Source organism: Ananas comosus, linkage group 16 (genome assembly GCF_001540865.1).
Source record: "Ananas comosus cultivar F153 linkage group 16, ASM154086v1, whole genome shotgun sequence".
Lineage (NCBI taxonomy): Eukaryota > Viridiplantae > Streptophyta > Magnoliopsida > Poales > Bromeliaceae > Ananas > Ananas comosus.
In genome coordinates this window covers 5,901,704-5,973,792 of record NC_033636.1, presented here as the reverse complement: position 1 = coordinate 5,973,792, position 72,089 = coordinate 5,901,704, and the positions used below count along the sequence as shown (strand labels likewise).

At 38.2% G+C, this 72,089-nt stretch overlaps 3 protein-coding genes and 1 long non-coding RNA gene across 9 annotated transcripts in view; 1 reads left to right on the top strand and 3 right to left on the bottom strand.

Annotated features, from left to right (window-relative positions):
* LOC109722231 (dynamin-related protein 5A-like) lies at positions 13,211-28,921 on the top strand. The gene is made up of 16 exons (XM_020250184.1): positions 13,211-13,560; positions 13,977-14,040; positions 14,175-14,279; positions 15,597-15,698; positions 16,700-16,750; positions 16,841-16,902; positions 17,292-17,382; positions 19,001-19,065; positions 21,815-22,009; positions 22,120-22,239; positions 22,976-23,046; positions 24,163-24,388; positions 25,249-25,299; positions 26,989-27,217; positions 27,412-27,551; positions 28,445-28,921. The coding sequence occupies exons 1-16, from the start codon at positions 13,423-13,425 to the stop codon at positions 28,571-28,573; spliced, it is 1,839 nt and encodes a 612-aa protein (XP_020105773.1). The 5' UTR covers positions 13,211-13,422; the 3' UTR covers positions 28,574-28,921.
* On the bottom strand, positions 31,728-38,695 carry LOC109722082 (serine/threonine-protein phosphatase 7 long form homolog). Its single transcript, XM_020249969.1, has 9 exons — positions 38,678-38,695; positions 37,746-37,805; positions 34,109-34,195; positions 33,381-34,022; positions 33,201-33,286; positions 33,040-33,130; positions 32,332-32,763; positions 31,905-32,239; positions 31,728-31,764 (listed from the first exon to the last, which is right to left on the bottom strand). The coding sequence occupies exons 1-9, from the start codon at positions 38,693-38,695 to the stop codon at positions 31,728-31,730; spliced, it is 1,788 nt and encodes a 595-aa protein (XP_020105558.1).
* Positions 42,592-50,967, bottom strand: LOC109722041. Its single transcript, XR_002219365.1, has 4 exons — positions 50,735-50,967; positions 43,098-43,323; positions 42,954-43,017; positions 42,592-42,869 (listed from the first exon to the last, which is right to left on the bottom strand). It is a non-coding gene; the product is annotated as an uncharacterized LOC109722041 (long non-coding RNA).
* The window catches only part of LOC109722263, a 17,906-nt gene continuing 1,954 nt past the window's right edge, over positions 56,138-72,089 (bottom strand). For 2 of the 6 annotated variants that reach the window (XM_020250231.1, XM_020250236.1), the window contains exons 3-15: positions 70,615-70,664; positions 70,453-70,506; positions 65,252-65,304; positions 64,465-64,537; positions 64,272-64,333; positions 62,967-63,035; positions 60,768-60,873; positions 60,470-60,540; positions 58,883-58,983; positions 57,824-57,919; positions 57,391-57,458; positions 56,668-56,713; positions 56,138-56,441 (exon numbers count right to left, since the gene is read on the bottom strand). In XM_020250231.1, the coding sequence (XP_020105820.1) occupies positions 56,361-56,441; positions 56,668-56,713; positions 57,391-57,458; positions 57,824-57,919; positions 58,883-58,983; positions 60,470-60,540; positions 60,768-60,873; positions 62,967-63,035; positions 64,272-64,333; positions 64,465-64,537; positions 65,252-65,304; positions 70,453-70,506; positions 70,615-70,664 (930 nt within the window). In that variant the 3' untranslated portion in view covers positions 56,138-56,360. The remainder of the gene's footprint in view (positions 56,442-56,667; positions 56,714-57,390; positions 57,459-57,823; positions 57,920-58,882; positions 58,984-60,469; positions 60,541-60,767; positions 60,874-62,966; positions 63,036-64,271; positions 64,334-64,464; positions 64,538-65,251; positions 65,305-70,452; positions 70,507-70,614; positions 70,665-72,089) is intronic. The other 4 variants (XM_020250232.1, XM_020250233.1, XM_020250234.1 and 1 more) reach the window with 4 other exon arrangements.

Genomic DNA, 72,089 nt, shown 5'->3' with positions numbered 1-72,089 from the left:
TGAGTAGGATAGTTCCTCTCATAATCCTTTAGTTGGCGAAAAGCATACGCGATCACCTTCCCGTCTTGCATCAAAATACATCCCAATCCATTAAAGGAAGTATCGCTATAAATCACATACCCTGCTCTAGTAACTGGCAAGGTTAGGATCGGGGCGGTAGTCAGTCTCTGCTTCAACTCTTGGAAGCTCCTTTCGCACGCATCATTCCAAATAAACTTGGTGCCCTTATGCATGAGCCTCGTGAGGGGAGTAGATAATCTTGCAAACCCCTCGACAAATCGTCGATAGTAGCCGGCCAAGCCAAGAAAGCTCCGTATCTCGGTCACACTCGTCGGCCTCGGCCAACCCTTGATAGCTTCAATTTTCCTTGGGTCCACAGCTATCCCTGATCCTGAAATCAAATGGCCCAAAAACGCCACCTCCCTAAGCCAAAATTCACACTTCTTCAACTTGGCGTAGAGTTTCTTTTTCCGAAGCACTTGAAGTACAAGCCTTAAATGCTCCTCGTGGTCCGCTTCACTCCAGGAATACACTAATATGTCGTCGATGAATACCACAACGAACCTGTCTAAATAAGGCTTGAAAACACGGTTCATTAGATCCATAAAAGCTGCTGGGGTATTAGTAAGCCCAAACGGCGTAACGGTAAACTCATAATGTCCATACCGTGTTCTAAAAGTCGTATTCGACACATCCTCAGGCTTGATTTTCAACTGGTGATATCCCGACTGCAAGTCGATCTTGGAATACACACAAGATCCTTGGAGCTGATAAAAAAGATCATCAATCCTCGGTAATGGATACTTGTTCTTGATCGTGACTTTGTTGAGTTCACGATAGTCCACGCACAAACGAAGTGATCCATCATTTTTCTTCACAAATAGGACCGGTGCTCCCCAAGGTGACACACTCGGTCTCTCAAAACCCTTACCCAGAAGATCCTGCAACTGTGCCTTCAGCTCCTTCAATTCTGCTGGTGCCATCCTATAGGGTGCCTTTGAGATTGGAGTAGTCCCGGGGACGAGATCTACCACAAACTCAATCTCCCTATCAGGTGGCATGCCTGGAAGCTCCGCTGGAAACACATCTCCAAACTCCCGTACTACGGGAATATCCTCAATCCTAGAGGCGTCATCCTCATCCCGCAACACAACAGTAGCCAAGTAGGCTACGCAGCCTCTACTAATCAACTGCCGAGCTAGAGAAGAGCTAATTGTCATCGCAAAAAGTGAACTCTGGCATCCTCGGTACACAACCTCCGCCTGCCCCGGCTCTCTAAACGTCACCGTTAGATTCTTACAATCAATGGTGGCAAGATACTTGGTCAACAAATCCATGCCCAACACAACATCAAACTCTCCGAGTTTATGCAAAGCTAGCAAGTCCACGGGCATGATCCAATCTCCAACCCGAACAGGGCAACTGGGGCAAAACTCCCGAATGTCCAAAGAATGATCGGGTACAACAACTCGTCCCGGATGCAACAAGGATACAAATGGGATGCCATGCAACTCGGCAAACAGCCGGTCTATGAATGAATGCGATGCACCGGTATCAAACAATGCTCTAACTCGAATACCATGAAGTAAAATGATACCTGCGACCACATTCTTGGCTGCCGCCGCCTCCTCAGTCTGGGCCGCGTACATGCGCCCGCTCGCGGCCTGTCGTGACCCCTCCGCCTGCCGTAGAACTGGCGACCGTCCTGCCTGGTGATGCGCAGAAGATGTCCCCTGACTGGGACCTGGCAATGCTGGTGCATATGCCGAAAATGGCGCTGGCGCTGAACCTCTCGGGCAGTCCAACTGGAAATGGCCCTCCTGGCCACACGAGAAACACCTGCCCCGGCTGCGTGAACACTGTCGCGGGTAGTGGGGACCACCACAGATCACGCAGCGGGGAGCCTGGCGACGATCGGGTCCTCCTCGCTGAGTAGACTGGCCACGTCCTCGCGACTGGCTCCGGCTCCTGGGGTGCCTCGGCGGCCTCCGTGAGTGCGTCTGACTCGCACCCTCAGCCGCGGGCCTCTTGCCCTTGCCCTTATCTAGGGCCTCGCGACGCTCCTGCAGATCCGCCGCTCCTGCCTCCACTATCAAAGCTCGATCCACAACCTCCCGGTAGGTCTGGAGGTTGGAAGACTGCACCAACCGGAAGATAGAAGGCCGCAAACCGCGCTCAAAGATGCGGGCCTTGTCCTCGTCGTCCCTCACAACAAACGGTACACAGTGTAGTATCCGGGAGAACTCCCTCTCGTACTCAGCCACTGACCGCTCATCCTGGCGCAAGCTGCGCAAATCCTGCTCCATCTTCCTCTTGACGCTGGTAGGAAAGTGGTGCGCCAGTAGAAGCTCCTTGAACCTAGTCCAAGTAATCGCTGCCAAGTCGGTGTTGGGGTTGTCCTGGATATCCAACCACCAACGGTAGGCCTCGCCGTCCAGAAAGTGAGTGGCGAGCCAAACTCTGTCCCGCTCCTCCACAAAGGTGTCTCGAAACAGCTTCTCCATATGCATCAACCACTTCTCGACAATCCAGTGGTCGACGTTCTCGCCATCAAACGTCCTCGGGCTGCACCTCCTGAACTCACTGAGGCGCTCCATAAGCCGATCCCGCTCGGCTCCCTCGGCCATCACGGGGAAAGCTGCTCCTGTCGCCGGTCTCTGAACAGGTAGTGCCGCAGCCACCTCCTCCCGAGGTGCGGTCGCCGGTGCCGCACGTGAAGAACTGGGCGCGGGGGACTGCGCCCTCGGTGCGACGTCCACCACGGGTGCTGGCGGTGTGGGACCCTGGGTCTCCCTCGAAGCTGCCGCCTGCTGAAGTAGGAGGTCCTCAAGATGCTTCATCCGCGCCTCCTGCCGCTGAGCCACCTCAGCCTGTCGCTGCGCCGCTGCCGTCTGCTGCGCCAACAGATCAGTGAGAACCGCAAGCTGGGCCCTCAAGTCACGGACCTCACTAGATCCGGAAGTAGCGGAGGTCTCGACCTCCTCGGGGTGTGCCGCATCATCCGCCCCGGCAGATTGGGAGCGTGTAATCGGCATCGTCACTACAAAACATAAAAGCGCAAGCTAGTAACCCACGCTATCGCATCCCCGCTCAAGAAAATAAAATTCCAAATCATGCGAAAGTAAGGAAGTGTCTTTCACTACTAACTCCCAATGTTACGTTGTCGGCCGCCAACGTAACCCTCCGCGAAGTTAGAAGCCATACACTCCGATCGAACTCTAACTTTTTAGAGTTATCATCAAACCCAATCGAAGTACTCTCGCTCACAAGTCAATTAGACCTCGTCTCTCACGAGCCTAATTCCTATAGTCCAACCGGCCTAAAGTTTGCTAGGTCCACTAAGACTCAACCCTAGGCTCTGATATCAAATTAATCTGTCACGCCCCGGGACCGGCGGAGGCCCTCCCGGTAGCGTGCCCAGACCCGCCATATGTCAACACATATAAGGCGTCTACATCAACAACGAAAATAAAGTAAGAAACATAGCCGAAAGGAAAGAGCAAAAACTAATGATATCAGAGCAGTATGATTCTACCTTCTATAGAAAAAGTAAAAGGATACAACTAAACAGTAAAAGTAAACCATAAGGTAATACAATATCTGTCTCTAGTACAAAAATTGTGGTCTCTATACATATACGGGTACAACTCTCGACCTCTCACAAAATAAAGTAACGAGAGGTAGACCACCTATCAAATCGTCCTCGAAGGAAGCTAGCTCGAAGCAACTCCCTTCCCGCGGTCCCTAGCCTCTCCCGGCGCGGAAGGCTCTGAAAACATCGAGAGAAAGAGGGCGTGAGAACTATAATTTATAGTTCCCAGTGGACAATTACTGACCTCAGCACAAGCTCCACTAGGCCCCAAAAGAGAAGGGTAAGTAACGACAATAATAATAATCAATAAAGAGCGAGTATAAGAACTGCTGAAAGAAAGCATAAATAAAATGCTATACCACTAGGTCTCAAGTAAGCATGATGTCAAAGTATAGAACATCTACTCTATCAGGATAGGTATGTCCAAAGCATGACTAATAAGTTCCAATCATAACCGACAAATAAGCATCTCGATGCAGCATGTCAATACACAGGGAATAAGCGCTATCAAGCAACCAAGTATACTACAATGCAATAAATGAAACAAGCAAGTATACCAAATGTCCCAAAGCTATGTCACGAGCATGTCAAAGTGATCCAACTACTAAGCCTATTAGTAGTGATCATTCATTCTCAACACTGTGTCGATTTTCATTTCCAATTAAGAACCTACCAAAGGTAGTCCAGCTTGTGCCGCCTAAGTGCCTGTGGTAGCCCAACATTCCTACTCTTGGAATGTGTCTGTTCCACTCGACCCCGTAGGCTTCTCAATACCGCACGAGCGAACATAGGTCACGTAGGCTAACTCGGAGTGCCGGCTTGCAGGGAGCGATCCTCACAAGCATGTGCGAATGAGCACAAATGGTAAGCAAGCGTAGTCTAAGTCTCAAGTATCCAATCCTCGTGTCTCTAACATGGTATAGTCACTAGCATCTCGAAGATCTAGTTCTATGTCACAAAGTGAAGTTCTAATGTTCTCTAGGTCTAGTGCCCCTTTATGACACTTAGACATTCAATATTTAAGCATGTTCCACATTCCTCAATGGCCCTATCCACTAGGTTCACACATGTCCCGAGCTCAATGCCGCTTGATGACATTAGCTCTCTAATTCACATAATGTTCTAGTCCGGTGCCCCTATATGGCAATTTTGTTATCTTTCACGTCTCAATTAAACTTAGGTTTAAATGCATGAATCAAAGCTCAATGTCACAATAGAAATCATGATACCAAGTCTCCACAGGATGCCAAAACATGTACAAGTTCCATATGCTGGTTCTCTACTATATAGAGGTTCGAAATTTCATCATACATAACATAGGTATGTTAAGCATCCTAAAATTCACAATAAATGTATCTAGCATGGAAATGCATGAATAATCACTTAACGAAGCATAAACCACAAGTTATGAGAATTTCTCATAATATAGGCTAGATCAAACCCACCAAAATCGAAACCTTCGTTTCGCCGAACGGAGGTATCCACTAGCTTTCTAACACCCTAGGAACATCAAAAATGGGGTTACCCAAACGAAACGAAGAGCGAAAAGCTCAATCATTAACCTAGAAGCAAAAAGGGCCAAAACTCACCTCAAGAGAAGAAATCTCTTCCAAAGCTTCAAAAGAGAGCTAGAACCGTTCCAATCTAGCCCAAAGGAAGGTTCTAATCCAACTAATTGAGCTCCGAAAGCCCTAAAACAAAAATGCCCAAAATAAACCCTAAAACCTCACTCTAATGTTCATCTCAAAGAAACCTCCAAAATTCAAATCTAGAGGAAAGGATCTTGTCACTTACCTCTTAGAAGCTCCAATCCAAGCTCAAAGTCTTCAAATTTCAAGGATCTTCCCTCCACCAAGCTTCAAATCCAAATTCCAAGCTCCAACAATGTTGAAAATAGCTCCAATAGGGAAAAAGAGAGGGAAATCCATCAAAATCCAAGAAATTGGAGATCAAATCCAAAGAGGGGAAAAAAGGGGCTCCCTACCTTGCTCCTCCACTGTTTTCAGCTCAGGGAGAGGCCCCAAGGGCATGGGGACACATATAGAAGCCCACAATTGCAAAAACACCCCTGCAGTTCAAACTGCACGAAATCAGCCTCCTTGTACGAGTACACGGGCCCCTATACCGGTACAAGACCCACGAAAATCCCAACCGGAGGCTCAGGTTGCGGGGTTCAGCCGCTCTGTACCGGTACAAGCCCGGTGGCTGTACCGGTACAACCATCAACCTTGTACCGGTACAACCACCAACCTTGTACCGGTACAAAACCCTCTGAAGGCAACCCGAGAGCTGGCCAAGAATCCGATTTTTCAGGTTTTGGTACACAACTTTAAACCTCAATTCTCGGGACATGGGCCATAGGTCGGAACACTGTCAACGACTCACCAGAAAGTCTGGAAAAGCTCAGGACATTGTCCAAACACTCGAACCTCGCAATTTGCAAAGGTCCAGTGTGCTACATGAGTAACAAAAGAAATAATCCAAACAATCTCAACAAAAAAGCACAAAAAAGTAAAGATCAGCTAAGCAGATTCGGCAACACCACTCATAAGCACAGAGTAGTAGTAGGGGAAGTAAATAACTGTAGCAAGCAATGGCTATAGGAACAGCAAAATAACTAAAGGACAGAAACATGTGCAATGATCAGGAATAAGAACAGCAAGAAGTGACTACCGAGTAGTAGATTACCAGTGGAGGCAACATGTGCAACGATCAAGAATAAGAACAGCAAGAAGTGCTACCGAGTAGTAGATTACCAGTATAGGCAAAGGTGTGCAACTACTAAGAGCAAGAACAGTTAGAAGCGGTTGCCTATGAGGATGCCGTCCAAATTTCCACCCATTCAAAAGCAACATTTCCCACACTTCCCTCTACTTATCATCACAGCCTTTAAAAAGAATAGGAAAATCGGGTAGAACAGCAAGGGATAAATGAAACCAAGTAATATTAGTACAATCCAAGTTCTTTCTCTAATACATTACTAATCCTAGGACAACATGTAAGGCTAGGAGTAAAAATGGATTCCAAAATGTGCTTCAGTTTATCTCATAGAGAGATAGCAAAATAAGGGAATGTGCAAAGTTGGAAATGAGAATTGAACAAAAGTGTTTGTAAGACTGCAATTTTTATAGATACTTACATGAAGAAAATGCGCATTTAAGGAGGTAAAACAAATCCTCTAAAAAAAAAAAGAGGTAAAACAAACCCATACATAATATACATGTTCGGAAGCTCCGGCAATGCAAAAAAAGGTCAATTCAAGTGGGAGCAAAAGTTTTGTAACCTCCATAGGCACATGTTGAACCAAAACAAATAATGAGTAGAGAACCCAAATCTCCAATTGGAGTAAATTAATCAAAATGCAAGGAAAAAGGTTAAAAGAGGGAAAATCAAGGAAACAAATCCAGCGAGCATAATTTTTTTTCCGAACCAGCTGAAGAATTCATACAAAACACATAAAAAACTCAGTAAGCTATCCAGGAAAAGAAATCGGTGTAGGAAATAAGTTCAAACTTAACACAGAAGGAAATAAATTCAGCCTCTTTAGTTCTTAACCAAACACACCCCAGATTTCTGATTAATATTTATATTGGTGCCTCTACCTACAGATGCAAAGAACTTCGATTGATTGCATAACATCAAGTATAAGTGTGGTGACGAACTTCAATTGATTTTGGAGCTTCAATTTAATAGGATGTTCTATGTAAGAAAGCTGTCCTTTTGTGCCAAATAATCTAAGGGACATTCTATGTAAATGGGACCATTTTCATAAAATGAGCCAGTATCTATGGCATATATAAAATAAACTTACCAAAATTTTTCAGGAATCTCACAATTGTCAACAAATTTTCTAGGCAAGCAACTTTCTTAAACCTATAGTGATAAATGAATGTTCAATGTATGAAGTTTAAATATTTAACTGAAAATTGTTTCCGGAGCGTCGGTTTTTTCACAACCCTCTCTAAATATCACCACAAGTTTTCCACATATATGACGCATAACATAGCCATATAGCATGTAAATAGAGTAAAATAAACATCAGATAGTCAAGTTAACGAAAAACTCATGAAGCGGACTCCCCTGAACTGGCAAATTAGTGAATCCTACGAGACTATGCTGTAAAATAGCCAATATGATGACACTCTCAAACTTATCCAGATATAGGTTGAGGAAGGAAGAGCGCAAACCAAGAGCTGGTTGCCGAGAAAATAGGGCACCCAAAACTGTGAAAAGAACAGAAGCAAGAAAAAATGGGCAACACAGCAGCAAGGGAAACGCCAGAAGAGGACTGGCACAAAAATCAATGCTTTGTAATTCAGCTCATGCACTGATCTTGTAATTCTGCTTACGCACTGCGAACAATAGTCGAAAGTCTAAAGGGCATACAGGCGCACATGCACACACACACACATATAAAGAGAGACATATTGTAATTCAGCAATAAAAACATAGGTAAAAAAGAGAGATGTTATATTTCTTTGTGCTCGTGTAAAAAAGAGCCAACGAGAGCGAGGAAAGCAATAAAAACATAGGCAACAATAAAAATACAGGGAATATGTAGAGGAAATTTTTTTAAAAAAAGGGTATAGAGGCTCAAACTTCATTTATATCGAATGGAAAGATATAGTGCGAAGAAGGGCTACAAAACACCTGGAGGTGGTAGGCTAGAAAGTAGACCATCAGAAACTCTTTTTGTTGCATCCGTTCCAGGAAACCCTGGCTTGCTTCAGCTCGAGCTCGGTTCCTTGGCAAGTAAAACGGTTTGTTCCAATCTTTTTCTTGCTTTTATTCAGCTAAGAGACAGCAAATCCTGTGGCAGAGGCTTAAGTTATAGGCTGAAGCAGTGCCAACGGGAATCAAGAGTTGGTTGCCTACAAATGAGGCCATCCAAAACTCTTTACCACTTTTCTCCAACAGAAGCAAAACCTTAAAGGAAATAGAGAGGACACAACGAAAACCAATAATTCATGGCCTAGAAACTGGGCTATCCAGACCTCATATCTTAGTTTTTTTTATATATCATCACAGCCTCGGAAAGAAAAAAAAAAGGGGAAAAAAAGGGAGGAAATAGGCCAATCGTCTAGAAACCAGGGCATCCAGACCTCATAGTTCTTTTATATATATATATATATATATATATATATATATATATATATATATCATCACAGCCTCAGAAAGGGGTAAAAAAGTAAAAAAGGTAAAAATGGAAAAGGCAAAACCCTGAACAAAACCGATTAAACCTTCAGCCTGGGAGTTAGTAAACATCAAATATAAGAACAACCAAGGAAGAATGCAGAAGCGAAGAGCGCTAAAAAAAAAAAAACTCTAAATAGCTACCTAGAAGTGCCTTCAGATAATAAAGATGGAATGAGAGGGTGGGTCAGGTGATGATAGTAGGCACCGGCAAAGAGTTATGGACGACGCTGCACCCCGCTGCTGAGTCATGAAAGTGGGCTTAACATGCTAGGCAGTGTGCCAGAGCATCAATACATATAATAAAAGGAAAATAAAAGGAGAACTCTAAATTGACCGCGCACCGCCTCCCAATAAATAAATCGAAACCCAGAACAGAACTGATTAATACTGGTGTAAGCAAACCGAAACTGCTGCAAGCAGCTTAAAGGAAACCGGGTAAAAAAAAAAGGTGAGGAAAAAAATAGAAATCAGACAAGGCTGTTCGAGGACGTTGAGAGGTATTAAGCAGAGAAGCAGAAGCAAAGGTATTAAGCAGAGAAGCAGAAGCGGGGGAAAAAACAGAAGCAAGGAGAATAGATAACACAACAACAAGGAAAATGTCTGAAGAGCCCTGTCCTCAAATTCATTTCCCTGTAGTTCAGTGCATGGGAGGAATTTGGGAATCTGTTAAGGCGTCCAAAACAATAGCCTTCAGCTCATGCAGCAGAACATATATATTTCAGAATTGATGCACACGCACACATCGTACACTCATATACATGCACACACACACATATAAATGATACACATCTTTGGAAATTAGAAGTAACGATATAAATGTTTGGAAATTCTTTGATAAAAACCAAGAAGTAACCACATCAAATTAGAAGAAATGCTATACATGTTTGGAAATTGAAGACAAAAAAACATGGGCAAATGCATCTCTCTAGTCAAACCCGACACAAATCTCTTAAGAATGGCGACAAAAGAAATGGATAATGACTGACCCCACATAAGTTTGAGAAGAACGAAAAATGTTTTTTTTTTAAACAAAATGAGCTCAGAGAGTAAGGACATCTTCATCCTCTTCATAATATAGTCAAGACTTTTTGCCCACCTTTTTACTAGGGCTTTATATAATTTCCCAGCCTCTTTTAGAAGGCCTTAATTTCACCAGGTATTAATATTGCCACATAAGTCGTGCTGCATCATGGAAATGCAAGTGGTCCTCAACGCCATCAAGTTTAGGAGCAGGAAAAAATCAGCATACTTTATTTAGGAACAGCATCAAGTTTAGGGGCAGCGATAATTCAGCATACTTTATTTAGCAAGGAAATACTGCAAGCTGACCCCAAGGCTGTCAAGTTCAGGCCTTTCCCATATTCCGAAATCATTTGAGGGGACAAAACACCCACGATTTTTTTTCCCAACATTTGGAGATGGCGCTGGCGAAGGCCATAAAGGCTAGGTTTTTTATTATTATGTATCATCATTGCTCAATTACTTTTTTAAAGACACAAAGCATCCAGTTCTTTTATGCTACCACTTTGAAGAAAGAATGATATTTAACTATCTTAGCTGAGTTCCAGCGAGGGAAAACGGATTAAATTAAGGGAGCAACATTTTACATCACTTACTTGCATAGAAACCCAAAGAAAACAGGCGATGCCTTTCTCTAGAGAAAACGACAGGAGGATAAAACATGTGACGGGATGAGAGGCGGCTCTATAATACAAAAGGAGCTGTTTGGGCTTCCTAAACCTAAACAGGGCAGAGCATAGAACTAAGTAGCTAATCCCAGCGGCTCTATAATACAAAAGGAGCCGTTTGGGCTTCCTAAAACTAAACAGGGCAGAGCATAGAACTAAGTAGCTGATCCCACATCAGCCGGGTCGCACGCCATAGAAGATTGGGAAGGACGAAGGCGGTTGATTGTAGCATAACAATCATCGAGTTCATGACGCAATCTAATCTGTTCATTTATAGCGTCAGCTTTTTCAGACACCACAGTTGCATAGGAATCTTTAAGAAGGTTGTGCTCGGACCTAAGGCCTGTGAGCTGCCCAACAAAATCACTATTCTGGAGCGCAACAGCATCGTACAAGTTCTTATATAAGATGAAATCATCATAGTTTGCATCCTTTATCTGCAAACCAAGTTCCTCCTTCATCCGCTGGATGGCAACTCGTGCTGCATCCTCCCGAGCTGTCATATAATCGGTAGATAGAGAGCCCCAATTACGGGCCACCTCAATTACAGAGCCACCGCGCACAATCGTAAGATCGACGTACGCTAGAAACCAACCCTCCGCAGCAATAGTTATAATACAGTCAGGCGTTTCAACACCCAGCTTACTGGATATCTCACCAAGTAACATAGTGTACGAAAGCTGCACTACCGACATCTCAACAACTGCCGGCAAGACAAAGAACAGAGTCAATGCAAAGAAAAAATGATTATGCATGCTTAGTGAGATAGAGTAATTTTTTTTTGGCTAGAATAAATGACCGACAAATAAATACTCACCCAACCAACCACAAGGAATGTTAAGCCGAAAATAACAGAGAGGGCATTTTTTTTAATCGTCGGGAAAACAATAGCAGAGAGATCGCAAGTGTCTAAGTAAGTATGTAAGCAAGGATCTTTTAAAATCTTTGTTGAGATATCCCGAGGGCGTAAAATATAAGTATGTAAGCAAGGGCCATTCCCAAACTTTGTTCAAAAGCAGATAAGAAGGCAGATAAGGTAAATGCGGCCGAAAAATCACATACTCTTTGTTAAACAAGACCACAAAACCAATCACAAGGCATGTTAAGCAGAGAGCAATAGGGAGGGTTTTTTTTTTTTGAATTTGCGCAATCAACAGCAGAGACATTCCAAGGCTGTAAGCATAAGTAGGTAAGCAAGGAGTTTTTTAAAACAGTGTTGAGACATTCTAAGTGCGCAAATATAAGTATGTAATAAAGGATCATTTTAAAACTTTGGTAATCGAAGCACGCAAGAAGGCTAAGGTGCAAATGAGGCACGAAATCCCACCCTCTTTGTTTTTGTTGCACTCACCTCGCTATATGGAATGCTTAGAGGGAATGTGGGGAAGGGAGGGAGGGAGGGTCCAGCCGAAAGATTCGGAGGGACCCAAAGAAGACCACGAACAAAACCGAGCCGACAGTCCAAGACATTAAAAGGCGAAAGAATGTTTTTTTTAAGCTTTCTTAACAAGGAGCATCATAAAGTCCAAGGTATAAAAAGAACGCAAAAACTATCCCAACTCTCTTCTTATGAATCAAGCACATTAGGTAAATTGCAGTTCCGGAGGCATCATCAGAATTCCAAGCCAAAGGCCTCAGTAAACAGATGTCGACGAACAGGATATTTCAGCTTTAACCAATTAACCAGAAGCATGCAGTTTTTTTTTCTTAAGTTCTTTCTACCGTGGCGAATAGGACATTTCAGCTTTAACCAATTAATCAGAAGCATCCAGTTCTTTTTTTCTTAAGTTCTTTCAATCGCCGAACATGATATTTCAGCTTTAACCAATTAATCAGAAGCATCCAGTTCTTTTTTTCTTAAGTTCTTTCAATCGCCGAACAGGATATTTCAGCTTAAATTTTTTTGCGAAAAGCATTTTGTGCTTCCAGGGAAAAGATAGTAGGACAAAAGGAGGTCGTTGGGAGTCAGAAGGCCAAAGCAAATGGGTTGCTGCCCACTCACCAAATCTTATGAGGCAGCAGTACAACACGCACGGGGCACAGGCCGAAGCAAACAGCAGGAGGATAGGGCTCCGCAGGAGCCGTAGTCCGGGAAGGAGGATGGCAGGACAGGGCCAAAACCACGGAGACAATCAAAGGACTATTAGCGGAGAAGCTACAAGCAAACACCTACAACGAACCTTTCAAATATAGGGAAGCAAACAAGCCGCCCCTCGTCCGCATGGTGCCAGCCCTATTTATAGGCAAATCCTGAAAGAGGCCCGGCCTGAGAGAGGAAGGACGAGGAAGGATGCTGGCACAGGGAAGGAAGTACCAGATCCCCCACCCAGTTCCGGCGGCGCCAGGGACGGAAGCGGGGATTAGAGGAAGGAGTTGCAGAGACAGGAGAATCAGGATGCATATGGGGAGCAGAGAGAATAGATACCGCAACCACAGCCACACACTGGCCAACCCTGGCGCAGCGATGTAACGCGCGTACGTCGGCCACAGGAGAAGGTCAGGATAGGGCCCGACAAGCATCCGACAGGGAGAGGGGTGAGGCTCGGCTCGGAGAGAAGAGGGCTCGGAGAGACGCGTGGCGGGAGGCACGTGACCCCGCTCGTCGCCAGCGAAGGAAGCGGGCAGAGCTGAGCAGGGAGGGGGGTCGCTAGGGAGATGACGCGTGGCGGGTTTAGGGTTCGCTTATGTATTGACTCTTTTATAAATAAAAATAATATTTGCCCGTTCTATCCGTGACACCCCTTTTTGGTGCAACTGTAGCATTTTCCATTTCAAAATCTCTCTAACTAGCGTTATAGGAGGCTTTTACGCCCCGAGTCGCGACGCTCTTCTCCTCCCAAAATCTCCTTCGCCCTTTCCCCTCGATCTCGATCTCGATCTTGATCTCGTCGTTTGAAGGCATATTAACGTTTGGAGGAGGAGGAGGAGGAGGAGGAGGAGGAGGAGATGGGTACGATGGATAATTTGATCTCCCTGGTGAACAAGATCCAGAGGGCGTGCACCGCCCTCGGGGATCAGGGCGAGGATAGCGCGCTCCCTTCGTTGTGGGATTCGCTCCCCGCGATCGCCGTCGTCGGAGGGCAGGTACGGATCCGCCGTTTTCCGATCCGTTTTAAAGTTTTTTATCTTGAGATTCCGTTGATTTCATCACGATTTGTGGGATTTGGGCGTTGATCTTGATGGATCTTACATATAAATGAGAAATCTTTGTGAATTTTGTAGAATTGAGAAGAGAGCATGGGAAAGTCGGCAACTTTGTTCTTAATGTGGCCATTTATCTAGGGTTTTTTGTATTATGGCAATGCTTTTAGTATTTTAATTCGAGAGATCTTTCAGATCTACTTGAGATTTAAGGTCTTATAACTTTGCTCTTGTTCACCCAAATTATCTTCGTAGCACCTGATGACATTGGAAAATTGAGTCCTATTGTAAACAGTTTTAAATTTGGGTACAAAAAAATGTAATGCTATGTTTGGTTTTGGTATGTTATTTGATCACAGAGCTCGGGAAAATCTTCGGTGCTTGAAAGCATAGTTGGGAAGGATTTCCTACCCAGAGGTTCAGGTAATCTTGAAGGATCAAAATAAATCTGAAACATCTTATTAAAACCTTTATTATTCAGCTTCTTTGTTTTTTGTTTTTTGTTTTTGTTTTTGTTTTTTAGAGAATCAATTATGATAGTTGATGAGCTTTCACAGGAATTGTCACTAGACGACCCCTTGTCTTGCAACTACATAAGATTGATGAGGGAAGAGAATATGCAGAGTTTATGCATCTTCCAAGGAAGAGATTTACAGATTTTGGTAATTTTATCTGCATAGTAATTACAGTTGATTGATTTTTTTTTTAATGTTAGATCTAAACAACATAGATGCTATTGGGTATGAATAGATAAGAGAAGAGGAAATGCATTATGATATGAATTTTGATCAGTATTGCTAATACAGTAGTATATAAAAAGAAAAAAGAAAACTATGCTCTGCTCAGTTTTTGACGTCATTGTCATATGTTTAAGAACTAATTTATGTGTTTATTATTATTTTTTTTGTTGAGAATGGCTGATTCACTTTCAGTAGGAGTAATATTTATGGAACTAAAATACGTTTATTTTGGATTCTAGATTTTCCTAAATTTCACACTACTTTTTTTTTTTACAATGATTATTTCTTTTTCAGTTGGCAGAATGCAAAGAGATCATACCCTTACAAATAAGAAATCAGAATAACTTTCTGTATGGACTATAGCAATTCCACTTTGGTATTTTGTATTCTTCTCAAATGCAATACTATTTCTCTCAAAAAGTTAAAATGGTTTCTGGTTTCAAAAATGACTGGTGAGTGGCTGCCATTTGCCATAGGGCTACAACTACAAATGTCGAGATCCTAGTTATCCCACTGACTAGGTGCTAAATTTTAGGAGGTGATGGAAGTGATATAGTTTCGTTCTTCTTAGGGTGAAAGGAAAAAAGAAAAAGCACATAAAGAATATAATGTGATATTAGAAATATAGTACGCAAGTATGATTTTAGAGAAATCTCCTTATATCCCATGGTTTTTCTAAAATTTTATAATGGCACCTACAAGTTTTGAAGTTTCTTTCTGATTTTCTTGTCTAAAGGAAATTTTACTGGGTGATTAGATACAGATTAAGAGCTGTATGTGGGGATCACACCTAGGAAATGACCTTCGGCCTTCCGTGCTATCTCTTTTGTCTCCCTTTCAACATTTCTCTCGTGAATTGTTTGCAAAAGCTGAAAAATCATATAAAGGAGAAAGAATTTTTGTAATGCTGATATGCTTGATGTTTAAAAACTTCAACATTCGTGCATTTTGCATTTACCAGTTACCACTAGTGTGAGATGTCATATATGTCAGCTTGCTTTTTCACAAATGAATTAGAAATTTAGAACATTTCACTGTGATGATATTTTTCTTTTTCTGTTTTTTTGGGGTTGGGGTCATCATTGTTTTCTGCTGAAGTAGAGATTCTCTGCTTTCTGCTTTTTTGATTTCTGCAATTCTTGATCATTCTGTGAAAGTCTCTTTTTTTGGCATCTATCTGGCATTTGTTGGCTATTATCTTCTCCTATTTTGTTTGAAAATTTGGTCTTATTTGTGCAGCCCTTGTGCGAAAGGAAATTCAGGATGAAACTGATCGAGAGACTGGTCGCTCCAAGGCGATCTCTCCTGTTCCTATTCATTTAAGCATATATTCTCCGAATGGTGAGATAATGATATTGATGCCTTAGCTACCATCTTTTTTGTTATGTCTAGTTTAGGTTTTTGAAGATTTATTTGAGGATCTTCAAATCCTGCTTTGAGGAGGATTTTTGATTTAGCACAAGCTGAATTGCATGTTAGTGTATTGGTGTAGGATGAAATGACTAGGGCGAGAAAGGAATGGTATGGATGTGATAATGACATTCACATTCTTTCCTTAATTCTTAGCATAAATAAGTTTGTAAATAATACTAGATTTCTAAATCATATTTGTTTAACTTGATTTTGGATGCTCATCAATTATTAGTATTATGTATTTTTATTTTGAATGAATACCAATGTGTTCAGTGCATCGTCCTGTTGGCAAAAAAAAAAAAGTATAATTTATGAATTAATGTAAATACTGTTACCTAATAGGTTACTAGCTTACAAGGAAACATGCATAAATATCTAATTTTGACAGTACCCTTTTAAATATAGATGAAGATAGTGGTGTCAATATGGTACACAATTCTGAACCCTACTGGACAGAACTGGTATATGAGCTGGATTGAACAAAAGAAATTTAACACATTAAGCCCTAGTTAGGACCATTGCTGACCTACATTATGGATACATATTGTAATTATAGCCCCCTGATATGCAGTTAATGAGAACTTTAGTTGTTCCATACTTCCATGTGAATCAACAGCCATAAGTTTGGATTAATGTTAGAACCATGACTTCATGGGAACTTTCATGGTTATCCCCAAACTAGCTTTCACCTGTTGATCAGATTCTGAAATTTTAACTAAGCAGCTTCATATAGTTTTTGGCTAAAAGCTGTGTTTGTCTTGGGAGAAATATTAATAGTTAATGTTACTCATATGTTATAGTTTAATTTGTCATTAGCTTGTTAATTGTACTTTAATTTTATCTGCAATTTCTATGTATTCATTAGATTTTTTCTTTCTTTTTTTTGTTTTGTACACTTATCTACATGTTATTGATTTCAAATGCAACAGTTGTGAACCTGACGCTTATTGACCTTCCTGGGCTTACTAAGGTTGCTGTTGGTAAGTGACCGGCCAAATGAGCTCTTTTTCCTTTTCATTTAATGGGTGATGATTTCACTGAGTGGTAAATATTTCGTAATACTTTTATAGAGGGTCAACCTGAAAGCATTGTGGCTGATATTGAGAACATGGTTCGTTCATATATTGAAAAGGTAATATTTGTTGTGACTTCCTCACCGTTAACGTATTGGATATTAATTGATTGAATGATAGTTGCTGAATTGTAGTTTTAGTCTTATTGTCCTTTTGGTTTAATCATTTCTACATTGATTTACCTTTGTCTGTCCTCTACGATACTCCTGTTGAGCTTGGAGCATGCATATCTTTGTGTCACATTGTTCAGTTCAATTTTTTTTGTCCATGCATTGATATATCATAATTGGTGCCTTGGAGATTCATGAATTTTCCATTCATTATCCTGTTTTTGTTCATCATCCATCCTCAAGTTATATTCGCAGTCAAAGTGATTGTCATGTAACTTCGGGAAAGTGATAATGCAATTGCAAAGAGCATGTAACCTCCCCTTTTTTTCTGGTGACAGCCTAATTGTATAATTCTCGCAATATCTCCAGCCAATCAGGATCTAGCTACATCTGATGCAATCAAGATCTCTCGTGACGTAGACCCTAAAGGTGTGTTCTTGTATCTATGAGAAAGTAGTTAAAAATTAGCATAGGTTTATTTCTGTAGTTTCCTATATCTTCTGTTAGTTTTATTTTATGTGCAAACCTTGTGGGCTTAGTATTTAATGTATAAAATGATTATTGCAGGACTACTATAGTAAATAAATGTCGTTTGAACTCTATCTCTTTTATTCTACTGAATTCATGCTTGTGCTTGATTGTTCAAGGACAACAAGTATTTATTGGTTGCATGTGATTGATGCCATCATTTGCTAATTTTGTTATATGTTGTAATTTGAGTGGTTGGAGGTTTTTGCTGAATGCCTACTTTTTTTTCAATTTTTGAAGCAATTTGTTCTGTATCATTGAACTCTTTTTTTCGGTAAAGGCTTGTGACTCATGCTATCATAGTATATCATATATCTGGTAGCGATTGCAGTGTTTGAAAAGGCGCTCCTAAGGCGTGCACCTTAAGGTCCATTTGGTTCAACGTAAAATTATGAAAATAAATTTTTAGTGGAAAAATATTTTCGGTGGAAAAATATTTTCAGTGGAAAAAAGTTTTATGTTTTGTATTGTTTGTGGTTTCTAGGGGGGAAAAAGTAGTTTTTCATCAATATTTATTTGGTTGAAAGAAAAAAAATATTACATTTGTTTGGTTTGGTGGAAAAAAATGAATGAAAAATGTTTTATGCAGCTTGAGTTTTCGTTTTCCGCTGAAAAACAGCGGAAAACAAAAACTTTAATTTTTTTTTTTCCAAATCCGTAAAAATATTTTTACGGAAAAACCAAACAAGCGGAAAAGCATTTTCGTACGGAAAATAATTTTTTGGTTTGTTTTACGCCGAACCAAACACCTCTAAGCGTGAGGTGTGGGCCTTAACGCCTCAGGTTCCTTAGGCATAAGGCTCGCCTCGTAATGTTTAAGTTTATTAAGTTTTTGGGTTTGGGTTCTCGGTTCCTATACTAACCCACTAAGGGATTAAAAGAAACCCTAATTAGATTCTAAAACCTTTCTTCCACTTTCCTCTTTGTCGTTCTCTCTCCCTTTCATTCTCCTCCCCCACCTCCCATCTCTCCTTCCAACAACAGCAAGCCAGCAAGCGGTATCGAAAACAAGCATGTTTTTTCTTCACCTTTTTATAGTTAATTTGTTTTTGTATGGTTAATTTAGATTTATTTATTTATTTTTTATTTTTATGTAGAACATCAAATTAAACTAGACTTGTTAAGAATTTTCTTTTTTAATTAAATGTGTGCCTTGTCTTCTTGAGGTGCGCGCCTCGAGCCTAGGCTCCAGAAGGCCCTTGCGCCTATTGTGTGTCGCGTCTTTTTAAACACTGTACGATTCGTTGGAATATTACTTTTGTGCTTTTCAGTTACCTAATGGATAGGACTTTAAAGAAGATTCTGGCCTTTTCCTGATTTTTTTTAATTATCTTGCTATTTTACTTTATATGAAATCTACAAGATATATTGGTCCAAATTCTTTCTTGTAACTTAGGAGTTCTTATAATTTCAACTTGATTAGCCATTAACTTGTTTTTTGTTCTTAAATGCACTAGATGTGTTCTAATAATTGATGACATTCAACTTTCCTGTTATTAATGCGTTCTTCTTTATTCAGGAGAAAGGACATTTGGTGTGCTTACCAAGATTGATCTCATGGACAAGGGCACTGATGCTGTTGATGTAAGTTGAAATGTTATCTTCTATTATCTACAGAGAATATCTATCTATAATCATTTCCTCAATTTCTCTTTTATATCTATCTTTAATCATTTCCTAAATTTCTCTTCTATAGGCAAACTATATGGCTTCACAAATCTGAATATTTCTTGTTAGTTATGAATGGTTGTTGTGTTAATTCTTGTTTGTTTTCTAATGGGGATAGTAGTAATGTTTTGTCCTTTCATTGAAGTGGATGTTGATGTTCTGTGGTTATTTGCGCATGTGTGTATCCTTCCAATCATGAAAATATATTTTTTTCCGTGTGTTTTTAGTATTCATATAATGACATGGAATTGATTGGCCACTTCTGTCATTTTATGATGTCCAGACGGCAAAGGGTGGGTGTTATTGAAAAGAAAAATAGTGAAGAGGGGGGATGGCGTTGGAGAATTCACCTAAAGTGAATTTGGTGAAATTTCAAGAGATCTTGTCCATTGCTTTGTTGGAAGATTTATCTTTTTCAATTCATTGAGCTCTTAAGGTTAACCAATCTAATACTGGATTTAATTCTGATCAACCTTTTTCATGAATTCTTAGCAAATTTTATATGTTAAGGTCCTTGATTTTTTTTTTTTTAATCTGAATTTGATATCCTAACTTCCCATGTCCATAATCAGAACACGGGATAAAAGTGTGACAAATTGTTATGCCTAGATTCCACACAAATCCAATATACACACCCAACTTAGACGAGACCTGGCAAGTTAAGCTCACATAATTTCAACACCGGACAGGATTTTAAATGCTGTACTGCAGATTTTGATACAAATGATTTAGGATTGAGCTGCTGTTCTGGAGTTGAAGATGCAGCAGGAATTTGGCAGGAGTTGTTGGCGCGAATCAAAATGAGCAGGGGAGTTGGTAGCATCGATAGCAGTCCTCTAAAGCAATGCGACTTGCGACAACAGAAAAGGGCTGGTAGGCAGTGCAGGTTCACGATCAAAAGAAGTTTTGGACCAGAGAGGAAGAAATAGGAAAAGAAATAAGCGGAAAAGGAAGAACTGTGAACTTGTTTGCGGTCAAAAAATTAGTTTGGAAGCTTTGGCTGACAAAGTATAACTGAGGGCATGTGAAGCCAAAGAGAGAAGGGGAATTAGGAGGGAAGGACCTGGGTTGTAGGTTCGTTTTGAAATCTTCGTCTGTTGTGGAGGCTGATTAATTATTTTTCAAATCTTCAATGCTCTTAAACGGAAGTAAGAAGAAGAGCCTAGTGCAATTGGAATTCCTTAGTATCAGAGGGTCTTTGAGTCTAAAACGGGATTTCCCTTGATATTCAGTTGGGTGCTGATTGCTGGCTAACCTTTTGGCTAACACAATGGGCTGGCCACAATCATGCTACTTGATTGGGATGGCTAACCTAAATCACCTGATTAATGAACCAAACAATCAAGGATTTAAGTGCCATGGCACAGAGTCGTGCCGAGAACTTGTTGACATGGTATGACATAGTGTGCCATGCCGTTTCGATGTGTGCCGGTCACAAAAATACTATGTGCCAACACACTATGATATGAAATATTTATTTTCTTTGGCACCAATATATTTTAATTGTTTATTATATATTTTTATCAAATCTTTGCACTTTATCAAAGAGGATGTTAAGACATGCTATCGGCATAGTGGTCGTATTGTGTGTTATATTTGGTTTAGATTTGTAGTTACCTAAATTGGAGTTAAATCCTAATCTAATTGGGATTATATATAATTTAGATTTAATTTGGCATATATAGATTATAATTAGGAGTGTAATTCTAATTGAATTAGAATTAGACTCTACTTAGGAGACATGTATTATATATACATGCTACGGCCAAGTTAATGATGCCGCGACCAAAATTAAGAGCAATGCGCTAATTATTCCAACTTGCTTGTTGGTCTGTACGGTTTAGAGCTGAGACTACTTAGAAGCCATGCTCTAATTTAGTCAAGCCATGCATGTTGGTTCCGTACGGATGGGTCAGAGAGAAGCCACTTTTGGAGTTGCTTGTTGCGGCGTTTCGATCTAATTAAGCTTTAGTTCCTTGAGAGATTTTCTTGTACTCCGTCTTTCGGTATTAATAAAGTATTTTCTCCGCCTTCGCCCGTGGATGTAGGCCGTTGGCCGAGCCACGTAAAATATCGGTGTGCTCTTTCCTCTTATCTTTTCGTTTCCTGCATTAAATTATTTTCTGGATCTATTTTTCGCCGTTCCGATTTTAACATTGTGCCAATATCTTGTCGGCGCGGTATGGCATGGTGGGCACGGCTTGTTCTGATGGGCACTGAAAACCTTGCGAACAACTTATTCAACTTGCTATTAATCCCTCTCAATGCACAGCAACCAATTATCCTGAGATCCAGTTAATTAATAACTCCACATCTCCAATCACCTAGTATTCACATTATTCTCCTGGTCTAATTTCTTGCTATTGAAAGCCAGGTCCATTGGTGCAAAAATTCTTCCTTTTCAATGTGTGATTATCAGGAACCTAAACAAGTTTCTTTTATGGAGTGAGTTCTATAGATAGTATGATCTTGAACTGAAAAGTAGACCTGGACTTTGTTTATCTACTATGTAACTTGGATTCAATTCATATTTTCATTTGTTCATCAGAGTCTACTTTTAATTCTTGCTTTTTATCAACTCTTGCTTGTAAATTTAACTATTTAAGCATACAGCAGCATATGGATATATAATTTTGCATGCTTATTAAGTGTTATTGATCTATAGATACTAGAAGGAAGATCATACAAGTTACAGTATCCTTGGGTGGGTGTTGTTAATCGTTCCCAAGCAGAAATCAACAAGAGTGTTGACATGATTGCTGCTAGGCGGAAGGAACGGGAATATTTTGCTAATACACCTGAATACAAGCATCTTGCTAATAGAATGGGATCAGAGTATCTCGGGAAGATGCTTTCGAAGGTTTGCTACTGTTAGACTTTTGTTTAATGTATTCTTACATAAGTGCTGTAATTTCGTCTTGGACCAATCATGCAGTGCACAAATGTGTGTTAATTTCTGTGATTATGCAGCATCTGGAATCTGTTATCAAGGCTAGGATCCCAGGAATCCAATCTCTCATTAATAAGACAATTGCTGAACTTGAAGGTGAACTTGCTCGTCTTGGGAAACCAATTGCTGCAGATGCTGGTGTAAGTTCATTTGAATTTTTGCCTGTAAAATGAATTTCCACGTACTTGTGATCTATTGTTATCCGCCCAGCCCGTCTCGTCCCTTTTCCTTCATTTGTTAATTGATTGATCTTCAAGAGCGGCATAATCTCACATGATTTAAATTGTCGTAATTTCCAGTCACTTTTATTATATTTTCTCTCGTTAGCTTTTGTTGGCGCCATAGCACAACAATTTCATTTTTGCATTTTCTTTCTCATAGACACTTGTACGCTTGTTACAATGCAGTGTTTTAACCTTGTATAAAGAATTAAGAATCTCTATCAGATGGCCTCTTATCATATCTTTTGCCCTGAGTTATGTTGTGTACCTTTGTTAATCTACCAATTCTGTTGCCTATGGGAAAATGAGAGGACCATTCAGTTCAGATTAATGGCAGCTGATGGTTTTAGGGTATATCTCCAGGTTCTTTCCATTGGCTACAAGGATGGGATTATCCTTTGTGCAACATTGCTGGAATTTGTCTTGTTTGTTGTTTTTGAATTTCAAGAACTAAATGTACCATTACTCTTCTTCCGCTTCTTCTGTAAACTCAACTGAGTTCTCTGTAGTTTGCATTCAAAGATCTTTGCTGCATCTTATTTAAAGATCTTTGCTCCATCTTATTTACTGCTCTTTCAGCATGATTTTCTTTCATATATTTTGGTATATGCCAGGACTATCTATTTTCATTATAAATTTTTTGCCTTATGTGCAGGGAAAGTTGTACTCAATTATGGAAATATGTCGCATATTTGATCAAATTTACAAGGAGCACCTTGATGGCGTGTATGTCTTTTATATTCTATTCTTTCAAAAGAAAGTTCTTTTTGTATTTCCTCCATTTTCTGCTTTTTTTTTTCTTTTTTTTTTTTGTCTTCTCCAAATTTATGCTTCTCAACCGTAACATTGACTTTGGCCGTCGAGCTATTTAGGGACTGTTTAGAACCTCAGGTTGGTTTGCAGTAGCTTGTCTAACTAGAAGACAGGCATAGGCAAGAATTTGAAGTCCTTAATTGTTCAAAATGCTGGTTTAACTTTATCATAGCTTCAGTGTTATGCTGCACTAAAAGCTGATCTTTTGTCAGACCTTAAAACACTGCCAAGAACCTTTATTGATCATCCGTATGTTTCTTGGTCCAACAATGATAGCTTGATTTTCAAGGAGTCTATGGTAGTTAAAACAATTCAATCCAGCAGTGCTCATTTGCATGCGGCATGCTTAATGTTATCTATAGTTATTGAAATGGAAAAGAAACCAAGTTCGGTATAACATTCTTAATTTGAATGTAAGTGTTCTACAATAGGGTTCCTGCAACTTTTGGAAAGTAATTTCTTACTAATTCACTCTAGGGCTAAGGACTTGTTTCATCTTTAGGAACATTTATCCCTCAAACCTTGATAGATCCAAAAGTTCAATCGATCAGACACTCTCATCTCCCCCCTCTCTCACACTTTTTGGACTTCAAAGTTTTTCAAATGGCTTTAATGCTAGCTGAATCAGCAACGACAAATGCCATGTTTTAATGTGAGAAAAGAACTGATATGATGTGCCTATTAAGGTTATAACTTTTTCAGAGGGAAAGATGAAATATCATCCAGAAAATAAGCACATCAATGAAATGCATTCAGCATGATTGCAATATTTTAACTCCAATAAAAACCAACATCTTTTTCTTTTCTAGGGATTTAGGTAATCTGAAGGATGCTCTATATTAGTTAGTATAGTTTTAACATTTTGTTTTGATAGCAAGCTATGTAGATCTTGTACACTGCGAAACTCAAAATGCTTAGACAATAATTCTGTCTGTGTTATGAGTTCTCAGCTGTTCTCTCTCTTTGATCATGGGCAATATTTATTGATCTGGTTTAGTGAACACATGATACTTGTCTCATATTCTCCAGGCGCCCAGGTGGTGAGAAGATCTATTATGTCTTTGATAATCAACTCCCTGCAGCTTTAAAAAGGTTGCAGTTTGACAAAAATCTCTCCATGGAGAATGTAAGAAAACTTATCACTGAAGCTGATGGCTACCAACCTCACTTGATTGCTCCTGAACAAGGATACCGCCGCCTCATAGAATCTTCACTAGTTAGTATCAAAGGTCCTACTGAGGCAGCTGTTGATGCGGTATGCAAATTCTACATTAAATCATCCAACAGTTGTCGTAATACTTCCATAAAATCTTCGGTTTATCACAATTCTTCATGTCTGCTTTTCTACTTATTTTGAGCTGTGTTAGCAATACAAAACAGTTACTGGGCTGTGTGTTAATTCTTCTCCAGTTTGTGCGAAGCTTCCTTCCATGACTTAGTGTTGGCATCTTAAAATACTTGCTGAGAAATCTTTCAATAGTGTAATTTCTGCAAAGTTAAATAATTTTCCCACTATTTTCTCCAATTTAGCTTGTTCTTCTTCCCTAATAGAACAATTCTTCACTAATCAAATTGGATTATCCTGCATCCCAACATCTAGACTTGCATATTTGACACCAGAGCTGCAAAAAGTAACATCCCATCAATGTAGGCTTGCGTCAGTTTCCTAGTGCGGCATTTAACAGGATAACTAAGGTTATGATCTCATCGGATGATACTAAAACATTGTAAATTGTGGCTTTCTGTGGCCTTCTATTTAGGATTGAATCCAATCTTTTATTTTTGATATTCTAAAATGCGGAGTTTGCCGGGCAAATTTTGTTTTTTGACCTCCCAACATGCTATTCAAGGACAAAATTGAGATAAGATCATTGCTGCTAGAAATTGCATAGGTTCCCTGCCCTGGAGGAAAATTACATCACGCTCCAAACCCACTTGAAATTTTCATTCTTTCTAATCGAGAACTCTTCATGTGTTTTTATCTTCTATTTTTTATTGTCAGGGTGAAGATGTTTTTGTTGTCTTTCTGATTATCTTTATACAGCCTAATTATCTAATCAGTTTACTCCCTCCATTCTAAGATGTCTTATTATGTTCTTTTCCAAATATTTGCAGGTTCATGCTATTTTGAAGGAGCTAGTCCAAAAGGCTATTAGTGAGACTGTTGTAGGTTTTTCATTGTTCTCAGCCATTATACTCCTTTTCTAGTGATACTTTATACATATATAGGGTAGGGCTACTGTGCTATTAGGAGCACAGCAGCCTTTGTGCTCCTAAGTTTTTAACCATCCATCAATTTTGATGGATAGTTAGGATGAGAGAGAGAAGAGAAATTGGGGAGAAATTTAAAGAGAAGAGAAATTGAAACACCCAATTTCTTTCTAATTTTTCCTCTCTCTCACCCTAACCATCAAAGTTGATGGATGATTAGAAACTTAGGAGCACAAGGGCTGCTGTGCTCCTAATAGCACAATAGCCCTACTCTCTCTCTCTCTCTCTCTCTTTCTCTCTTTCTCTCTCTCTATATATATATATATATATATAGAATTGAGCTCCTATGCTTTTAATAGTACCAAGTTATTGGTATTTGTAGATATTTGGCCATTGGATTAAGAGATGTACGGTTAGGATGATGTGGGCCTCCTAGGGTTGAGTGGGTGGTTGGTTGAATAGTATAATCTAACGGGAGAAAGTAATCAAAGACGTAGATCTAACGGTAAAAAATTTACAAGCACCAAGTGCTTGGTCCTTTTACAAGCACTATAGCGGGACTCTCTCTCTCTCTCTCTATATATATATATATTGCCTATACATATTGTTTTCGTACTCTTTTCATTTAATCAGAAGTAAGATAATGGATGTCTTGTTGTAAGAGACTTCTTGTAGAGGAGGAAAATTAATGACTATAACTACTCGGAGCGCATAAAAATTAATGTTTTGAAAACCGGGTCAAATAGCGACTCAAAAATTTTAGTGGGTCAAGGGTTACTAGTTCAACCAGTGGGTCAACCACTGACTGAACAAGTGACATCAAAATGACATTATAAATATTTAATTATTATTTTAAATTTTATTATATACATATATTATTAATTCTAGTATTATATTTAATTATAAAATACTGATTTCTAGACCAAATTAAGTAGATATAATTTTTCAAGTTTCACTTTTTGTAAGACTAATTTGTGCAAATAGAAAATAAAATTAGCCAAGTTGCGTTAAACTTCAATATGACTTGATAAAAAAATCCAGCTTGTTTGATTAAAATCGGAACAGTTCACCGATTTGATGGTTGAACCACTGGTTTTAACGGTTCAAAGCTGTTTTTTGACTCATCCAATTCAAAGACTTGAACTGAACCGCTTTATAAACTGGGTCACTGTCGGATCGGTCGAATCGGCAGGTTTGACTCGGTTTTAAAATCATTGGTAAAAACTAAGAGGATATCTCTTATGTTATTTTTTCAAGTTTGTATGAAACCTCTGACTTTTTGTCCTTGCTATAATATTGTACATAAATGCCATTGCCCTCGTGGAATCATCCCAAATTTCTATTCTATGTAGTTGTTATCTGGTTATATAGTATTTACCACCACTCTGTTTATATGACGCGCTTAATAGCTTAAGGTAGGTGCTATGCGTTGGCTGGGAGACATTATTTACATTAGCATTGTAAAACATAATTATAAAATGGCTCGTTTTTGAAATTTATGAAGTATTGTTTCTTCGTAGCTCCTGGTTTTAAGTGATTATTTTACATTCAATAGCATATCCCTCATATTTCTTGCACATCTTGAAATTTGCTAAGTTTTAATATGGTAGGCAGCAAGGCTCATTCTATGTTTGTTACCTGCAGGAGCTAAAGCAATACCCTACACTTCGTGTGGAGGTTGGCAATGCAGCTTTTGAGTCATTGGACAGAATGAGGGAAGAAAGCAAAAAGGCTACTCTTAAGCTTGTCGATATGGAGTGTAGTTATCTCACCGTAGATTTCTTCCGGAAGCTTCCTCAGGACATTGAGAAAGGAGGAAATCCCACGCATTCTATTTTTGATAGATATAATGATTCATACCTCAGGCGTATTGGTAATATGCTATTTGACTGTTGATTTTACTATTTTTTAGCTTTTCGCCCTCTACGACATGGAATCTCGTTAAAGACTTTGGTTGCTTTACTGTCAAAGACTTTGGCAAGATATTCTTGTATTGTCGACATGATTCGTTTCTGTTGTTCTTTAATAACGTAATTCAGTTCTCATATTGTTCTTGTAAATGATCAGGTTCTACTGTGCTGGCATATGTAAGTATGGTATGTGCAAGCTTAAGGAATTCCATCCCAAAGTCTATTGTATATTGTCAAGTACGGGAGGCCAAGCGCTCATTGCTTGATCACTTCTTTACTGAATTGGGTGCAAAAGAGGTGAGATTGCTTGTAGTAAACTAAAGCAAGTTTACTATTTGTTAAATTTTTTATACCAATGAGAATTTTCCGTCTGTGCTTATATTTGATTATATCAAAGTTAATCAGCGTGTAGTTTTGTTATCTACATTTCGGGTGACATTTTCTTTAGAACCTTCTTGTCATCATTGACACAGATCTTTTATGCTTTGATGTTTGGGTTGGTTTTCTTTGGTCGAAAACACTCTTTTGTTGTCTTTCAAATATAAGATTAGAGTGCCTTGTTAAACTTGTTGACTTGTCTACAAATCTGCAGCTTTTTCGGCATGTCCATTCAAAAATCGGTTGACCTTCATTTTGTATCATTCAATACCTCAATCTTTCTGGAGTATTGCAATCAGGGCAAACAATTTTAAGCTATATCCAGTTGAGAGAGCTGTTTCATAGTCATATTTCACTAAATGAATTGTAACTAAAATCGCATGCCATGCTTCGCGCATATTCGAAGACTGGTATCAATGGTAGGACCACATTGCAGCACTTTTAAACTTTTCAGGTCACCGAACAAGTCAACATGATTTTTATTGAACAAGCTGCAACTTGGCCAAGAAATAAGTGACAAACTACATAGTTTTTCAATTCTAAATTTAGTGTTTAGCTAGTTTCCAATTGATGATTATTATAGTTCAATTTTGGTTGACGGTTGACCTCTGGGAAGTAACCTAGAAGCATTCTACAAGCATAGTATAGACTGCATTCCCACAGATTTGGGTAACAAGTAAAATTCAAAGAAAGATTTCCATAAATTATGATTTTAGTGTTCAACTATGTTATCTTTGTGCTTTCTGCTGGTAACTAACTCTATGCAAATATATCCAAGTATTATATTCTTACTGTTTGATTTCTATGTGCAGACTAAGCAGCTTTCTTCATTGCTAGATGAAGACCCGGCAGTTATGGAGCGCAGAGCCTCCCTTGCCAAGAGGTTGGAGCTGTATAGAAATGCTCAAGCTGAAATCGATGCAGTTGCATGGGCCAAGTAAACTGCAACCTCAGGGTATAATATTTATTTCTTTCTCCACCTCGTGCTTCTACCCATGAGAAATGAATACATAGGAGGTTTTTCTTTTTCTGTTTTTATGTTCATTCATTTATGGTCGCTCGGTGCCTTCACGAGTTATTATTTTTTCTTTACTTTTCTTTCTATTCCCATTTCTTTTATTTTTCTGAATGAACAACTGGCGCGGAGTGCTCGGAAATTCATTGTAGCAAGAACGTGAAATGATTTGTGCCTTCATGAGTTAATGTTATATAGTTTTTTTGACGAGCTTTATCGATCAAAAAGGTTGTGAATTATCTATACATTAAATCCTATTACTGAATTTTTCTAAGGAACTGTTGTAATCTGAATCTCTCTCTCTCTCTCTCTCTCTCTCTCTCTCTCTCTCATTTTTGTTTTTTGTTTGTTCTGTTTTGTGCTTTGTATGTGTTCCGAATCTTAATAACTGCCGGGGCATTTCATGCCCGATTCTTGGGCTTTTTTCGTGTGTTGAGAAGTGTTAGTGGTTCAGTTTCAGTTTTGGTTCAGATATGGTTTACAGCAGTTCGTATGAAATATGCAGCAACTTGACTACAATTGTTGAGCGTCGGTGAGCAGTTTTCATTTCTTGTAGTCACAGAGGTGAAATCAGCAATCCGAGGCATCAATTTTATTTTATTTGCCAGTGAACAACCCGTGCGATTCACAGCATGATGATAAAATTTTACCACAATATTTGCATAGTTTTGAATTTTCTGTATGCATATATGATAGCTAACTTTATGGGAATTTATTCATAAAATTTTACTATTTACATGTCCTATGCATGCTGTATGCGTAGATAACCTAATCCATGAATGTATTATATTTTGTAAAATTTATATATTTGCATTTTTAGTGCATAAAATATTGTGGCTCTATTTGCATGTATGTATATCTTATTTTAGTATGATTTTTTAATTTACTTAAGAAACATTTAGTATTTGGTAGACGAGGGTATGATAAAATGCTTAGAATGGGATACTTGTTTGATCTTTTTTCGGAATGAAATAAAACGCTTTAGAGATGAAGTATGCTATCCTATCAAATTATAAATTTTAAAATTTTTGGAGGAGCAAAAATTAAGCTCCTTGTTTTCCATTATACAACAAAGTTTTCATACTGTGTAAGTTATTATTGAATAATTATTGGATAAATTATGCCGACATCCAAATAAAATCAAAGTGATGTATTTTTAAAAAGTTAATAGCTAAGGGATTTACATGCAATAAACCAACCGAGTTGGCTTGCCATGCTCAACTTGTGAGGGTTTATTTTGCCCTGCATTAGTAATGATCTAAATCAAACAATCTAATCAACTTTATCATTTTTCTATAAATAGAAAAAATTATAAATTATTGGTCATTTGACATTTTGGTCTTAGCTTTTCATGAACTCAAACTATTTTCTTTTCTAAAAATAAATTTTAAAATAAAAAAAGCAAATTTAATTTTCTGGACAATCGGAATTGTCTGATAAGATCTTTAAGGTGCTCCATATAGCTATCGCCATTTATTTATTATGTCCCAATTTATAATCTACTTCACTATTATTTTTAGGGTAAACTTCAAATACCACTCCTATGGTTTCGTTTTCTCACTTTAGTACTCTGTGGTTTAAAGTTATCAATTTAGTACCATATGGTTTAATTTTTTTCTTTTCGCGAGCTCCTCCGTTAACATCTCGTTAAATTATATACAAAAAACTTCAGATATCCCACCTAGATTTATGGAATATTTACTTTAGTACTTTTTAGTTTTAACTTTGTCACTGATTTAACGAAAAAAAAATAATGAAGAGGATAATAAAAAGAAAAAAATGAAACCACGGGATACTAAATTGAATACTTTAAACTACAAAATGCTAAAATAAAAATGTGCAAAATCAAAGGGGTGGTATTTGAAAATTTTTCTTATTTTTATAACCATTTGTTTTATTGCATGGCTGTTCAAAACCAATTTTGTTATTTCTGTCACTATTTATTGTCTTTTTGTTTAAGAAGTGATGAATGATGATTAAGTCTGAGTCTTTGAATTTTTTTATTTTTATTTTTATTTTTATTTTTATTTTTATTTTTTTGGGTGTGTGTGTGTGTGCACCCGTCATCTTTTTTCTAACTCTAACGCTTCCTTCTCTTCTTCCACCTTCTATTATCCCTACATGATACTCAACTGGGCTTTTTTTGCAAATAGCCCCCTGACAAATTTTATTTGCAAAATTAGCCCTGTGTAAAATTTATTTGCAAAAATGGCCCTGGCCCTGCCACGCCAGCGCCACGTCAGCGCCACGCGGGCAGGGCCTGGGCCAGGTATTCAAGTTGAACATGGTGATTCGTTCACCGTGTCTAAACACGGTGAACGAATCACCGTGTTCATTGTGGTCACACCCCGCGCGGGGCGTTAGTATTGCATTAGACATGGTGATTCGTTCACCGCGTCTAAACACGGTGAACTGTTTACCGCGTTTAGACACGGTGAACCATTTACTGTGTCCTTCACTACCATTTTTGGCCAAACACGGCCTGGCTACTTGTATTGGTCACGGACTTAACCATTTTCGGGGGCGCTGAATGCATTTGTATTGGACACGGTGAACCACTCACCGTGTCCAGAGATTTGTATTGGACACGGTGAATGGATCACCGTGTCCAATAGATTTTTATTGGACACGGTGAATGGATCACCGTGTCCATTAGATTTGTATTGGACACGGTGATCCATTCACCGTGTCCAATACAACTGCCAACCCAGCTAGTAGTTTGCCGCAGAAAAATAAATTACAAGATTCAATACAAGAATACGATACAGAAACATGTTGAAGAAAAATGAATTACAAGATTCAATACAAGAATACGATACAGATACCTATCAATACACATCCCAACACATCACAACATCACAAAAGTAATACACATCACAACATCAAAAAATTAATACACATTACAACATCACAACCAATAGAATCTCAATAATATAATCAATACCAAATAATCAAAACAGAATATACAAAATAAATGCAAGTTATACAATAATATATAAATATAATATCATGTTCTCCTCCCTCGACCTCCTCGACCACGTCGCCTACCACGTCCGCGACCACGGCCAACATCATGCTCATCAAAAGGCTCCAAGATCTCCAACTGGTCTAGATGCTCTATAGCAGCACCCTCAATAACCGGGTCAATCACAGCAGTAGCATGTGCCGGTAGTATGTCTGGCCGTGGAGGAGCTGAAGAGGAGGGCTGATCTGGCCGTGGAGGAGCTGAAGAGGAGGGCTGATCTGTATGGATAGACCTCGATAGCCGTCGACGCCTAAAATAAACAATATCACCTGCTCGAGCTGGATCCTGCGGTACTGGTGCTGGTGCCGGGTCCGTAACATCAGCATAAGGTGGCTCCCCTATCGGTGATGATGGCATCGGTGGACTATATACGGGTGCATGGCCGGACGTCGATGCTCCACCATAGTCTGCTGGTCCTGGAGGTACATAGTGTGGAAGCGTAGGTAAAGTCTCCAGAACTGCCTCCATCTGATCGGCGACCTGTGATAGGGTAGCTAAGACTCCACCTCCTGAAATATCGGGTAGGACACGTCTGATCGTATAATGTGATCTCTGCACGATATCAACCTGAAATAAAAGCACAATCAAAAAAGATTATACGAAACTTTCTTGTATATATAAAAATTAATATAAAAAGATATTTGCAATTACATTCATACCAATACTCTCTCGACGTGTCCACGTGGCTGATAGGCGAGTGGTGGTCGCTGTACAGGTCTAGATATCCACCTCCTGGTGATCGTCCAATACCACTGCATGTAAACAGTGGCAGCTCGTATCGGATCTGGATCTGTCCCAGGGGTCACCTCTGCTATATCTACTAATCTATCATTCCAACGCTCAATGTATGAGGCGTGGTATGCCGCCCAATCCTCATCTGCTCTGCCTCGTGAATTGATGCGAGGTATGGCAAGCACAAGTTCGGGTATATGCTGTAGTAGCCCAAACTGGCGAAGCACACGATCGGGATGATGGAGCTCAATAATGTGGAAGCAGACTAAGGTAGTCCTCGATCGCCAAACCTGGGACCCCGCCAGACAAAAAGGTGGGAGCGTCTCTAACACTGCGTCGTCATAAGGCCTCCATATAATCTATTGTGAAAAATACATATGATTAGCTATCAAAACACATATAATGAACTATTGTGAAAATAGACGGTGAAAATTGAATAATCTTTAAAATTTGAGCATAGGACTTTTAAATTCAAGATCAAGAATGTTAATCTTAATCTATATAGTTTAAAGTATTTTCCTGAGGCATGCAGCTAGACTAAAACTTGACATGCAACTAAGTGTTCCTAATAGGAAGATACTGATAAATCACATTAATAAATACAAAATTCGACAGATTGAATAACTTGTATATACCTGAGACTCTAACTGCTGATCCAGCTGATCACGATAAAACTCAATGTCACTAGTCCTGACATTGTCCCGAAATGCTAATCTAGTATTCCACCTGTTTCATTTATATCATATTAGTTATGAAAAATTAGTATATAGAAAACTTAAAATGAAAAAATACTTACCGACACCCTAATGGCATGTCGACAAGCTCAGGCTGCGAGCCTACTACCTCAGGGCGGCCAATATGCAGGTGGTCCCATGCCCATATCTATACAAAAAAAAACATTCTTGTTAGAAATAGAAACAAAAACCATGACTTAACTAGAAGTATTATAAGGGTCTTCTTGTTAGAAGTATTGTACCTGAACTAATGTCCCAAAACAACAACACTCGACCTTTCCCCTGATGCAAGCATTTCCTAGGGCGCGATAAAGATGTGCTAGCGCGGCTGCACCCCATGCTAATGCACCACAAAGGTCAAAATCCTCTAAATGTGGCAACCATTTCAAATGCACCCTGTTCCCGCTTGGATTTGGAAACAAACTACATCCTATCTGAAATAGTATATATGCTCTCGCCGTAGCTCTAACAATAGCCGGAGGTGCGTCTAAGGGGATATCATGGAACTGCTGATATAACCAATCTATCTTGATCTCACCACCCCTAATATCCTCCGGAACCACCCCGAGAAGTAACCCGCAGAGCTCTGCCCACTGATAGGATCCCCCTCCAGTCACTGCGCCACCATCGACGGGGAGACCCGTAATAACTGCGACATCCATCAATATAATACTCATCTCTCCATGTCGCAAATGGAAACTCTGGGTCTCCCGCCGCCACCTCTCGACTAATGCTCCCAATAATGACTGATCGAGCTGTAGGCGGCGCAATCGTGAAACGTAATAAAATCCTGCTCGTCGCAATAAGTCCAACACCGCAGGATGCTCGCACTGCCATCTGTTCAATTTACGGCCATGCTCCGTAAATTGAACAGGAGAATATCCCTGCATGATTGTGAATGCCAGCACGTAAATTAGTACATAAGTTAAAGAAGATCTACGTAAATTTGAAATGTTTTTTAAAAATTTACCTCCTCTCTGATCAAAGTAGATCTATGTCGTGGCTGCTTAGTCAGCACGGATGTATCAATAGGTCCCGGCTCGTCATGATCATCCATCTGAAATTGGCACAAAAAAAAAAAACTTAGTTAGATACAACATGATGTAAGATTAGTGCGTAAGTATAAAAGATTAAAGAAGTTAAGTGTCATATTCATATAGAAAAACCTATCGACGACGCCTCTCGGTTCTTCTTTGCTGATTTTCAGGACAAGTGCTTTTATAATGTCCAGGCTGTTTACACATACTACACTTGCCCCTCCTATTCCCACTGGCTTCGTCCATAACATTACGGATACGCGTAGATCTGGGTCGTCCTTTTTTTCTTCTCCCGCGTGGTGACACTATAGGGGAATCATATGACGCGATCCAATAACGACGATCGGGTACGGGGTAGAATTGCGGTTCATAAGCCTTACAATATGATTCGACAGTATACCAAGGAGAACATAAGCCATAATAATCTATGTTCATGTGTGATGAACTACAACATGACAAAATGTGTGAACAAGGGATTCCTGTGAGTTGCAAACACAAACATGAACATGTAAAACTGCTTCCATTGATAGTCACTTGGTATTGATCATCCCCGCCAATAAGTATGTTGAACATATGAAATGCAAATCATTGAATGGTATATCCTCTCGCACTTCTCATCCGGCTATTGATGGTTTTTTCAACAGTCGTGACAAACTGCGTGGACATTGCAGCGCCTTCTGTCCGATGTTTTAGAAAAAATTCAACCACTCGATGAAATGTTGCCATCACAAAAGCTGTAATTGGTAAGGCGCGAACTCCCCTCAACACCCCATTTAAACTTTCCGATCGGTTAGTTGTCATAATACCAAATCGTCGACCACCATCAAAAGCTTTAGCCCAGCATGTCCTATCGTTATGAAGATTGTCAACCCAACACCAAGCTTCTTCATCCATAGCCTTCAATTCTTTCTGTAATGCGTAATATTGCCGTTCTTCTGAAGCACTCTCAATTCGATAAAAAATTTTAAGTAAGTGTTTTCCTTTGAAATGAATATTCATATTGGCCTTCATATGTCGCAAACACCATCGATGAGCATGACCTTTAGATGGTGGGAATACAAGTGCAACGAGGTTCGCTAGGCCTTTAAAACGATCTGAAATTAGTGTAATAACTCGAGATCTTGTTATATACCTTCTTAGGCAACTTAAAAACCACTCCCAACTCGAGCCATTCTCCCCCCCACAAATTGCGAAAGCTAGCGGAAATAAACCACCATTCGCATCAACACCTGTGGCAATTAATGCGTGGCCTCCGTATTTCCCATACAGATGAGTAGCATCGATACTAAGTAATGGCCGGCAATACTCCCAACCATGAATCGGCGGTCCAAAAGCCCAAAAGGCTCGTGAAAACATTCTCGTATTGCTCGCCACACTAATATACTCAATCTTTGTAATAGTTCCTGAATTTGTTGATTCCAACATAGAGAAGTATCGAGGAAGGTCGCAGTATGATTGCTCCCAACTACCATATATAATTTGTAATGCTTTATTCTGTGCCCGCCAAGCCTTGCTATATGATATGCTAACGTGTAACTCGCTCTGAACTCGAGCTTGAATTTCCATCGGACTCATTGTAAGCCTTGCCTTTAGTGTAGGTAGTATAAATTGACATATGAAAGATGATGTGCAGTTTCGATGTCTTGTATTTAGAATTGGAACCAAACAAGTGTGCGGGCCTTTATAAGTCTTTACTTTAAAAAATGAACTACCTTTCGGTTGAGAGGCATGTAATCTCCAAGGGCAAGAATCGACCACACATCGCACAGTATATCTAGTTGTATTTGACTTAACAACTTTAAGCTGCACATTATGTGCAATGTGCCAAGCGTCCAAAGCCCTTACTAGCGATGATTTATCAGAAAAAGTCCGATTAGCCCATGCTTCATCACTTGGAGGACCTTGATCAATATTTTGTTCACTATATGCATCAACAACGCTTTGATTAATTAATTCATTACCCAGGACAAACCGTTGTCGTTGATCTTCAAATTTCACGAATTCCACCGGGTCCGGTACATCTTCGTTGTTGGCATTTGAGTTTTCAATCCATTCAACACCTTCATCTCGAATGGCGCATGCGAGGGCATTCAAGCCACCGTCATGATCAGGATCCAAAGAACACGCAACAAAGGACTCCTCGTCATCACTAGAATCAGCATCAATTCGCCCTTGATCCTCTTCATCAGTTTCACTAACATACTCCTCATCACTTCTACTTACATCCAATAGATCAGTTGTAGTCACTTCCCGATTGGTTCATTCACGATGAGTACATAATGGATTTTCATTTTGATAAGGAGGGATAGTATTTCTTACTGGCCAAGCCGACCATTGATGAATACTAGATTGTCCTGGACCTTCATCTACATAAGGAGGGTTAGTATTTCTTACTTCCCAAGCCGGCCATTCATGAACACTAGAGATCCTGGACCTTCATCTACATAGGGAGGGTTAGTATTTCTTTCTTCCCAAGCCGGCCATTCATACAGAGGGAGGGTAAGTATTTCTTACTTCCCAAGCCGGCGATTCATGAACACTAGATGATCCTGAACCTTCATCTACATAAGGAGGGTAAGTATTTCTTACTTCCCAAGCCGGCGATTCATGAACACTAGATGATCCTGGCCCTTCATCTACATAGGGAAGGCTAGTATTTCTTTCTTTCCAAGCCGGCCATTGATGAACACTACATGATGGACCTTCATTTTGATAAGGAGGGATAGTGGTTCTGACTTCCCAATCCGTCCATTCGTGAACATAAGATGATGGTCGTGGACTTTGATAAGGAGGGACAGTAGACCTGTAGAGATATATAAGATTAACTATCTACATTGATTTTTTACATAACTAAATCATACAATCACCTACCACTCATTTTGATCAACCAACGGAGACGGATCCATCACAGCAGATGGCAATGCTTCACTAACTGGCTGAGATGGAACTCCAAACTCTCTGAAACACTTACAAGACAAAGTTATTAATTTCGCGCACCTAAACTAATTGAGAAATTACGAATAAGATTTATAAAGATCATTACTTTATACCTTGATGTACGACCTCGTTCGCGATTGACGTAATTCCTTTGATCATTGCGGGTACGACACATTTTCGTTTGATAAACGGTATTTGGACGGTCGTGTGCCGTCGACCCATCTTTCTCCACGTATTATTTTATACATCCATGGAACGAAAATATACTCATCACGCCAGATAGTGTATTGTTATTTGATACGTTAACAAATTCCCATTCGCCTCCCATTGGACATTTCAACGTGATGCGTAGACGGTCTTCCACTCGATCATAATTAGTAACATTATATATTTCCATCTCTAAATCCCGAAATGAGATATTGCGTCGGACCGCAACCAATTCTTTACGGCCACCAATATATCGTGGTACATTATTGTTCTCGACAAAATTTCCGTCCCAATGGATATAGAAAGGAACAATGTCGCCAGATATAGAGTTCTAAAGTTATATATTAACATGTAAAAAATTATTAAACTCAAGACATATCACATTTCTAACATACAACAAAAGAGAGGGTAAAAAGATGATATTACCATTGTACAAGCACGGTCGGCGGGCGCGACTACTTTGCCAATTAAGAACGCAGAAATAACCTGTGACAAAGAGACAGACAACAATCAGTGAAAGAGGAAGGGGTGGGGGGTTGCAGAGAGTTTGGGTGCACTCTTAGGGAGGGAGGAGGGGGGGAGAGAGAGTGTCACTCTTCGATGACACTCTGTCACCGAAGAGTGACACTCCGCGCCCCCCCGAAGAGTGTCACTCTTCGGTGACACTCCGTGCCCCCCAAACTCCGAAGAGTGTCACTCTTAGGGGAGGGGGGTCGTGAGAGTGTCACCTAAGAGTGACACTCTTCGGTGATACTCCGAAGGGTGTCACTCTTCGGGGGTGGAGGGTGGACACTCTTCTATTTATATTAATGTTAAAATGTCATGGTGACATTCCGTGCCCCCCAAAACTCCGAAGAATGTCACTCTTAGGGGGGNTGAGAGTTATATTTTATAGTTATCACTCTTATTGTTTGGTTGTTTTTCTTTTCAGAACTCACAGCAAGGGTGTCACCAGTGGTTAGAGCTGTCCTACTATTGGATTTCATAGAGTTGCCCTATGTTGCTTGTACTTACTGAGGGTTCATTTTAGAGATGGATGTTGTATATAGGGCTTTTTTTGCAAATAGCCCCCTGACAAATTTTATTTGCAAAACTAGCCCCGTATAAAATTTATTTGCAAAAATGGCCCTGGCCCTGCCACGCCAGCGCCACGTCAGCGCCACGCGGGCAGGGCCAGGGCCAGGTACGCAAGTTGAACACGGTGATTGGTTCACCGTGTCTAAACACGGTGAACGAATCACCGTGTTCATTGTGTTCTCACGCGCGGGTAGCTAGTATTGCATTAGACACGGTGATTCGTTCACCGTGTCTAAAAACGGTGAACTGTTTACCGTGTTTAGACACAGTGAACGAATCACCGTGTCCTTCACTTCCATTTTTGGCCAAACACGGCCTGGCTACTTGTATTCGGACACGGACTTAAGGGTTGCTACAGTAGTATTGGACACGGTGAATGGATCACCGTGTCCAGAGTTTTGTATTGGACACGGTGAATGGATCACCGTGTCCTGACACGGTGATCCATTCACCGTGTTCTCTGGACACGGTGACTGGCCATTCACCGTGTCCAATACAAATGTACTCAGCAACCCCGAAAATGGTTAAGTCCGTGTCCAAATACAAGTAGCCAGGCCGTGTTTGGCCAAAAATGGAAGTGAAGGACACGGTAAATGGTTCACCGTGTCTAAACGCGGTAAACAGTTCACCGTGTTTAGACACGGTGAACGAATCACCGTGTCTAATGCAATACTAACGCCCCGCGCGGGGTGTGACCACAATGAACACGGTGATTCGTTCACCGTGTTTAGACACGGTGAACGAATCACCGTGTTCAACTTGAATACCTGGCCCAGGCCCTGCCCGCGTGGCGCTGGCGTGGCAGGGCTAGGGCCATTTTTGCAAATAAATTTTACACAGGGCTAATTTTGCAAATAAAATTTGTCAGGGGGCTATTTGAAAAAAAAGCCCTACTCAACACCATTGACCTTAATTTGTTTAAAGTTTAGCACCTACAAAGATGCGTCCAAGTAATTTTTGACACAAACCATTCAAGTAATAATGTGCCCACTAGTTGGAGCACATGGTGATTGAATTTCAATGGCGCAGTAAGTCATATTCCGTTTGAACAAATACATTTTTGATCGAATTGCACTCTTGACTATTCCTAGGAGTGGACAAAGCATTGTTCAAACTATCTAGAATTTAGTAAAGGAGATACTAGGTAAGTGTACAAAGTCTACTTTATTAATCCTTGCCTAGACTATGTGGTACTCTTTGTAGATCCCATGCTTCTATTATACAATACAAATATGATTCAAGACAGTTGCTAAGATTTGAATGCTGTTAAAACTTTGAAACTGTCCGCTACAAATTAGAAAAGAAACAAATTGGAAAAAACTGACCTTACATTTAAGTATTAACTACCACATGATCCTGATTTGCTTTGATTATACAACGAATTTATAGGGTTTAGTTATAATCTACTTGTTGAATTTGATCGCATTCTATATTTTTGGTATTCTCCTTGTAAATATTGTTCTGTTATTACTCCTTTTACGAATCATAAGAAAAGATGGAATGTACGTAAGCATGTTGTTTGAATAAACTTTTTCACAAATGGACAATATATAACTAATAGCAATTGAGTGACATGCAAGTAGTTGCCATGTAATATAGAGGCCAAAATAATTTGCCGAAGTTGAGGAAAAGAAAAAGAAAGAGAAACATCAATGATGAAATATTATCGGATCTGGACATATTTATCTGAGTGGTGCTGGGCTACTATTGTGACACCCCAATAATGGGAATGGGGTTGTCATTGGGTTTATAAGAGACTTAGACACTAGTAATAATAACTGGGCTTAAGCATTTTGGGCCGGTGGTTGGGCCCAACGAGTTATTGTTGCTAGTGGGCTGGGTCGTTACATTTGGTATCAGAGCCGGTTCACCAGCTGGACATGTGTGGCGAGTCTCGGCTGAGCCAGGGTCTGGATGACAGGCTAGCGAGACGAGTCTCACATAGCCTGGTGATCTTGGGCTGTGTGTGTTTGGACTGACGAGGACGTCAGGGCCTTAACGGGGGGAGTATGTGACACCCCAATAATCCCACATCGGATGGGAATGGGGTTGTCATTGGGTTTATAAGAGACTTAGACACTAGTAATAATAACTGGGCTTAAGCATTTTGGGCCGGTGGTTGGGCCCAACGAGTTATTGTTGCTAGTGGGCTGGGTCGTTACAACTATTAGTAGCAACCAGCATTTGTTGCTACCACTTTTTCTACCCTTAAATTGCCTAGGGATTCCCAGAGAGAAAAAGTGGCAGATGGATCAAACGGGACTAACGTCGGGTCCGTTTGTTGTACAATGGGAAAGAAAAAGAAAAAAAAACTTCCACTTTCTCTTTCCCAATCCCACTTTCCCTTTTTTTACTCCCACAGCACCTCTTTTCCCACCTACCCTCTTCCTCACTCCCACAGCACCTCTTCTTCCACCTATCCACGCAGGTCTCACCCTAACACCGATCTACGCCCCCGATTTCTTGATCCACATTGGGTGCGCTCCATCCTTCGTTGCTACTGCGGACTGCGGCCGTCGCCTTATCTCCTCCGCTCCCAAGTTTCCTATTTTTCAGGTTTCTAGCTACTCATTTTTTTATTTTGTGATTTTTTATAAAAATTATTTCATTCTTAATCGACCATAACAATAATTTCTTATTTATATTTTCTAAAATATCTAACTATTAGGGTGAAAAATTGTATGTTGCATCAAAAATATTTTATAGATTTATATTTGGTTCTATTTTTTTTCTCATTTATATGAATTTTAGAAAATTTGAGTATATAGTTTCAGCAAATATGAGTTTTATTAACAGACAACTTTCATTTTGCTAAAATTGCTAATACAATTGGAAAAAACTCCATCATCTTAGTCCCCTCATCCCTCCTAAACCCTAGTATGATGTTTTTTTTAAAAAAATATTTGAACACTAATGCAAAAAAAAAAATCACGATTTTGTACCTTTTTTGTTTCTGAACTTTTTATGATTATTTTAATTTACTCTCTTTTCTTCTCTGTTTATTGTTAAGATTTGAAAATTTTCTATTAGAAATTTGATGAAAAATATTAAATTTTGATTAAAAATATTGAATATAGTTTTCTCTAAAAATTTATGCAACCTGTAAAATTTTCTTCTCTGTTTACGGTTTAGAGTCTTTGCTTTTCTGTTTATTGTTGAGATTTAAAAATTTTCTATTAGAAATTTGATGAAAAAAAATTTAATTTTGATTAAAACTATTTAACACAGTTTTTCTCTAAAAATTTATGCAACCTTTTGTACATTGTAAAAATTGCAAAAAGTTTGGTGATGTTTTCAGTTTGGATGTTTTTAGTTTGAATGATTTTAATTTTTGCAAAGCTAGATTAAACTGATTGTATACATTCTGCTAATAGATTATGATTTATTCACTAAGTTGATCTATTGTAATTTTTTACTTTACTTCATATTACATGAAATAAAATAAAAATATTTTATAATTTTAGATAATGTTACAAATGGAGAGTGGTAAGAGCATCTTATGCTATTGCGAAAAATACGCTGCAATCAAAATCTCTCGGACATCTACCAATCCAAGAAGACCTTTCTACAGCTGTGCTAACTATAATAAGAAATCAAATGGAAACCATTGCCAATTCTTTAAGTGGTGCTTTTTGAATCTTAATGTTTCACAAATAGATTTATCTTGAGTGACATCATGTTGAAGCATGTCCATAGGAACACAAATTGAAGAAACACAGTGATACAATGATCCTTTCAATACGACATGCTATAAAGGAGTTTATAACCGAGACGCAAAATGGGTTTTTAGAGTTAAAGTTCTATTTTGCTATATTATGTGTATTGTTGGCTATTATTTGTATGAAGATCCTTTTGTAATATGGTTTGTTTGGATATGAACAGGAAGAAGTTTTTTCTAGTCACATTTCATGTTTTGCATTATTGTTCAGGGCACTCCAAAAGTTATGGTATTGAATTTTGGACCAATTTTTTTCTTATCGCATTTGCCCTTTGTTTAATTCCATGATGGATATGCTCAAAAGAACATGCTCAAAGATGCCAATACAAGACACATGTTAAAATCTGAGTATATGCTCAAGAGAACATGCTCAAAGAGGCCAATACAAGATAAAATATCCAAAATAACTAGAACATAAATACATAATTAAACAACTACATCAAAGAACATGTTAAAATTAGAGAATATGCTCAAAAGAACATGCTTAAAGATGCCAATATAAGACACGTGTCAAAATTTGAGTATATGCTCAAGAGAAAATGCTCAAAGATGCCAATACATGATAAAATACCCAAAATAACTAGACATAAATACATAAACAACTATCACAACACATCCATACACAATAATTAAAATCAACTATATCACAACACACTCAAACAAGTAACATAAAGACATTAAATCACTAAGAACCAATATTATTCCACATTGAAGTCCATCTCTCTAATCCAAGCAATCTTGCAATTGTAGGAAACCTACACAATACAAAAACAACATTAAATATCTGTAGATATAAATAAGAAAAAGAAGTTAATCAAACTTTCAACACACAAACTCACATAAGCTCACTTAGTCATCACTCTCTACAATAGCTGTAGCACCCTCTTTTTCCTCCAAAGTAAGCTACAACATAGGATATAAATATAAAATTGATTAAAATATATATTTGACAAGTAAAAATAAATATAAGATTAGACATTTACCTCCCGACAAGTTCGAATATTGTGACCTTTCTTTCGACAATGTTGATAAGTTCTGGATTTCTTCGCTGCCTTTTCAATAAGTGGCTTGAATCTTTGTTGCTTTTTCTTTCCTTTACATTGTGACTGTGGAGGGTCCTTCACTGTAACTCTAATCTCACTTCACTATGTAAAAAGGCTCACATTCTCTTTCAAAGATTCACTAAGTGAGACTGTAACGTATTGAAACCTAGATAGAAAATGATGAACTTTAGGCAAACTGACTAAAGTGCGCGAATGGATTAATTGGGCGAGTTCCAATTAACCTACCAACACTGTTGGGAGGGTTAAAAATGAGTTCTAGAAGTGTTAGAAGGGTTTTGGCATCGATCAGCGCAAAATAGAATCGAGACGGAGCCAAAAATCAGGTCTGGAGCAATGTGTACCGGTACAGCAAGCGACCTGTCACCGGTTACACATGCTGAAACCGGTGACACGAAAAAGTGTACCGGTACACTTTGGGCGAAACTGACAGATCTGCTTTCGGGTTTGCCTCTTCGTAGTCGTGTAACCGGTGACACGAAAAAGTGTACCGGTACACTTTGGGCGAAACTGACAGATCTGCTCTCAGGTTTGCCTCTGCGTAGTCGTGTAACCGGTGACACGAAAAAGTGTACCGGTACACTTTGACAATGTACCAAGGCTACAACTTTGGGGCCCGACAGCAAAACGAGGTCTGCTGCCAAATATAAAGATTGAAGGGTTTTTTGGCAAATGTTACAACATGTAATAGCCAATACCCTTCCCTCACAGCCCACCCATTTCCCTCTCTTCTCATTTTCCCTCTCTTCTCTCTCTAGAAAGGCAAGCGCCTAGAGCTTGGAGAAGGTGGAGAGAAAGTGGAGAAGTGGATTTTGGTGCTTTGGTGGTCTAGAAGAAGCTCTCCAACAAGGTAGGTTTGGTGTGGAGCTTGGGCAAAGGTGAGTCCTTATTGCAAAATGAGTTTAGGGTTTGGTTTAGACTTAGATTTTTGTCGGTTTGATCTCCTCGACAAGTGAGGAAATCCTCTAAGGATCATGTGACTCATGAAAAACATGGATTTCTTAGACCCTCTCATGAGTGATCACTAGGGCTCAAAGTAGATGCCCTAGGCTGTCACGCCCGCGCGACCAACCGCAATTTGGACCGGGTCGCGGCGCCGCCGACAGGACCGGAACGGACCGGGAATTCCCCTGTACGCGGACAGAGTCTCCCCAGTACGTCCAAGGCGTCGCAATCCAAACAATCAACGAAGTGTATCAACAAGACGAGGATTATCAATCCAGATTGCATAAGGAAGTATCAAGATACATAATCTACTTGCTATTACAAGAATTCATTTACAATCACGTATATACGATCACAGTTCAAGTTTACATTTTCTACTTCCACATTACAGATCTTACTTATTACACCAGAGTTTGATTACATTTCTTTTTTGTTTCTAGACCCCATAAAGCTAGACTGTCTCAAGGTACTGCTCACTCGGCAGTCTCTGTGGTGGGGCGCTATCTACTGAGCTACCGCCCTCGCTCGCGCACGGGCCGCACGCACACGAACGACCTGAAAACCCCAAACACAGTGGGGTGAGAACCAACTCCATGGTTCCCAGTGGGTACGGCCCACCAAGGAAAAGCTCGAACAGATAGGTCCGGGAGGCACTGCAACATGTTAGTTCACAATATACAACAGAATATAATATTTCAATTGAAATACATGCCATGCCTCACGAATGCGATATGAAAATCATGCAACTGTAGAATCATTTGAATTCTACTTTTACTTGGCTACTTTAGCTCATAACTTTACTCTAAGGTTTCTATTCCTTAGGATCACAACATAACACTGGCTGTCTAAGGTTTCTATTACTTAGCTCAAGCCTCTATCTCTGGCTCATAAGGGTTCTCTACCCTATCATAGCTAACACCCGACTCGGCTTCGAGTCAATCATCCGCGGATAGTGCGCGCACTGGCTGCTCACAGCTACCGCACTCTCTCTGACTCAGCCTCCTAGCGGCCGGAAATCGTCGACACGCTGAACACGGCTTCGGCCAACAAGACTTACCATCCGGTGGCGATCGCGTTGCACTTACCAGCGAGAGCTCGAGACATGACATACCGTCTGGCGGCGAACGGGTCGCACCACACCAACAACGATCATGTCAAACTCAGGTCACCTGGAGGCACACCGCATCGTACTTTACCCAGCATGGATTCAAGTCTACTCTTGGCGGTCTGATCCTCACAATGGTTAACCACTCTGGCGGCGAAATCGTCGCACATAAAGCCCCGGGCGGTGATCTCCATGTGATCGCCCCCAATCTACCCACGGTACCAAGCTCGGCGGCGAAGTCGTCGCACGAACGCCCTAGCCTGTACCAGGGACATCATAAGTCCTGGGATTCCGGAATCCACTTACCACAGGTCGAGGGTTCATAGCCAACCCTATACTGTCGACCTAGCTCAATCTAGTGGCTATACCACTATACTCATCAACCTAGGTTCCAACACTCTAGGTTCTATGTCCACATTACTTAACCTAGATACACTTGCTAGGTTCTTATCATCTTTGCCTAGATGTCCACTTCTAGGTTTACTATTTCAACCTAGGTTTGCTGACACTAGGTTAAATGCCACACACCTAGATTGTTCAACTCTAGGTTTACTAACCAACCTATGTTCTTTAACACTAGGTTAGATACCACTCGATCTATCTGACAACCTAGTTGTCCAATCAACTCTATTTACACTAGAGTTATCATGTCGGTTACTAATGATTATTAGAGGCAATAGAACACTTAAAGCTAAGGATTAAGCCAAATCCAAAAGCTTACCCCAACGTAACGCCGCAACGAAAACACGCCGCTCCAACGGGCGCACGAAAGCTCAATCCGTCGCCTCCAACGCGTTCGCAAGCTCGATCTCCACCAACGCCGCGAATTTGGGCGAGAAATATAGAGAGATGAGAGAGATATTTAGAGAGAGAAAGAGAGGGTTTCTCTCTCCTTCACCATGTGCGTGTGATGCTTGGTGCTGGCTGCAGCTTGAGGAGGAAGAAGCCTAGTAGCTTCTACTTATAGTCAACACCTCAATAGTAGCATACACTATTCACATCAGGCAGCTCCAAATCTGATATCTTTCGCCGGAGCCCTCTGAATATCCGTTTGAGCTCAAATTTGACAGTTATGTTCGGTTTAGCGTACTGAACAAGAATATATCTTAAGTTTTCAGTTTCGACTTCGTTTGGTCACCGAAAGCTACACCGAACTGTAATCTTTATCAGATAGCTGTCGGATTTTATTTCTCACTCTACGGGTGTCAGAAAAATATGAAACCTTAAATCTAGCATCATAAAAATATTTCTGACTTATCCTCCAATTTTCATAATTTTCTGAGACTGTGCATTTTCTGCTAATTATCTGTCCCATTTCCAACAGAAAATTCTAAATCTTCTGTTTTCGCTCCGATTTCAGCACAGGTCATTTCCAACTTATACTTTACACCCTTAAATCCAATAAAAATAGTATCTCATACTATTTTTATTTATTTTCACTTTTATATTTAAAATCCGGTATGTTACATTCCGCCGCAACCTCACCGGAGCAATTTAAATGCACACCGTAACTTCATAGTTTTAGAAGTCCGGTACCTTACACTAGGGATGGTTCTAAAAGCTTAGAAACCTTATTAGAGAGCTTCCCATGTGAATCTAAGCTATCTTTTGCTTAGGAATGAGATCAATCTCAGAGAAATGCAAAAATAACATGTTAGGGCATCCCAAAGAGGGGTTTTGCCCAAGTTGGGTTTTGATCTATTTTGATCATGTAGAAACCTAATTGAGGGTATTTTAAACGCATTGGAACGCTCGGTTCGACAATCCGACGAGTGTACGCAAAGTTATTAACAAACACGTCATTTTCCGTACAGATAGCCGCAGCACGCGGACTAGGGCTTCAAAAATTCCAAGAAATTCACCGTAGCATCCTTGTGACCATCTAAGGTGGGTGGTGCATTCCAAGGACATCGGAAATCCCTTTATGTCTAAAGCGTCATATTTGAGCATATGTATTTATATTGAGCATGTTGCATAGTAGGGTTAATTGTAAATTTTCTTTGCATGATATAAGTTCTAATGCTCGAGAAATAGTAGTAAATGAATGAGAATTGGTAACTCTATATATGCATGACAAGGGACAAGAACTTAGAAGGGTTAGCAAACAAATGTTACATGTTGACATAGATTTAGCAAGTGACATTGATGAGTCTAGAGACTTAGAAAACAAGTGTGGCATCATTGACAAAGAACAAGAACAAGTAGTGACATTATGACATAAACACCTTAGAATTAAGGGTCATATGTACAGGGTTCTCCTTGAAGTCAAGGAATGGATTGAACTTAAAATCCTTAAAGTTAAGGATTGATCGTAATCACCTAATAGTCCTTGCTCGAGGGCGGTAGCTCCCCTTCGGGCGATGTGCTCCGGAGTTGTCATCACTAGGTCGTAGCGGTTATCTCCCCAGAGGGCGATCCCGTCGGGTTGTAGCGGTTATCTCCCCGACAATAGGGATTTGAGTTGGTGAGTTTGTGAGGGCGAAACCTACGGGCTAGCCATGAGATTGGGTAATGAAAAGTTAATCTTGCATTCATCATGAGCATTCTATCGAGCATAGTTTTATTTATTGTTCAGGCATATTAGCTGCATTTGTTAGTTGGTTATTATCTATTCTTTCTTCTATTATGCCTAATTAGACCTAGTGGGATAGTCGGTGTGGTTGGTTGCCGAACCCACTGGGAACTTTGTTGTAGTTCTCACCCCACTATTTCCACAGAGCCGGGACCGAGCGAGCCGGCAGATGATCGCGGTAAGGGCATCGCGCCCTAGGTAGAGACCGCCCGAGATGGATTCCATTTTGTAGTTGCATACCCTTTACTATCATCTTTTGTATTTGATGATTTTAGTATTATGAACTTGCTTTAATGAATGATGTAAATGATATTTACCTAAATGCCAAAAGTTATATTTTGGGAGAAATGAGATGTAAAAAGAAATGATGCTGGAATGTGACAGAACTTGATTATAGTTGGATACATATATGTCATTTAAATTTAGTCATATTACTTGTATATTGAATTGCTAATTCTTTCCCTTGGCTATTGCTTGCCCTCGTGCAAGCCATTGTGTATGCTTCCGCTTATGCAAATTTGTACTCTATTGATACTAATGTTGAGCCTTGGGCGGACAGGGGAAGCTCTGTCCGTTCGGCGTCTGTTTGACGCTCTCAAACCGGCCAAAAATGATCGGGCTCGGGGCGTGACAGAGACTGTCTTATGAACAAGTTTATCAATTTTCTCACATAGTATTCGGTAGACCTCAACAGATTTGGAGGCCTCAAATACTAACTTTTGCACTTTCATTGTAAGCTCATTAAGTCTTAAAGATTGCGTGATTGAGGTGTCACTAGCTGTTGTACTAGCCAAATATATGCTAGGAGAGTCTTTTTTTGCATCTTTTGTCCATCGTCTTTGGATGTAGTGAGGAGGAATCTCATACATTCGAATATGAAGCATGACTTTTAATATATGAGAACACAACAAACCACTAAATTCAAAAAATTTGCAAGTGCAAAATAATTTTTGCGTAGTTGGATCTACATTGACAATATGTGAGTGTAATCCTTGATTAGGTACAGTTGAGTATTGTGTTGTACTAATCTTATAAGAGTTCTTCTCCAACTCAGTCAAGTCATATCCAGTAGAGTAGCGAAATTGATTTTTAAACTCTGAGAATACTCGCTTTGTATACACACTAGGAGCTTGCATTTCAATAGGATTATGTGATCACAAGCTTGACTCACCATCTTTTGATCTAAAGTCTTCTTCATTCTCTTTGTCATAACGGCTAGAAACCATCTTATCAAATTGCAATACAAAATTGTATACAGATGTATGATTGTCAGTGAACATCTTTGTGAGAGCATTAATACTCTCACTACGTTGTCATGTACTCATTTCAGCAAAAAACACTTCTTTAAAATAAATGGGAACCCATTGATGCCAAGAGTTCCACATAACATTAAGGTGATTGGTATTGTATAATTCATATTTTTCAATCATCATGGCCCACCTACTTTCAAACTCCTTGATAGTTATACTATCATTAATACAAGATATTAGTTCTTTTTTGAAACCCTCCTTTGTACTATAAAGTATGCCCAAATGTTTTCGTGCTTTTCGCATTATATGCCATTGACAACATCTATGCATGGTGTTAGGAAAAATAGCCAAGTTTTAAATACCCAAACAAAGGTATTAGAAGTTTCATCCCTAATTAAAGCACAACCAAAGAATATAGACTGGCGATGATGGTTAACTCCAATGAAAGGAGCGAATGGCATAGAGTATTTATTTGTCATCTAGGCTGTGTCAAAAGTAATTACATCACCAAAGTTTTGATATGCCATTCTTGATCGTCCATCGATCCAAAACAAGTTGTGTGCCATATTTTCTTCATCAACCTCAATAGCATAAAAGAAAGATGGATCTTTAACTTGACGTTCGCGAAAATAATTGAGGGTACTAGATATATCAATCCCTTTAAGTCTTCTATTCCTCTCTGAGATCTCATTGCTTAAATCCCTTCTTGTAAAGTGAATATTTTGTGATCCTCTCTCTTTTGTTGCGATGAATGACATAATTTGACTTGTTTAAATATTTTGCTCACTAAGCATGTAAATTATCTCCTTTTGTTCAGCTGTGATAGAACGATGAGATCGAAAAAATAAGTTTTGGAGGGACTTACAACTAAATCATGATTATGCTCCTTCACAAATATAACCGCCTCCTACTTTTCATTATTTGTCCTTTTTACTCTAAGATGTGCCTTACAACTAGTCTGGGTGTACCGTACAAGTTTTTTAGGTGTGCCTTTATCCTCCGCTCCTCGACTTTTAGGTTTGGAATGACTTTCTTTAGAGCAAACATAATGCAATGCTGTAATCATATTTTCTTTTTTTTTTTTCTTTGTAGTGGGTAACTTTTTTTTATACTAAAATCGATTTTATATGCATATATATTATAAAATCTCTTTACTGTCTCTTCATTCTCAAATTCTTGTCCTATAAATGGCTTATTAGTTGATGATTCTGTGCCACATGCAACAACACTAGACGAATCATTTTCATATTGGCTCCTCTCAGCTGTGAAAGACTCAATCTTCATCTATATCAATTAGAGAACACTTGGATCCTTCCCCATTAAAAGATCTAGTATGTAAATCATCTGAGCATGGTGAATTATAGCATTCTACATTATCCATCTGTTCAATTGCATAAAGAGTAAAATTTCAAAGTAAATAACAATTTTAGCAATGTGAAAGTTGTCTGCTAATAAAACTCATATTTGCTGAAACTATATATTTAAATTTTCTAAAATTCATAAATAAATGAGAAAAAAAATAGAATCAAATATAAATCTATAAAATATTTTTGATGCAACATATAATTTTTCACACTAATATTTAGATATTTTAGAAAATATAAATAAGAAATTATTGTTATGGTCGATTAAGAATGAAATCATTTTTGTAAAAAATCACAAAATAAAAAAATGAGTAGCTAGAAACCTGAAAAATAGGAAACTTTGGAGCGGAGGAGATAAGGCGACGGCCGTAGTCCGCAGTAGTAGCAACCAAGGATGGAGGCACCCAATGTGGATCAAGAAATCGGGGGCGTAGATCGGCGTCGGGGTGAGACCTGTGTAGATAGGTGGGAGAAGAGGTGCTGTAGGAGTGAGGAAGAGGGTAGGTGGGAGAAGAAGTGCTGTGGGAGTAAGAAAGGGGAAAGTGGGATTGGGAAAGGGAAAGTGGGAGGTTTTTTTTTTTTCTTTCCCATTGTACAGCAAACAGACCCGACGTTAGTCCCGTTTAATCCATCTACCACTTTTTCTCTCTGGGAATCTCTAAGCAATCTAAGGGTAGAAAAAGTGGTAGCAACAAATGCTGGTTGCTACTAATAGTAGCCTTGCACCACTGTATTTATCTTTCATGAATGTTTATGAGCAACAAATACTATTCATCTTCAAAATTTTACATGTTTTCAATAATACTATTTCTTATTTATGTTTCCAACAATATTGCATATTTTTGAGAATATATGTCTCTTCATTGTCTCTATCACATCTCAAAAATTATTGCCTCTCCACGAAAATTATTTCCCAAAATACTATATTAAAACCAATAAATAATAACATTGTAACGTAAGGTATATATTAATAAAACTTTGCTTAACATATGAATAAAGTAAAGTTAATGTTTTAAAAATATGTTTATATTATTAAAACTTTAAATATCATTATTATCTTAATTATAAATTGTCGTAAAAGTGATTATTCATTTTCCAAAGTATCGCGTAGTTGTTTCTTGATATAATACATACTACCTTAATTAAAATATTATCATAAAGTGATCAGTCATTTTTTGTCCCAAAATATTGAAAGGAATTAGGGTAACAAATGTCATTTATGTTTTCAAAATATTGCATGTTATCAAGGGGTTGGGACCGACTGAAGATAGCCTAGTATAGCTTATTCAATATGCGGATAATATAATCTTTTTTGTGAGGCTAGACGAAAATTTTTGTAAAACTTAAAATTTATGTGAACTTTTTGAATGGCCTCTGGGATTTAGATTGATAAAGATAAATCAGAATTTTTCTATATAGGAGGACACGAGAATAAAGCTAGCAAACTAGCACATATTCTAGCCGTTAAAGTAGGGGAGTTCCCTGCTAAGTATTTAGGATTGCCATTGTCTGGTATATTTAAGATTGGTTGGGAGTTATTGACAAAATACAAAGAAGAATTGACAGGTGGCAAGCTAAGTTACTCTCGCGTGGAGTGAGATTAACGTTAGTCCAGTTCTTGCAACCTGCCAATTCATTTTCTCTCTATCTACAAGGCGCCAAAATGGATCATTAAACGTATTGAGGCACCAAGGAGGGACTTTTTTTGGAAAGGTAGGCAAGACTCTACATGAGGATCATACCTGGTAGCTTGGAGAGGTGTGTGTAAGCGCAAGAATGAAGAAGGACTTGGGGTGAAGGACTTAAATGTCGTGAATGATGCTCTTATCTTTAAGTGGTGGTGGCAATTTTTCACGAGGCAGGACCTACAATGGAGGAAGTTGGTCAAAGCCCTATACTACTATAGAAGAAAACCCTTGAGGGAAGGGAAATACTTTAAATTGGCCTTAAAGTGGTAGAAAGATGTGATTAAGCTTAGGGACAACTACATTTGTAGAGCTAGGTTCTCTTTAGGGGATGGTCGGCATATTGACTTTTGGTCAGATAGGTGATGCGGTGAAACCTTGTTACACTCTCTAGTACCTAAAGTTTATTGTAAAGTAGAGCTTAAGAATGTTACTGTAAAGAAATGCTATGCCGGCGAAGGATGGAGATGGAGGAAAATTTTAAGAGAGATTAATTTAGCGAGTCGGGATAGTAACTTGGAGGTATAGGAACTCAAGCGTAGGGTTACGGTGGTAAGAACTATGGACAAACCGGATGAGATCTTATGGCGATGGAATAAGAGGTACAAGTTCACGGTCAAATCTATGTATAAGATGCTTAGCGACAGAGGTGTTAGAGATATATTTTCGCCTAAGATTTGGGGGCTGAAAGTACCGGTGAAAGTGAAGATCTTTATTTGTTAGTACTTAAAAAAAGAACTCCTACAGTTGACAATCTTCTTAAGAGAGAATGGACAGGGGACCGGGCCTGTGTGCTATGTGCTGACGCTTGCGAGACTGTAGACCATTTTTTGCCAGATGTGTGTATAGCAAGTTTTTACTTGTATCGATACTTGAAGAGCCATTGGAACACGTGACTTTTGATGATGTGCACAGTCTCTGGATGAAGCTAGTAGAAAGGGGGAACTCTCTAACTTTTGCGATGAACCTGAACACACTCGCGACAATCTGGTGGATAATCTGGTTGGAAAGAAACAATATCATTTTTAAAAAGCATAGTTGAGACCCTGTGGCAGTCATCATGAAGATCAAGTACCTTGTGAGATACTGAAAAATGTTTTGCTATCACCCAACTTAACCTTTTTTTTTTTCCACCTCATATACCTAGCTAAGTTCATTTGTATCAATGAATGAAGTGGGTAGCGTGCTACCTTATTCCCAAAAAAAAAAGTATTGCGTGTTTCTCAAAGTACTATAACTTTTTTATTTCAAAACGAAATAAATACTAAGAAGTGTTAAACTAATCATTGAATGTAGTTTGCTATGTCACCACTAAAACTAAAGATAAAAATAAAGTGAGTGACAAAGAAAGATTGGTTTATAGCTAATTCATACACAAGGTTCAGGCTATGATTTATATTTAGAAACTCTCCATCTATAAAATTACTCCTACCAACCTCACTCTCTCTCTCTCTCTCTCTGATTTATTGCTGTTATTATCTTTTTATCAACCAAAACAACTTGCAAGTCTTCATGGAAATGTAGTTTGTCTGTCACAATAAAGTTTGCAACTAGATGACAATCTGCCACTCTACTGCCTCCGACATCTGCTTCTTCATTATTTGTTCCTATTTGGACTTCATATAATATTTTTTAGGCTAAATTACAGAAAACCCCCCTGTAATAACCCGCTTTTTCACTTTCCCCTCCTGACATTTAAAAACCTACACTTTGCCCCCTTGTAAAATGAAAAATGTGCACTTCACCCCCTATCGTTAGGGTTCCGTTATAAAATATTTTTTTATGCCGAAAATACCCCTCCGCCCTCTTCCTTGTTGCTTCGCCTCCCTCCGGCTCGCCACCTCGCCGCCGCGTTGCTGCCTCGCCGCCTCGCCGTCCTCCATTGCCTCACCCTCGCCCACATCCCCTTCGCCCTCCTCCGCTGTCTCGCCTTCGCCCTCGTTGCCCTTGCCTACCTCTCCATCAACACCCATCTCGATTTCCTCCCTACTGTCGTCGAAATCGAGGGGCGTCGAGGGTGTAGGATGAGAAGGGGAGCAGGTGGAGAAGAAAATGGAGAGAAATCGCGGCCGATTGAGGTGGGAATCACGATCGATCGAAGGGACGGCTGAGGAAAATGAGGAAGAAGATGAAAATGGCGAGGGGCAAAATGATCATTTTACACACCGTAAACCCCCTGTGAACATTTTTTATTTTACAAGAGGGCAAAGTGTAGATTTTTAAATGTCAGGGGGAAAAGTGAAAAAGCAAGTTATTACAAGGGAATTTTATATAATTTAGCCTATTTTTTATGTTGATATTTTAGAATGTGAGAAAGTTCATTACACTATTTACTCTATTAGTACACTCGGATTCATTCATCTTTAATAATGATAAAGTTAAAATAATAGCTTTTATAATAAGAATACGTCTCCTGCGCTTTCGAAAGCATGGAGATCTCTGTGCTTGTAAGTTGTTTTCGATTATGGGACATCCGATTCGACGATCGGCACCATTAAATATAATCTACTCTATTAGAAACATTTAGAAATCAAATTTCATAGTTTTTCGACATCATTTACTAAATGATCAAAGGTCTCAATAATAATTATTTTAACAGCCGTGTGACACTTTGTAAGCTCAAGGGTGTAGAACAATCCAAATTACATGAAACTTTAATAAAAAATTTCTATTAAGATCAAGAGCAAGAACAATACTTCCAATTTGAAATTTGAGTATCTCATCACTTTTTTTATAACATATTTATTTTCAGCCGGTCATATTGAAGCTACTCGTTCACTAGACGTACAAACAAAATAAAAAAAAATTATGAAATTTATTTTCTAAATAATTTAAATAGCATAGATCATATCTAACAAAGTCGATCGTCGAATTGAATGTCTTATCATCAAAACAACTTACAATAATGGAGGACTCTGTGCTTTCGAAAGCGCATGAGCCTAGCTCTTATAATAGATATAAAATATAAATAAAAGGTAGCTGCCAAAAAAGCTTTATAATCAAAATTTTATATGAATATTATAAAATGTGAAATTACAAAGTTTATTGCATTATTTATTCTATCATATTTTATTTTATTTATAGTATAAATAAAGATAGCTCTTAAAACACTTTTCATAAAGTGCATACTAGACTTTTTAGCCTTTAGATATAAATATATATTGCATATGATTCTATATACAGGCCAAAACAAACGAATAAATACTCAAGAAATTATTGTACACACCTAGTGTAATGACCCGACTCGCTAGCAGTAATAATTCGTTGGGTCCATACCACCGGCCCAAAATGCTTAAGCCTAGTATATTATGTCTAGCCCAATCAACCTTTATATACTCACACATCTAGTCATAATTATCATATGTAAAATTGTTGGGACTATTGGGGTGTCACAGACTCCCCCCGTTTAGGCCCTGACGTCCTCGTCGGCTCTAAATGTTGGGACTATTGGGGTGTCACAGACTCTCGCAGCCTAAGATCACCAAGCGATGTGAGATTTGTCTCGCTAGCTTTTGTCATCCCGATCCTGACTTAGCCTGTCAATCACTGACCCTGGCTTAGTTTGTCACTCCGATCCTGGCTCAGCCAAGACTCATCTTCTACTTCCGGCTGGTGAATTAGGTCTGATACCAAATGTAACGAGCCGACCCTGCTAGCAACAATAACTCGTTGGGCCCATATCACCAGCCCAAAATGCTTAAGCCCACTTATTATGTTTAGTCTAATAAAACTTATATATTCCCACATCTAGCAATAATTATCCGATGTGGGACTATTGGGGTGTCACACCTAGTGCGCGGTACAGCTATGCCCCATTAACAAAAGATTCCACCCTTCATCACAAATCATACTTCTAATCAAATAATACGATTTTCACATAAAGAAAAGGCCGCTAAAGAATTGTCAAGGTCCAAAGTGTCAGCAGTAATATCAAACTTGAACAGATAAAATTTTGTTCAACTAAATAAACTAATCATCTTTATATGCTGTAACTGCTACATCAGTAAATTTCATTCTATTGCACTCTTGAAACACACAAAATGAGAAAAAATTAGGGCTTCATTCGGTTTTGTTGTATGATTAAAGTTTTTACAATTCCACATTCTTATGCCTTATTGCTGGTATACTTGCTATGAAAACCAAAATAAAAGCTATAAATTTCTTCGATGTGCGCAACATAGTTTTCTTTTTAAAACTTTACATGTCATTAAAACTTTACATGACATGTAGTTAATACAGGTTTATAAAGTCGGATAAATTTGCTTCATGTCCTTTGGTAGTAGTATTTGTTAAGAAGTGTCTCTGAATACTCTCCGAACGTAAGAGTTCCATTTGGTGGGATCAACTGCAAGTTGAAAATGACAATAAATAAAGGAATTGGAGAAAAATCATAGTGAGGCAATGGAAACTTGCTGTTATATGCTATAAAAGTGCTATCTTTTTTCTTGCTTAAAATAAAAGCTCATTGCCATCAACGCCGTGAAAGTGCTATCGTTTTTCATGTTTTTTTAAAAAATAAAGGACTTATAGATTGGCACATGGTAATATACGAGAATTTGCGACATATATACCTCTTGATGATGATGAATTTCTCCAGGAAACCTTAGTTTTTCATCCCTGTTCAGAGAAGAGAATATGTAAGATCCTGATTGATCTTAAATATAATGCGTACCTAGACTCATAATAAACTAGAAAAGATTAACAAAAATTAAGGTAGCAGTTAATTTTTGAGATTGCTTAAGTAGAGAAATGAGATAGATAGTATTAAGAAAAAGATAAATAAGTATTTACATTTTTGCTCTTCACATAAATTGAAGAGACACTGAGGCAAAGCTAAGAACATAACAAACCAAGGAACACTAAGGGCAGCCTTTTCAGGTACTACCTTATTTTCATCTTAATCAGCATTCAACTGTAATTAAATTACTAAGGTTATTTCAGGCATTATAAGCAAGAAAGTGGAAGATGCGGCGATCTGGTTGGTTAAATATCAAAAATATCAAAAACTTTTTCCTCGTTCAACCACATAGATGTCCCATTGCGTTTAGGGTTAGGGTTTGTTTATAGGTGGAGATAGAATTTTCTTTACTAACATATTTGAGACCCTAAATAACCCATTACCAGGTGAGAAAAAGACGGTGTTCCCAGATCTGATGCTAGATTGAAATTATGACAAAAGAACTAAGTTGTAGTCTCAATAAAATTAAATTGTAGAAAAATCAATGGTTTGAATTAAGAGAATTGTTTCAATTCGTGTGAATATATGCTCTACTAGAAAGATTCTCCTGCCATACCAGTCCGGTTGCATAAACATTGCAAAAGTTGAGCGTTCCACACGAAAAGCATTTTCACCATTGGGTGCCTATCAGCAACAGCAAACAGGAATTAAAGGATACAAAGGCAAAAGATTAAGTGATAACAAATAGAAAGTATCAAAGGAATTTTTATTTTTCCTCTTTCAGGAGATGGTGATACTAAATATGTGAATTCACATAAAAATAGATTATTCTTCCCTTTATTTACATAAGAATTTTTTACTTAATGGCACTATCACTGAAAACCAAGCGAGTGAAGGGGCTTAATTATCATATTAATTTTGAGATACACATTGTGTTAAAGATGGCAAATTCTGTTGTGTGTATAGTTGGAAAATGGCACAATCATCATTTGTTTGATAATGTATCGTAGCATGTAATGGACCTTTTGTTCTCACTCCAGCAAGTATACCTGTACACAATGCGGAGTTGCACAAAGACGACCCCTTGATAGTATTTCAGTTGTTTCACCAATTTGGTAGGCTAGTTCTTCTGCTTCGTAGACAACCTAATGCATCAAAATGAGGAACAAAAGTATGAACTGGCCAATTTGTCAAATACAGTGAAAACTTGGACTAAAAAGGCTCTGAAAATGCTTAAATTTCAGTGTCCTATAGCAACAAATTTGATCCGATTGCACATTAAACAAAAGAGAAAACACCCCCTGTTTCTGAACTAGAAATTTATAGTATGGTTCTTAAGAACAAACTCTGAAATAATTGTTTTGCTTCAATTTGCAAAAGTTGCCAAATAAAGAAAGAGAAGCAAAATTCCTAACCTTGACTGCTAATAGAATGTAGCAGAAAAAATAAATTTTAAATGGCAATTTCTAATCAACAAATTCAACTAATTCGCCAATTTCTTAATCACATGCATTTTATAAGAGGACATGAGAGGCAACATGAAATATTGTTTTTTGGTCACATGTAGTGATCTTGGTGGTAGCCAAAAGTAAGTTTGTGCATTTTAAGAATTGAAAATGTTCAGCAATTGTTGGGAAAAACAAAAGAACATGGGTCACTCCGATTATGAAGTTCTAGATGCCCCTAAACGAGAAAAAAAACCCCAACAAGAAGAATAGCATGTCGATAGGTTCCAATGCTTTTAAATCAGTCATATGAACAAATGGCATCTTGCGAGCTATTACTTCAATAACCATTTAAAGAAGCATCAAAGCATTGTTTGATTCTTCTAAAAAACAAAGAAATTATATCATGACAACAGTTCAAATTTGAAAGCACAGATTTGTCGTGACTAATGTAATAGATCTTCAACCCTTTAAACGACTCTCTTCCTAGGCTCTCAGTAGACTTAAAAGCGCCAGTACAAAAACTACAGCAAGGATCAAAGAACTTAATAGTAGATATATCCATTTTTACCACATTGGTTAGAATTACATAGGTAACAAATAAGACTAAACTAAATGAGATAAGATTGTATTAATCCCTAACACAACAAAACCCCAAGTTACCTTATCAATCTGACCATTACGAGTTTGGACATACAGCCCAGCAGCACTATCAGGGCAAGGGATTTCTATAGAATTTCTCATAAACAAGCCACATGTAAGACCTACAAAATATGATTTAGTCATGAATATGAGCTGTAAAATAACAAAGTAACAAGCAATCATAATTACAAGTAGTGATGGCACACCACTTATTATTTACAAGCGATGGAACAGCATCGTTAGCCATTAATGAGCTTTACTGTAGGATCTAGAAAACAGTTGAAAAACCCAAGATACTATACATGAAATAAGGAATTCATGAAAGATATCATAAGATGGATGAATGCACGCACATGTGTGAGCACGCGCGCGTGTATGTGGTACATTTATTACATAGACATTGCTTATCAATGTCTCACAAATAAAGGGTATCTTTGGAAACCATATATTTGTATTCAATAGTAGTCCAACTTCAAGTTGGTATGCAGAGAAGAGCAAGAAACAAAAGGATATACTTGCGTCAGTCGATAGTTTTGCTCAATCAATGCACTTGAGTATGACTCGTAACACTTTCACACTTGCATGTGTGTGGTATATTTATACATAGGCATTTCTTATCAATCTTTGGCAAATATGAAGTGATGTCTAGGATAGTAGCACAATTTAAAGTGTGACACCCCAGGATTTAAAATAGTCCTATATATGAGGTATAATAGGGCTAAACCTTCTAATCCGGATATAGCATTTTGGGCGGTGGCTAGACTCAAGAGGTTAAGAGAATTAAGCGTGTTAGGACTATTGTAATCCTAGGATGGGTGATCCCCTGGGAAGTGGGGCATCACATAAGTTTGGTGTACGCAGATATAAGAGATATAACGACATAAGTGCACTTGAGTATGCCTCTTAAAGTATGAATTCTAAGCTTACTAAACGATCTAAATTAAGTCGCATTGCTCTTGTGGCATGAATTTCAGCATACACAATTGTCTCCCACATGTTAGACCTCATCTAGACCTCATCTTAAGCTTACCTAGTTTATTGTGTGTTCTCAACAATACAGAGTCTAGAGTTTGTCATTAGACTAAGAAAATAAAATTTAGTTACCAGAGTGCCTCTGTTGCTAAATTTGTACTTCAACCATGTATAAAGAAAACTCACTATCACCTAAAGTAAAACTATAAAACAGAGGAGAATAAGAAACTTAACAAGAAAGGCTCTCCATCTTGCAAGTTCTAAAAAGAAACTTCAACTGAATATATGTTACAAATAGAGGCAGCTCATATTTGGTTGACAAATCATTAGTTTCTATACTCTTGGTAACTAAGATATTTTCTGGAATCACCTTCGAAAAGGTTCAAAGAAGAATAAATTGAAAAAAAAGTGGCAAACAAAAGGCAAAACACTATTGCTATTTAAAATATTAGAAAAAGTTGGTTTTCTTAATTTCCAACTTAAATCAATAGAGATGTATAAAATGCCACATGCCACAATCAGTATAATGATTGTAATATGAATCTATAATGGAAAATTCTAGTTTCTCAGCTAAAAAATGTATTTTTCCCTCTCACTAAAGCAAGGTGAAAGGCATACAAAATTGTAAACAATCACCTGTTAGTGAACCATGGTCAGTGTGCCAGCCACACCATGAAGACGTAGAACTCATATTGTCTTGGCATTCACTGTTAGCAATAAGATCTAGATATGAACAATATTTTCCAAGAGATTGTATTGGCTACTGAACAAGCAAAAACACTTCTCCGCATTATCCACTGGTTAGTGTATAGCTCGCTAGAAGTTCACGTATCACAGAATTGAATTAGCTTTCTAGATACTTCGTTATTCTTGTTGTCCAAACCATCTATGAATTTTCCATTGGAAGAGATAAACAGCAAATGAAATTAATTACCTAAGTTGCATGGGAAAATAATACAATAAACGACCTTTGTGGCACCTGGAACGCCTGAGGACCTGTTCAAGGCTTATATCCTCGTGTCCTCCCATCCCTTTCAACACTAATGATTAGGTAAAAATAATCAGAGAAAATTCCAGAAAAAAGAAAATGATATAGTATTTTAAACGAGGTAAATACAGAAAGAATATTGCTGATGGACAGTCAAATATAACTAGCTTTTGTGTGAGTCAAATAAAAATGTTCTATGTTGATAGAAGAAAGGATTTAAGTGCCATGGCATGAGATTGTGCCGAAAACTTGCTGGCACGGTACGGCTGTGCTGATGTGTTCCGATCATAAAAAAATACCTATGCACCAACACATAAAGTATTTACTTTCTTTAGCACCAATATATTATAATTTCTTTTTATATATCTTTATAAAAAAAAAATGAACTTCAATAAGGAAACTACTTGCTAATTTCAAAGAAAAGAGGGTTATGAGCCGTGCCGGCAGCATGGAAGTCGTATTGTGCCAATAACTTGTCGGCACGATACAACACGATCGGTATAACCTGTGGGCACTTAAATCCTCGGATAGAATTTACAAATCAAAAGTTACCAAGAAGAGGAAAACAATATTGGCATGCAAATAGAAGTCAAAATTAGCACATGTCAACCTTCTTTTAATCCATGATAAAGATTATACTCTAGTAAACCTCAATAAATAATGAAGTAAATCAGTTCAATCCTAAGGTAGATAAGAATAGTAACAACCTTCACAGGAACACAAGAAAGCGAATGACATGTTAGTTAACTCCCATAAGTCATTCTTTCTTTGATATCTCTGTCGAATAAACACATGCAACAAACAAACTGTGTAGAAAGCAAAGATACGGCCATATTAGCTGTTCATGTGGAGAGAAAAAGAGTCCCAGGTGGATAAGTGGAGGAGGATTTATGAATTGTTGTTTCCTAGGCCCACTCTTAAGTACCTAGCATAGAGATTACCTGATGCTTTGAGTTCAGATTCCACATGGCTTCTCTAAATGTTCTTGAGCAATTAGCACTTTCATAATTTCCAACATTCTAGGTTTCTACCGGACTTTACAGCATCATTTTAACCTTTTTCCTTTGAATAGTCTATAAACTGTTTCTGGCCATTATTTGGTGGGTGTCGTCAGTTTATATAAAGAAAATGTTTAATATTTATGATGCATAATCCTCAATAAGCGGAAGAGAAGACAAATTCTATGCAATTGATCAGTTAGCATAACAGATGACCAATTAGAAAAACTGTTCGTCTACTAGCCACCTGTCTCGTTATTTGTAGGATAAAAAAAAGTATATCAAGAAAACTTATATAGACACCTCCCATGTGACATCCTTCTATTTAATTTATGGTTGACACTTCAAGATAAATTTAAGTGAATGTTCATCAATAACAATTATTTTAAATAAATAACAAGCTATTACATGTTTGCACTTAGGGCATGTTTGGTTCACCTATTTTAGATTATGGAATCGAAATGGAATTCATTGATTCCGATAGTTGTCGTTTGATTTATAGGAATCGAATTCTGGTTACCATTCCACTCCGGAATAGGAATGGCTAAATCCATTTATGGCCCAATCAGGCTTTGACTCTCGAATTGACCCATTCCAAAGTAAACTATTCAAAATCCTTTTTCACCAACACCTTCCTCCTCTCCCTTCATCACTTTCCCCTTTCTTAATCAAAACCCTCTCTTAAAGTTCTAAATTTTTATTCCGATTTCCATTCCAATAATGAACCAAACATTTTGGATGATTCGTCATTCCATTTTCCATTCCAAAGCAATCCAATTCCATTTTCCATTCCTATTCCAATCATAGACCAAACACGCCCTTAGTGTACTATCAGATGACATGACAGAATCCTTCGGAACTTAGTTATTCCTATATTTGACCAATAGTACTAGATCAACAAAGTATTTTCAGCCCTAGAACAGCCACCTCGTAAATCACTTTAGCGGCCATCTTGGACAAGATTCTGTTGGCTTAAGGTAATGAAATGAGGGTACCAATCCCATTGTTATCAATGTACATCTTGAGGTCAATATACATATCAGTAATCACCTACGAAGAAGCAAGCAAATCCTATGGACTATATTGCTTTGACTAAACATTTATGTATAACTTGTCATGCCTGCAATAGTCCTTTCACAATACATACCATATTGATCACAATGATATGCCAACATCAGGCCAACTTCTAACATCAGCTTCCCAAGGGCTTTGAATGCTATAATTACAAAAAAAGAAGACATAATCAGTATTGTCATTTTGTCTATAAATACATTTTGCTTGGAGACAAAGACTTGTTCCATCTTCTGCAGGATAAAGTTCAAGAGAAAGCTAGATAGAGATATCTACGCAAGTAGTCAATAGATTGTCACAAGATATATCATTAGAAGCTACGAAAAGATTAGATCATAAAAAATAAAGGGCGAATTCACTATATGCTACTTGGCAAGATATGCCTCCATAATTAAATAATAAAAAATCATGCCAATATTTTATGCATATGGAAAAAGAAAATTATGCTCTTTAATGGTTCTGCATTTCCATACTTAAATTCTTAGGAAATTTCTTAAAAGGGAAATGAAACATTTTACCTTTAAAAAATTTTTGTTAGGCATTGCCTTCTATGAACTCTATTATATAAAACATACCATCATGTATTTGCACTTCATGAAGGGCCTGTTTGGATGCAGAAAAGAATTGTTCAGTATCTCTTTTATTCACTCAAGGGGCATGTGGTAGCAGCTTCATAGGAAGATGGAAAGATAACTACAACCTCATAGCATATACTGGTTCTAAATTATTTCTCTCATAATATAAAATATGTGATCGAAGGAATGCATTATCTTTAGCAATCATGACTATGACAACCTTCCAATGGACTAAAAATTAACCTCTTAGGTTTCAATTACAAAAGCAAAGCTCCACACATCACAAGTTATCACTAGAGAAATTGTTTAGATATCCAAACAAACCAAAGAAGTACGAGAAATTTCTTAAGACAACAGATATCAGTACGAGAAATTTCTTTGATTACCAATTTTTTTATACTTAACGAGGACTAAAAAACTACTTCGTGTAAGATTTTAGTTGATCAACCTTTGCATCATCACGAGTTTTGATTATTTCACTTTAGTTCATGGGCAGTTTCTGATTTATCAACTATCAATAGAATCTACCGCAAAACTCCCAAGTATTGCATTTTAGTTTGCATTTGAAAAGTGAATAACAGTCCATTTTGCAAGGACCACCATCACATTGAAAGCTGATCTCCAGTATATGGGCTAAACAAATACTAAACTATGAGACTGAAGCGCAGAAAAAATAACGAATTTCCACTTTGAAGAATGGGCATCCAACTCTCTGATTAATCAAATCAAACAAAAGAACGATAACCCATCTTAAGAATTAGATGAAGTAACCATTAACAGTTTATTCGGAGGAAGACTGCTCATACCTACTTCAAGCTCAGGCAAAGAAGTTGTAGGCCATTTATTTGGCCGACAATACGATGGGTACCTATATCAGGTGGTCAAACCTTCTTTCAGCCAATGAAGCATTAAGGGCAATCTAGATGATAATACAGTTCTATACAAGATGATATGTAATATAGAGTACTAGGATGATTATTTCTTTTCAAAGAAATATACCGATGCATAAGTGCAACATCAGTTGTAGGCATGTCAAGAATTGGATTAGCATAAAAAGAGCCTTTGAATGTATCTGCAAAGAATAAAGTAGAGAAAATTCAATGAGGAACCTTGATAGTGAAGTTAAATTCTTCAGATACTAATATGAATATATGATCAAGTAAATTTATAAAATTTTGGCAACACAGTACTATGATGCTAGCTTAATACAGTCTTCTGTATTTGCATACATGATGACTACATTCAATCCTATAGATAGCATAGACATGTACTCAAAACTCTTAACATATACAAGCGTACAAGATCAGATTAACGAACTAACAAAGAATGGATATCTCAGTTTTCCTTCAGTCATGTGAAACCAAGATTTATGCAAATATATCCATATACACCCATTTTTCATGTGTCTATGGCACATTTACAACCTGCTTCTGATCCAGAAGTAAGCTGAAACCGGGATGTTAACAAGTTAATAATCTCTTCATAAACACGGCAGGAGTTCATAAAACATAGAAGTTGATGCCATTGGACTTACCTACAATGCCTATTAAAAGTACAGCAGGTTATAGACAATATAACGTGCATATGTGCATTTCTTGTATGTTATATATCATTTTAGAATGAATATCATCGGTAAGGTAAACGAAGTCAAAGCAAAATAAGAGTAAAATTTCTCATGCTAAGTAGTACATTTGCATTTAATACGTTTCAGTTAGCTTAGCATCTACTGCACATAGACCCAAAGATAATGCCAACAAAACAAAAAGATAAAGAAAAAAGAGCCTACCGAGTTTACCAGATTCAAGCTTCTCTTTCCCATGACTCCAACCAAAGTTATATCTGTACAGTGAACACCAAGTAACACTCATCAGCTTTTGTCAAGTAATAATCCCAATTTAAATCTGACTTTTCAAATTCTACTCAGTACTAGAAACAATAGAAGTTCTACTTTTTGCATAATAGGTACAAAAGAGGATAGTATAAAAATCCATATAGATTTGCCTACGGTCATTTTATAAAAGAAATGATATCTAATATGTCCTCTAAAACTTAAGAAATATCTTTATACCCCTGATTGACCAAAATGCCCTTTGGGATTTCAAAAAATTTCTTAAAATAACCCAAAACCCAACTAATGGGATTGGGTTTAAGAAAGGTAATTTGGGTATAGAAGGGTACATTTGAAAATTTTGAATAGGAGTGAGGAGTAAATAAGCGAGAAAGCTCCTACATGAAAATATCAATATAATTTGTTTATCTACTTTTTAATAGCCAATGGTTTGTTCTGCTTCTAAATGGTTTTAAGTAAAGCAATATTTGCTTCTTAGGCCTTTTAGCCATGCCGCTTCCTTTTGTCCTCTTATCTCTCCAATTCTTGTCAGTTTCATGTTCCCATAACAACTATCTCCATATATTTTCATCATTTATTCCTCATTTTCATTAGCTTTAATATTACCCATTGTTTGGTTGCATCTTTTCAACCGACTACATGATCACAACCTACATCAAATATTATGGTAAATGCTTCAAATTAATGGCTCAATTCTTCTTTGTTCATATTTTCCATCTTGACTATCATTGGATTGCAAAGATTAGAATTAAATAGAAGCTTTGCTATTATTGATGCCCATGATCCCTACTCTGCTTACCTCTTCCCCGTCTCTTTATTGCCGCCGCTTTTTCAATTTCATCATTTCCACCAGAAATCAATATTGTCCTCTGCGAAGCTTGGCCAAACAGTCATATCACGTGATAAGATCCTTGGCACCATGCATGCTACTTCTTTCCTATTTTCCCACCCCTGCTACTTTCACAACCTTTTCTTTGCTTTTCCTCTTTGTTCCACCATTGTCTTTCTTGCCATGGATAGGTTTCCATGGCCCCCATCTTTTTTTCTTTCCTCATACTTTAGCTCCTCTCTCTTCCACTGTCGACCTCTATGATACCAACGATCCTTTGAATGTTGCCATCTCCTCGTTTCCTTTGCCACCTCCCATTCTTTCTTCGCCCACTGCTAACTCGCCCACTCTTTTTTCTTCGCTCCGTTCCATTGTTATTGTCTCATCCCCTCCCTTTTGTCTCGGTTCTCTATTCTTCTCCTTCTCTTTCTTCATCCAATGCCCCTTTCCATCCACCCCAATGCCCCTTTCCATCTACCTCGACTGCTCCTCTCTCACCCCTGGCGATATCCTCCCCCTCTTCTCCTATCGGTCTACATTTGTTAACTTATTCTGAAGAGGCAACTCACTGTATATAAACAATCATACTGTATAGAATGTGAACCAAGAGCTATATATATAGCGTATTACTCAGCACAAGTTTCTAGATTTCAAGTTTAAACTGTTAGATATACTTTTTGAGGTCAATTGTTAGATACACTAATACTAATTTGGTCTACCAAGTTGTTCCTTCTCTAATAATGGTAATTAACTTTATAAACACCATTGCCCCTCAAACACACATTGGGCCTATTTGGCCAAGCTGGTTGGTGTAGTCTTGCTCTAAAAGTGTTATATGATAGTGTTGTATTGTAAGAAAAAGTTATAGAGCATTTGGCTGATTCTGCTATAGAAGTGCTGTAAACTGTAGAAAATTGTTTCATTAATATTATATTAAAATACTATAAAATACCTAAAATAAGAAAGTACTAAAATTATCAAAATAACCATTATTCTGATAGAAAAGAAAATAAATTTTAAAATTTCAAATGGAAAAAGAGAACAAACTGAGGATAAAATATGATATTGAAAACATGCTTTAAAAATAACCAAAATATTTATTCTTCTAATGTATAAAAAAATTAATTTACAAAAAAAATAAATTTAAAAATATCTAATCTAAGATAAAATAAAGTGAAACTTAAAATTTTAACCGAGGAAAAATATTTTGTTCGATTATCTATTGTGTTGGAGATCTTATTAAAACTAGGGATGCTATCAATTGAATTGATTATTAATTGTCAACAACAATAACACTTATTTCCACACAAATAGTTAAAATCCATAAAATTTTACTAAATTATTGGTTAGTTTGATAAATTTTTAAAATTTAATTGACTAAATAATTCAAATCAAAACAAATTAAAATTTTCAACCACAAAATGTAATCTAGTACTACTAGGAAAGCAAATATGGAAAGGAATCAATAATCCTAGTAGACATCTAATTCTAATCAAATCCTAATTCTTGAAAAAAAAAGGGAAATCAAAAGACAATTCTCCAAATACGGATATACTCTTATATGGTAAAAATAATTCAAATAAGACAATAGATATTAATATGGTTCGGATGTGAATTTGTTTTGCACGGTCCAGTGAATTGAACCAATGGGTCCAACTGATCGATTGGTCGGTCCCACACCATTAGCTTCCATCGTGTAGGATCTCATCCTCAAGATCAACAAGATCGACAAGATGGAACGTAAATACCAAATTTCCAAGATGATCTGGTGGTGAAGTATGACGCCTTGAATATGGCCAATTGAAATCAAAAACATATCTGGGAGAGCGTTTTGGCGGAGAGGAAGATGACATTAAAGAACTTGATCACATTGACCTCAACAGAATCTCATCGTAAAAATAATTGATAAACTTATGCAATATCATGTTATCTGGTACCACAAAATAGGTTTACTATAGTGCAATCTGAAGCTCTAGCTATGGGAACAACTCAAATTTTTCAGACAGTGAAGGTAGCTCAATAAGCAACCATGCCTCTTCAAAATACCTGTCTTCAATATATTCTCGATTTAACTCGAGATCAAGGTTTTAAGTGCCGGTCGGCACGAGCCGTATCCACTGTGTCGTACCATGCCAACAAGATGCTGGCACAATGCAGATCCCGTGCCGATGGCACAGCTCAAAACCCTCTATTCTTTAAATTAGTAAGTAATTTCCTCAATAAAGTTCAAAAGATGTGATAAAAAGACATAATAAATAGTTAGAATATTTTGTTACTAAAGAAAATAAATATTTCATGCTATTATGTGTCGGCATACAAGAATTTTTTTGACCGGCACGCATCAGCACGGCTCGGCATGCACCAGTGTTTAAAAAAGCCCAAGGCGCACCTAGGCTCAAAGGCCTGTTGGAGCCTAGGCGCAAGGCGCAAGGCACAGGGGCACGCCTGAGAGAGGTCAGGCGCACAGTTTCATAAAATTTTGAAATAAGCAAATAATCAAGAAGTTTCTTACCATACTTTCTAATAATTGTTAAGCAGCACTAAATATACTCTATAAAATCATATTACCGCAATAAATATTCTATAGTTACCCAAATAATAATATAGATAAAAGTAAAGAAGCGACAACGATCAAGGAGGAAGTCCAAGAAGCAGGGAGGAAGTCCAAGAAGCAGCGGACAGCCGGAGAGAGAGCGCCAGGGACAGTGGACAACCGGACAGGGGCAAGCGGGAGGAGAGGGCGAGCGGAAGGAGAGGGAGAGCGGACAGAGGAGAGGAGAGGAGAGGGATTTAGTTTAGGTTTTGGGTTTTATTTTAGATATTTTAACTTGTTAGATCCATAAAAACTAGATCCAAACCCGTAAAAATTGGATCCAAACCAATAAAAACTGGATCCAAACGAAAAAAACCTGAATCCAAACCCGTTTCTGTAAAAAACAATGAGGCACGCCTTCTTGGCGCTTTGCGCCTGGGAGCCTAGGCCCCTGAGGCACGTGCCTTGGCCATTGAGCCCGCCTAGAGGCTACCTAGGCGCTGGCCTTGCAGCCTAGCGCCTAGGCGCGCTTTTTCAATCATTGGCATGCACCGTGCCGTACGGTGCCGGTAAGTTTCTGGCACGACCCTGTGCCACGGCACTTAAATCCTTGCTCGAGATGCTCCACATTTAATTCAAGTTCGGCCTCATTAGGAACATCTTTGCTGTTGAATCAGAAATTCACCTTTCCGTTGGAATTTCATTTCTTTTTTTCTCAAAGTATAACCTCTTATCGTACAACTATGCTTCAAACTTAGCTCTTGTAATCTCACATAGATATTTCGATGACTCTATATAAATTCATTTTCTTCTAGCATACTTTTGAAAAACCTTTTTAAGACATTCTTTTTCATCCATAATTTTTTTTCACTCTCTTTTTTTAACACAATTTTTTTTCTTTTTTGTTTGCACTTCCTTCTTTTTTCTTTCTTCGATACTTTTCGCTCTCTCTTTTTTTTCACAAAGCCTAAAGTCACGGAACAGAACCGTCAAATAACCTAAAACTCTAATACCAATTTGATGTAAGATGGAATATGGGGTTCTATACTTTAGTGGCTCGAAAACAGGATTGGAAATTTTTTAAAATTTTAAAAAAAAATTTGAATTCATTTTTTTTGAATTTTTTGTACTTTTTTGGATTTTTCTCAAAATGAATAGTTCCAAAAATTATAAAATAATGAAAATTAAAGAAAAATAATAAAATTACAAAAAATAAAGAGAGAGAGAAAAGAAAAGGATAGGAAGAAATAATCAGAAATCACTACACTCACTACAGGGCAATGCATGCACGAAGGGGTTATTGGTGCTCCAAAAGCTCTATACAAATTTTAATTACTTCAAACTTCCATTATTATGCAAGAAAGAGGCTTAGGGCTTTGTTTATAATGTTTCTAATGTATTACGAGGAAAGCAAATATAGAAAGGAATATATAATCCTAATACAAATCTAATTCTAATCAAATCCTAATTCTTAAGAGACAAAAGGAAATCAAAATATAATTCTCCAAATATAGATACTCTTATATGGTAATAAAATAATTAAAATAATGCAATAGATATTAATATGGTTCAGTGTGAATTCAATTTGTATGGCCCAGTGAATTGAACCAATGGCTACGATCAATCAGGCCGATTGATGCTTATCAACTAATAATATCTTACAGGCAAAATAAATGAAAGTGGAAACTTTTAAGGATATCTATCTATTGCAACTCACACATATTGTAACTACAAAATCTTGTATTGAATGGAAAAGGATCATACTTATTTCAATACCTGCTTTCTGGGTCTTCAAATTCCTTTTTCACATCATGAGGAAGATTTGCAACTCTATTGAAGAAGCGAAAAGCCATAGGTACTTGATCATCTTATTCCAAAATCTTTTCTAGTAGAAAGTACAATAGTCAACAGATTAAAATGAGATAACAAATTCCATACCTGGGTGCCAAATGTAAGAGATTTTTCCGTAACAAAGGAAAACCAGGTACCTGTAATTGAGCAAAGACGACTAACAATAAATTGGACAGCATCAAAGGCCACAATATCAAGAAAATGAAAACAATATCATTTCATATAGTTTGAAAGATATAAACTGAAGTGCTTACTATCAATTGTTTCATGAGTTGAGGTGAATTGGATGCGGCATATTTACTGTTAGAATGTCCTATAAATTGCAAGCGTTGTGTGCCAAGTGGATCTCCAAAACTTACATATTGGAGCTCACTGTTTCCTTCAACTGTTTTATATCAGAGTGGTCCTAAAGCACTTTTCAAGCTCCAGAAACCAAATAAGCACCTAATAGCTCATTTGGGCGAAGCAGGAAGCAAGACCTGTTATTTTGTAGGAGTTGATAGGAAAATTCTCAAGCACATTTAAAAGATTGGTACATTAATTATTTAATTCAACGTTCAAAGAATGGGTTTCACTTTTCTTTCTTTTTTCCCCTTCATGGCAGACCTAATATTTCAGTTTTGGCAACTTGAATAATTTTTGTTTCACTTTCATTATTACCTACAAAAGAACCTATAAAACTTTCAGAAAGAACAAAACAATAATATCATCATAATAGTGAAAACTAATTTTTGCAATATATAAATTAAAATTGTTAAAACTATGAAGAATAAAATTAATTTATGTTCTCATGTCCTTCTAAAATCACAAGAAATGCTGGTAGTAGAGTGAAATTCTTTGTACGTAGCATTTGACCTTGGCATCTCCTTTAGGTAGAAAATTTTAATATTTTAAGACTTTGTTATCTCATGCTAATCCGTATGCAACTTGAGATGGTCCGTATGAAAAAGACATGTTTTACCATGCAAAAACTAGTCAGCAGGGTCGATGACTCAGCATTTAAAATTCATGTGGGTGTCACTAGGAAAATAATGTTTATTATGCCTATCGTTTGTATATTGCATATACAAGATCAAAAATCTTTAAAGATCCAAACAAGGGTTTGGAATCCCATAAGCCTAGATGCTCCCAACGCCTTTACCCTACCCACCCACTCCATGGTGCTCCTGTGAAGTGCATATTCATTGTATCCAAATCACTTAATTTTGCTCGAAAAGGTAGTCAATAACATGAAATAATTACAAGAAATTCCAGAATTAATCAATACAAGGCGCGTCTGCAGTCATACCTCCACATCTTGAACTAGCTAACTTCACAATTTATTACTAAGGTCCAATAAAATTCTCAGGATGAAAAAAATGGAGGTAAAATATTATTAAGAAGAGAACACTCTCTAGTGGTTGTAGCTTTCAATGGTTATTCAACATGGGCCTCTTATGTCCCAAATGTGGGATGCGGCAAACCTCCAAGAAACTTAATGAACCCAATGCCATGGCCAAGGGGTGGGAACTGGGAACTAGTCATCCAACCCCGTAAAAGAAAAAGAAGAGAGAGTACCCATG

Bases quoted from the DNA above. Each gene is read 5' to 3' on its own strand.
- LOC109722082 (XM_020249969.1), bottom strand. The intron at 33,287-33,380 runs GTACAATACTTC...TTTTTTGTATAG, and splicing joins GTTTTGGGACATTAGTTCAG to ATATGGGCATGGGACCACCT. The intron at 32,240-32,331 runs GTATGAATGTAA...CTTTTATTTCAG, and splicing joins GACACGTCGAGAGAGTATTG to GTTGATATCGTGCAGAGATC.
- LOC109722231 (XM_020250184.1), top strand. From the start codon at position 13,423: ATGGGTACGATGGATAATTTGATCTCCCTGGTGAACAAGATCCAGAGG. The intron at 14,041-14,174 runs GTAATCTTGAAG...GAGCTTTCACAG, and splicing joins TTTCCTACCCAGAGGTTCAG to GAATTGTCACTAGACGACCC. The intron at 27,552-28,444 runs GTGAGATTGCTT...TTCTATGTGCAG, and splicing joins CTGAATTGGGTGCAAAAGAG to ACTAAGCAGCTTTCTTCATT.